The 60,948-nt window shown below is 43.0% G+C and overlaps 4 protein-coding genes across 4 annotated transcripts in view; 1 reads left to right on the top strand and 3 right to left on the bottom strand.

The window, feature by feature from the left end:
- Window positions 1–413: 413 nt before the first annotated feature.
- On the bottom strand, window positions 414–17,977 carry LOC140351432 (radial spoke head protein 6 homolog A-like). Its single transcript, XM_072437270.1, has 9 exons — window positions 17,891–17,977; window positions 11,686–11,810; window positions 6,231–6,453; window positions 5,444–5,752; window positions 3,555–3,833; window positions 2,974–3,141; window positions 2,186–2,318; window positions 1,861–1,978; window positions 414–676 (listed from the first exon to the last, which is right to left on the bottom strand). The coding sequence occupies exons 1-9, from the start codon at window positions 17,975–17,977 to the stop codon at window positions 448–450; spliced, it is 1,671 nt and encodes a 556-aa protein (XP_072293371.1). The 3' UTR covers window positions 414–447.
- Window positions 17,978–30,092: 12,115 nt separating this feature from the next.
- LOC140351614 (radial spoke head protein 6 homolog A-like) lies at window positions 30,093–38,225 on the bottom strand. The gene is made up of 8 exons (XM_072437515.1): window positions 37,548–38,225; window positions 36,729–36,951; window positions 34,372–34,665; window positions 33,721–33,999; window positions 33,201–33,368; window positions 32,146–32,284; window positions 31,573–31,690; window positions 30,093–30,388 (listed from the first exon to the last, which is right to left on the bottom strand). Exons 1-8 carry the CDS (start codon window positions 38,093–38,095, stop codon window positions 30,163–30,165), a joined length of 1,995 nt encoding a protein of 664 aa, XP_072293616.1. The 5' UTR covers window positions 38,096–38,225; the 3' UTR covers window positions 30,093–30,162.
- Window positions 38,226–47,634: 9,409 nt separating this feature from the next.
- Window positions 47,635–55,914, bottom strand: ttl (tubulin tyrosine ligase). The gene is made up of 7 exons (XM_072437516.1): window positions 55,703–55,914; window positions 54,220–54,298; window positions 53,895–54,127; window positions 52,277–52,412; window positions 51,369–51,638; window positions 48,535–48,678; window positions 47,635–48,098 (listed from the first exon to the last, which is right to left on the bottom strand). The coding sequence occupies exons 1-7, from the start codon at window positions 55,869–55,871 to the stop codon at window positions 47,897–47,899; spliced, it is 1,233 nt and encodes a 410-aa protein (XP_072293617.1). The 5' UTR covers window positions 55,872–55,914; the 3' UTR covers window positions 47,635–47,896.
- A 3,027-nt stretch (window positions 55,915–58,941) lies between these two features.
- LOC140350767 (cytochrome c oxidase subunit 5B, mitochondrial-like) overlaps window positions 58,942–60,948 on the top strand; it is a 2,730-nt gene continuing 723 nt past the window's right edge. Inside the window, exons 1-3 of the mRNA XM_072436252.1 lie at window positions 58,942–59,104; window positions 59,520–59,590; window positions 60,614–60,713. Of these exons, the coding sequence (XP_072292353.1) occupies window positions 59,002–59,104; window positions 59,520–59,590; window positions 60,614–60,713 (274 nt within the window). The 5' untranslated portion in view covers window positions 58,942–59,001. The remainder of the gene's footprint in view (window positions 59,105–59,519; window positions 59,591–60,613; window positions 60,714–60,948) is intronic.

The following is a 60,948-nucleotide window of genomic DNA, read 5'->3' as shown; positions in this document are numbered from 1 at the left end:
ATTCACATGTCTTGCCTAGTGTGAAACATAACGTGGGACTTCCAAGCCACTCCAGGGAGTCCGGACATGTAAATTTCCAGGCCAAAAGGGGTTGTCAGGCTGTTAGAACTAAATCTGATTAGAAATAGGATTGAAAGTTAAAAAGTAAAGGGCCAGATTATATTTTTTCCACAACAGGTCATTGCTTGGTTATTTATTCTTTCATACGTTTTGCGAGTAGTTGATCCATTGGCCTTAGGTGTACGTGTACAATACTTTTATACTCACAATCGTTAAGGGTCAATTTAGAATGAGGAGGAAGAGGGTTGGTTTATTTCATATACAACTTTACAAAATGTAATAAATAAAAAATAATAGAAATTAAAAAGCCCTCTGAACCCTGTAATATACCGTACTGACCGATGGCACAGTAAAGCTTTAATAACCCAGTGCTTATTTAAGTTCCTCTCAGTCGTCATCCTCCTCTTCGTCTGTCTCGTCCTCCATCTCCTCTTTGACCGCTTCCTTCACCACCAGCTCGTCCTGGAGTTCCTGCTCCTTCTCCACACTGGGGTCCAGGGCCTCCGTGATCTCAGGGCCGCTCGGGTACTCCCTCTGAGGCGGATGTGGCACAGGTGGGCTGTAACCCCCACCCGTGTACTTCAGGCCCCAGCCGATGTAGATGTTTTCAAACTTTCTGCGAATGGTTTAGCAGCACAAGAGTCAAGCAAATAAGACTCATCGACCTACATCGACCTACGTTGATGTAATCCCTCATTTGTCCAGGAACTATTTAAAATTTGAACTGTTAAGATAACAGGATATTTTATACTTAAGACCCCTTAGAACACTGGCAGAGTTTGTTCTCTGCAGACAGTGAAGTATTTAGTTACAAAATACTTAAAAGCTAATAGTTTTGTAACATATTGTTGCAGAGTCGAATCAGAGTACTGTATTCTGAATACTGAGAATACATTTACAGGTGTAACAAAACACAACATAGGATTTAGCATTATGCTTATTGCACCATTTGACTTATCACTATGACACAAATGCACACACTGGAAGAATTGTTCTAATACACCACGCAGATCAAAGACTGAATTGCACAATGAAGAGTCGTGATGTATTCCTTTGATTTTTAGTGAAGTAACTGCATTCTGAATGCCTCCTAATAAAAGTGTAACTGTAATGACCAACATCACAGGATCTCTCTGGGTGGAGTCTGCATGTTCTCCCTGTGTTACCGTGGGTTCTCTGGCTTCCTCGCACTGTCCAAAGACATGGAGGGCAAAATTGGCAACTCTAAATTGGCCCTAGTAATGTGAGAGTGAATGTTTGTCTGTGTGTCTCTGTGTTAACCCTGCGACGAGCTGGCCCCCGCCTAAGGCCCAAAGTCACTGGGATAGGCTCCAGTCACCCGCGACCCCTAACGGGAACAAGCGGTTGAAAATCATCCATCCATCTTCTACCGCTTTATCCGGGGCCGGGTCGCGGGGCCAGCAGTCTAAGCAGGGACTTCCTCCTCCCCAGACACTTCCTCCTACTCCTCCGGGGGGATCTCTGTCTCGGTTGAAAATCAATGGTCTGAATACATATTTTGGTACATGCTTTTAGGTACTTCCCAACACTGTCTCCAGAGGACATTATAGCATGTGATTGCCTCCATAATAATTGAGACCATGTGCATGATGATTCTGATTAAATTGTGTTTAAATCTCTGCACATTTGGAAACAAAGAACAACAAAAATAGTAATTTCATTCACCCTATTTGCTGTTTGAGCGGAGGATTGCTGAACTGAATTTCATTGTTCATTTTATCTGACAATAACAAATAAATTATATTGTACAGTCAAAATTGTAGTGGTGGACAGTCTTACTTTCCAAAGGCGTAAGCGTAAGCCCCGGGCCACAGATTGGAGCGGACATAGGCCACAGCATGTTCTGGAGTCAGGCTGGACGATATCTTCAGAGTCCACGGAGGTGTGTGGAACAGCTCTACAACACAGATATTCATCCACAGATTCACAACATAAAAAAATATGTTGTGTCATCTGGACTCTTTTTAGAAAAGCAAACATTTTGTTTTTCTAAAAACAGAGTCCTGATGATACAACAGAATCTTTTCTACAATGGAACTCCTGGACGAATGAGGGATTACACTGACTTGATCTATGAAACATTCCCTTTGTAATCCCCATGTACCTGCGTCTTGGGCCAGTGTTGTGAGCAGTGGAGGCCCCGGCTCTGGCGCTGTTTCCTCCGGTTCCTCCACTTTCTCCTCCTCATCGTTCAACTCCTCAGCTTTAATTGTGAGGTTCACCCACGTACAGCGACCCTGCAGCATCAGCAAGAATACAATACATCATTAACAACTGCAGATTAGAGATCAGGAGTTACAGGACGTCACTGCAGGAGACACGGCAGGTGAATAGGAACAAATATTAACTTCATAGATGTGTTTGATAATTCCTCTGTTCATGATGAAAGTTGACAAGTTTTTCATCATGTTAAGTTTTTTATTTTTTAAATAAGGCGCTGTAAGCATAAAAACAACAAAAATTCCACATGTTTGAGACATAAAAAAATAAATAGAAAAAAATTACAGTCAGTTTTTTGTTGCCACATTAGAGACAAAACAATGTATAGAGTTTTTGGATCTGATTTAGTATTTGAGTAAGCTAGATCTTACTAAAAATTTGTGTAAAAAAATAAAATGTTTCCACAGTGGGGCACGGTGACAGGCCGGGCCTTTCTGTCTGGAGTTTGCATGTTTCTCCCTGTGTCTGGGTGGGATTCCTTCAGGCTCTGGTTTCCCCCAACAACCCAAAAACATGCATCAGGTAAAATCCTCCGGCTACAGCAGTCCTGACCAAATCTACCAGAGATGTGGATCTGGTTCTGCTCCTCCTGACAGTTTCCCCAGCGGCATTGAAGAATGGGTCGAATGGGACAATAAAGTGTAGGCAGGTGTCGTTCAAATGTTGCCTGACCTGTTCCAGAATGTGCTGCGTGTGGTGAACCCAAAGGGACAGAGACTTGGACAGTTTGGCAGCAGAGATGCCCTCAAACTCTGGGTTGACCTCGTAACTGTCCTGGGGCAGCTCATCCTCCTCGAATCCCTCCTCTTCTTTGAAATGGTAAAAACCCAGTGGACTCACCTGCAGAGAGGAGCAAGAAATCAAACTCAGATTGAAATCACAATTTGAAGCACAAGCCTGCAATTCATTCAATTTAAAACCTGCTAAACATAAAAGAAGTGGGAAATATTTGTCAAAATTGTTGTTTAGAATATGCAAAATTATTTAGAATTTGTTCCACTTTGAGGGTATATTTTAGATTTATTTGCCATTTTACGTAACTGTTTTTTTGTGTGATTGTTTTCTAGATTTTCTTGTTAAGATATCTTTATCATTAATATTTTCATCTCATAGTGTGGATCTCTACATATTTTGAAATCAATATTAGTAAAGGTTTATCAGTAATTGTTCAGTCTTTCCACAAATGTCAAACACACATAAAAAGGTGGAGTCTTGATTAGAAAAAAAAACCACATATAATTGATCCCTCTCACCTGCGTCCCCGCGGAGATTCGAGCGATCTGAGCCCTGAGGTAGTTTGCTTCGTTGCCGGGGAAAGGCGGGTAGCTCATGATGGGAGCGTCAAGTCGCCCAGTGAAGAACTTCCTGATCTGCCGCGCGCAGGTGATCTGTGCCGGAGTCACCGATGGAAGCTTGGTCCACGGGAAACCTGGCTCTTTACTGACATAGTACACACATTTGTTTGTGCCCGTACCAGGCGCCTCTACAGGGACGACCGGAGGAGGTTTGTAGGTCGACTGAGGAATGTCAATCTAAAACAAATTAGACATGTTATCTTCTCAAACTTTACCAGATTTTCCAGATCTGATCCAAGCCAGTGCCACAAACATAACATTATAAATCAAGTCAAAGTAGATCCAAGAGCCAAAAAAGTGAATACATTTTTTAAAGGTGCCATAAAATGCTTTTTTTCACGTTTTGTAGTCTATCTTAAGTGTATAATTGATAATAATAAGGGTTGTGCAACACCCTTAACATAATAGTTAAGAAATATCACCCAGACCTTGGACCCCCTCACCAACCTGGAAATGCAGACGGCTCGGTTTGATATTCGCCCCCACCCTTGCGAAGAGCGATCTGGCTCCCCCGCCCAACCCGTGACATAGTCTCAGAGCGTGTGTGTGCCCCGCCCACCCGTGGCGTCGTCTCAGAGCGCGTGTGTGCCCCGCCCACCCGTGGCGTCGTCTCAGAGCGCGTGTGTGCCCCGCCCACCCGTGACGTAGGCCCCACAGCTGTGTGCTGTAAGCTCCGAGGAGCAGCGCGGAGTGAGTGAGAAAGAGTCTACTTTGAGACTGAATAAAAACGTGTTGATTCTACAGCGTTCGCAGAACAGATATTTATATATATATATATAAAAGTCTTATGTCCATCGCGCTCTTATTTCCTGTTTTTTCGGTATCGGATAGAACTTCTCTCCGTTTATTGTCCCGGTTGCTGCATCAACTGCCACATAAACCTTCACCATTGTGATAATAGTAAAGAGTGCGATATCATTAATGAAGTTTTGGGCCTCTTTGAACCGTGTTTCGTCGTAAATCGAAACAGAAAAACTACGGGGCTTGAATGGGAGACACGAGCAGCGCGGAGCCGGGGGGAAGAGGGCGGGAGGCGAGAGGGGGGATGATGACGCGTGCTTGCCCTTATGACGCGGTCTTGCCCCACCGTCCGTCAGTTTGGCGATTCGAGGAAAGGAATATAAGATAGCTTGTAATATAGCTAAACACTGCGGGAATCAATCAAAAAAACACTCTGGGTACATATATGAAGCACAAATAGCAATGTAAGAAGGTTAAAAGCTCTGAAAAGTCGATTTAGCATGTTATGGGACCTTTAAATATGACTGATATGACGAATTATTGCATTGTTTATATAATTTTTGACACACTAATGTGTTAAATTAAAAATCAACATGCCAGAATGTATTAGTCAAATTGCGTCCAGACTACATCAAGACTAATCAAGAACAATCAGACTTTTAAAACATTTTTATTTATTTTTTAAAACGGGGAAAATTGACAGAGAAATTACGTTTATTTAGTTTGTTGTGATATTGATTATTGCATTAGACAACATTGTGATTGTCATATTTTTACGATATATTTCACAGCCTTATTAGAAATATATCTGCACAAAAAACTATTCTACATCAAACCCAATAAAAAAACAGCTAATCTAGTGCTAATAAAAATGTGCATTCTTCACTGTCATTATTACTGGGTCTATTAATGTGAAACAGAACTGAAAAAGAATCAAATGTCCAGTTTCATGATGTGTAAGTGGCTCTCAAGAGTAAGACCCCCTCATTCTCAACATTCATAAACCCATGGATAAAGAAGTGGACTCTCACCTAAGTGTATCTCACCTCAGTCTCCTCTTTCTCTTCGTCTCTCTCTCCATATGCCTCTCCCTTGCTCTGCTCCTGCTCCTCCTCCTCCTCCTCGCTCCGCTCGTCCTCCTCCTCCTCTCCCTCTCTGTACTCCACCTCTGCGATGATGTAGTTGCTCTCCATTCCCAGGATCTTGCCCCAAAATCGACAGCGGGGCAGAGTGTTATTCTTCACCAGCTGCCTCAGAGCCAGAAACACTCTCTGCAGCTCCCCGCGGCCCGGGCCCACACCGATCTGCTCCAGGTAATGGGCCATCTGAGTCAAATTGGGCAGTGCTGGCTCCAGCTGCAGAAGAAACAGAATCAACTCAGAGCTATCTAAAGATTTGCGTGAACATAACCACTGTTCCCCTAACACACAGACAAACAAGTTGCCAATTTTGCCTAACACATGCATGTCTTTGGTAACACAGGGATGACATTCAGACTCCACCCAGAGAGATCATGTGATGTTGGTCTGGCCAAGTTCCTAGTTTGTAAATTTCACTCACTGTCAATAGCTTGTAATATGTTTACGCCATATCTGAGAACACAGAAAAGAGTGAAATGCTACATACAACATGTAAAACGTCCTGTTAGTAAAGTAGAAGACTAAACTATAAACCCATAATCACTATAAAAGAGGAAAACATAATTAGGACTCACAGAAGGAACTACCTAGAATGAACTGGCTCAAACAAAGATGAATAATAGATTTTTGCAGTTATAAAATAGTGACTAAACCTAAATATTAAAGCAGTCTTTAGCTGTGGATATTTATATACCAGCTCGTCTTCCTGGTCTTGTTCCTCAGGGAAGATGAACAGTGATCGCTGTTGTTCGGCGAGTGTCACAGCAGGGTCATCTTCGCTCATGTCCCTCAGCGTGCTCTGTTTGCTCTCAAACTGGGCACGCTTCACTTCGCGACTGATGTCCTCAAACACGTCCACGGCATCAGGAGGACGCTCATCCATGATCTTCAACAGCACCTGCGTCAAGTGGTCATAACTGCAACATAAAACCAGGTTATATGTGACGATATAACGTACCGAGTAACGTACATGTGACGCTGTATTTTTATTGAGTGACACAGCCACTATTAGTTCTTGCAACTCATTTTTAGGCCCGAGCGCCACAAGCTGGCGAGAGGCCTATTAGTTCCGTAAGGCCGTGCGAAGTGCTACGAAAGTGCACACAAAGCCGAAATCGAGCCAAAAGGGCCAAAAACACAAAGTGGGCGGAGTCCACTCAAAATGAACGAAAGTACCCGTCAGTGACCAGGGACCCACACCATGAGGTTCCAAAAATGTATAGTTTATGATATTTGAATAATGGGAAACATTGTTTTCGCATCGGAATATTCTTCTTCTTCTTCTTTCTTTCTTCTTCTCGGGACCAACCCCCCTATTTTTCACCCAGTGAACATTGACAAAAAGTCAAGAAAATTTGCACACCTCTAAAAATCGTCTCTCTGTACATTCTGGCTATCTCCTTTTTCCAAAATCATCATAATCATAAAATCATAAAAATCATAAAAAAAATCATAGAATCATGAAATTTTGTGCAGAGGTATATATATACATGTTTATATGAAAGAGGAACTTCATGAACGATCAGGACATGCACTGGAATCGCTTTAAATTAACTTGTTTTGACTTTATTCGGCTGGATTGAGTGTTTTTGTCGTGTCGTTGCGATGTGTCTTGGCTCTGAGTCCCCCGGCTCCGGCCCCGCCCCCCGGCCGGCGCCGTACCGCGTTTACACAAAGGAGGAACTAATGAAACTGCGGAGAACAGTCGTCTTACCCGGAGATCGTGACGTTATCCCGGCGGACATCCTAAGGAAAACGCAACGAAGCAGACGGGCTGGACGTAAACTCCGAGAGAAGAGAGGAGAAAACAGGAAGTCGGTTCCCACCGTAGTCATGGTTAACGTGAGGTCCCTTCAAAATAAAATGACGGAAATAGCGAGCCTCATGCGGTCCCAGAGGATTTATAGGGACCGCAGTGTCTTGATTTTCACAGAGACCTGGTTAACAGCAGAAATGCCAGACTCTATTGTAGGTTTAGACAATTTTCATCTGCTGCGGGCAGACAGAACGAGAGAATGCTTGAAGAAAAGAGGTGGAGGTCTGGCGGTGTATGTGAACACGAGCTGGTGCAAACCCGAACACTGCACAGTGAGAGAGCAGCTATGTAACAGGGATATTGAACTATTGGCTATTGGCATGAGGCCATATTATTTGCCCCGGGAGTTCTCACATGTGATTTTGATCGCAGTCTATGTGGCCCCGTCTGCCAATGCTGAATATGCTTGTGAAGCACTGCTCTCCTGCACTTGTAGGCTGCAAACACAGCACCCACAGGCTCTCTTCCTCGTCTCTGGTGACTTTGACCACGCTTCTCCCTCTTCTGTTCTACCAACATACACCCAGTATGTTACCTGCCCCACCAGAAACAATAGAACATTGGACTTGTTTTTTGCCAACACCAAGGAGGCTTATTCCTCTTCCCCCCTCCCTCCCCTGGGCAGCTCGGACCACAACCTTGTACATCTGAGGCCTGTGTATGAACCCATCGTGCGCAGGCAGCCTGTGGTGTCCCGTGAGGTGAGGATGTGGTCTGCTGAGAGCGAGGAGGCTCTGAGGGACTGCTTCAGCACCACTGTCTGGACTGAGTTTTATGACCCACATGGGGAGGACATCAACACCATCACAGAGTGCATCACGGACTACATCAACTTCTGTTTTGAAAACATTGTTCCCTCCCGGACGGTGCGGTGTTTTCCAAACAACAAGCCATGGATTAACCGTGAACTGAAGGCTCTGCTGAAGGAGAAGAAGAGAGCCTTCAGGTCAGGGAACAAGGAGGAGCTGAGGACTGTGCAGAAGGAGCTGAGGAGGAAGATCAGGCAGGCTGAGGCCGGCTACAAGAGGAGGATGGAGGAGCAGCTGCAGCAAAAGAACATTCAGGGAGTGTGGAGGAGCCTGAAAACCATCTCGGGCTTCAAAATCCCCCCTGCCCAGACAGAGGGGGATCTACGGTGGGTGAATGATTTAAATGCTCACTTCTTGAGGTTTGATTGGTCACCTGCCCTTCCCCCTGCACAGCTGCATGCTCCCTCTTCCACAGCTGGACAATGCCCTGCATCTGTTCCTCTTCACTTCTCTGCCCCGGACCATCAGCTCCCCACTTCGCCTGGACTCACCCATCCCCCCAGCACACAGTTCCCCTGCCAACCACTGACTGTCACAGCAGCACAGGTGAGGATTGAGCTGAAGAGGATTAAAGTGAGGAAGGCAGCAGGACCTGACGGCATCAGCCCCAGGCTCCTTAAGTCCTGCGCAGATGAACTGTGTGGAGTTATGGAGGATGTCTTTAACATGAGCCTGAAGCTGAGGGTGGTACCACAGGTCTGAAAGTCCTCCTGTCTGGTCCCCAAAGACCTCAACAGCTTCAGGTAAGTGGCTCTCACGTCCCACCTGATGAAGACACTGGAGCAGCTGGTCCTGGACCATCTCCGCTCCACCGTGAGCTCAGCCATGGACCTGCTGCAGTTTGCATATCGGCCTGGCATCGGAGTGGAGGACGCCGTCATCTCCCTGCTGCACCGCTCTCTCTCTCACCTGGAAAAGCCTGGCAGCTCTGTGAGGATTCTGTTCTTCGATCTTTCCAGCGCCTTCAACACCATCCAGCCGCTGCTCCTGAGGGACAAGCTGGAGACGGCTGGTGTGGAGTATGACCTGGCAGAGTGGATCCTGGACTACCTCACAGACCGACCCCAGTTTGTGAGAGCACGGGATTGTGTGTCTGACACTCGGACCTGCAGTGTGGGGGCGCCCCAGGGCACTGTCCTCGCGCCCTTTCTCTTCACCCTTTACACTGCAGACTTCAGACACGACACGGACAGCTGTGTCCTGCAGAAGTTCTCTGATGACTCTGCCATCATCGGACTTATCACGGACGACGATGATGCGGAGTACAGAGGACTGGCGCAGGACTTTGTGGACTGGTGTCAGCGGAACCACCTCCTCATCAACGCGGGGAAGACCAAGGAGATGGTGGTGGATTTCCGCAGACGCCACCCCACTGCCCCCTCACCAGTGAGGGGGCAGTGGACTCATAACACAGACGCACTGTACAGGAAGAGCCAGAGTCGGCTCTACCTCCTGAGGAGACTCAGGTCTTTTGGAGTGACAGGGCCACTCCTGAAGACCTTCTACGACTCTGTGGTGGCATCAGCTCCTGTAGGTGTGGCCTGCTGGAGCAGCAGCATCACAGAGCGGGAGAGGAGGAGGTTGGACAAAGTCATCAAGAAGTCCAGCTCCGTCCTGGGCTGTGCTCTGGACTCGGTGCAGGAGGTGGGGGACAGGAGGGTCCTGGCTAGATTCACATCTATGCTGGACCATGAGTGTCACCCCCTGCAGGACACTCTGTCTGCTCTGGAGAGCAGCTTCAGTGAGAGACTGATCCACCCTCGCTGTGTGAAGGAGAGGTTTCGCAGGTCTTTCCTGCCTGCTGCTGTCAGACTTTATAACAAACACTGTTAGTCCTGAACACTCGCAATACTGACCTAACCATGTGCAATTCCGTCATATGTGCAATTGCTGTTGTAATTCATGTGCAATTCATAGGCAATTACTGTGAAATTCATGTGCAATTATGTGCCATCGTGACACATATTCATGTGCAATTACTGTCGTGATCACATGCAATGGTATTTATGTATTTATTTATTTATTTGTCTATGGGAGTTTTTATTTATAGGAGATCTACTGAAAGTGTTTTTCAGACTTCCTATAAGTGATCTGTTCTTTTCCTCTGTATCTACCTCTGTATCTTCCTGCGTTGCATCAATGAAATTTCCCCATGTGGGACAATAAAGGAATATCTTATCTTATCTTATCTTATCTTATATGACAAGAGAAGTAAAAAATATTATTACTGCAACGCCGTCTGCACTAAGCATGATTCAGGAGTTTTTCCAAACGTCGTACTTTACAAACTCCTCTCAGGGCGTTGGCCCTAAAAAGCTGAAATTTGGTGAAAATGATTCACCAAATTTTATATCTGTCATGGTCTCTGTGCGGCGAAGCCACAAACTGTAGCTAGAATTTCAGAAATTTCCCAAATTTTAAATTTGCTGCCGTTAGCGCAGATAAAGTCCGAATTGCGTCAAATTAAAATCAGTTGTTAAACTCTTTGCCCTAAACCTACTTGAAGTGAAATAAAATAATTTGCCGCAGCAGCTCCCCCTACAGAGTGAAATACAATTTTTATATGGAGGGTAAAATGTTTTATTTTTGCGAAATTTTACGAAATTTGGCACAAAATTCAATTTTGGCCTCCCGATCAAAAAAGTCAATGAGACCCATGTCATATTTGTTACGGCTATGCCGTAGCAATGACAGAAACCTCCCATGTTATTCCAATGGGGAAATCGCCAAATCTCTGAAATTTAAATTTTAAATGCTCACACTTTATACTTTTACTAACTTCTCCAAGGGCGTTAGCCAAATTTTTATTCTAAGAGTCACGGACATCATCGTATGGCCATGCAATGCAGACACTCCCAATGGCTTCTTGCAATGGCTTCTTGCCATTGCACAGCGTCTGTTTCATATCGTTCATATCGTTGTTTCATATCAATAGAAAGCTTCTACTTAAAAGGACTGCCTTTTACTATATTGATATTGTAGTCGACTAGTGAGTGATTAATTTTTCAATCAGCCAACTATTCAAACTAATATTTTTATTGTACACTGATTCTTTTAAATAGATCCATCACCAAATGAAGTTAAGTAAGTAAATATGGTGACTTTCATAGTTTTGGCCGGGGTGCAACTTATACTTATATACTTATACTCCGGAGCGACTTATATGTGATATTATATGTTATTTTCACACTTGGAACTAATTTCATACTCCAGTGCAATTTATATGTTTTTTTCTTCTCTATTATGCATTTTTTGGCTGGTGCGACTTATACTCTGGTGCGACTTATAGTCTGGAAACTACGGTACAAACGATTTGTGTTATTGAGACCATTTTTCTACTCTTTTTTGACTTTTGATTTGATAATGCCACTGTCATTGTCATGAAAAGGTATTTTTGTATGTGTTTTAAAGGCTGTATCCTCTCACATAAAATATAGATTATGTTTTTTAGGAAAAAATTCACAATTTCCAGTCAATAAATCGCTGCAGCCCTATTGATAAAACGTGTTAGCTGTTCCACTCACAGGTTGGTGTTTGTTTTGGTGCTGGACTTCATAAGAAAAGACTTTAACGCCATAGAAAAGTGTTGCGGGTTGTTCTGGTCCTGGTCCTGGTTCTGGTTTGTTTCCACCGCAGACATTCTTCCTTTCTGTGAAAAGAAACAACACTGCTTAACACATTTTAACTGCTTTTAGATTTGGAAGTCTTTTTACTCTGCTAAGGCAGATTTTTGGTGTTCCTCACTTTTTTACTTTTACTGTAGCTGTATATATTTCATTTAATTTCAAAATTTTCAAATTTAAGTGAGATTTGAGAAGTTTGACCTTTAACTACCAGCTTCATTAGTTTCAATGTTAATTTTAAATATAACAGTTTTCCATTGCTAGTGTGAAATGGGGATGAAAGAGAAGGGAGGACATGCAGTAAATTGTCTGAGCCAGGATTCAAACTCACGCCACGTGAAGCCTGGCATATGTCCTGCCAAATCTATTAATGCCTAAAATGACAAAATATTAATGCTCAAGTATCTAATGTTATCGATGTAAATCCCAGGAAATGAGTGCTGAGTCCCAAGCCTTAAGAAAGCAATAGTTTGAAAAGCTAGAGTATTGTAGATTTGCTCCAATTCATTGTGTAGTCTGAAGTAGCTGAGAATTAGTTTATAATTTGAACTGCTTCATTTAGTGATTGTTGGGTTTTTGTAAGTTAAGTAGAATGTCATCTGTGTACAAGCTAATTCTATGTTGTGCATCAGTGGTATGTATTCCTTCACTGTTGTTACACTGGCGTATGGTGGCTGCAAGTGGTTCTATAAATAAAGCAAAAAGGGAGGGCGAGAGTGGGCATCCTCGGTACAGAGTGAAAGTGGGTGTTACCATTAGTTGTGACTGTGGCCTTGGGTGAAGTGTACTGTTCATAATTTTATTGTGTTCTGCATGTTAATTTAACTGTTTTATATTGTCATGTTTGAAATCTTGAGACCATTTTTTGATCGATACCAACTTTGAATGTCACCCTCTTTCATAAGTGGGAGGACATGAATAACATAACAGTACTCGTACTAGTAAGAATGATACAGGAGTGTATGAAATAAAAATGTCCAATTTACCTTATTAGATTGCATAGTCTGCGGAGGTTCCTATTTCGTTCCTATTTCTATTTTGATCGGGATGGATAGGAGGGAGTGTGATATTTTCTAGTCTATGGGCAAGTGCTTTGGTGATTATTTTAAAATCTGTGCTGAGTAATGAGAGAGCTCTATAGCTGGTAGGTTGTATGGGGTCTTTGTTAGGTTTGAGAAAGATTGTTATTCCTGCTGTATTTATATGGGTAGGAGTGGTGATAGTAAATTCCAAACGTGCTTGTAAAAATCAGGTGGGTATCCATCTGGTCCAGGAGCTTTGTTATTTGGCATGTGAAGAAGTGCTTTATGAAAATGTTGCAGTGTTGGTGGAGCATCTAGCATATTGTCCAGCTTTGAGAGTAACAGTTCAGATCCATTCAGGTTCATAAAGAATGTTCAATACCTCCCTATCATCTCGTTAAATTCTGGGTATTTTAGTAATTAAAGATTGAAGCACCATCTGGAGGTAGATTTGATATTGTTGTGATTTATATTCTAAAGTAGAATGGTAATTTTTGGATGCAAGAAGAGAACAGGACTGCCTTTTGTTTGTGTATAATGCTCTAGTTGGAATTGTGCCTGATTATTTTAACTTTGATAAATGCCATAGATGCCACGCACATTTCACATAACAATTGTCCAAGTATTTTGTGAGAGCATGCATTTTTATCAAATTATTTAAGTTTGGGTCCAGAACAGTACCGTAACTAAAGCTGAAGCTCATAATTTAGAAGTGTGAGAAAAATAGCAGACGATGGTAGCAGAAACAGACAGTAGGTAAGAGACGGTAGCAGCTGGACCGTTATGGGCTGTGCTGTACTGTGCTGTTTTGGTTCTTCTTCTTCTTCTTCTTCTTCTTCTTCTTCTTCTTCTTCTTCTTCTCCTTCTCCTTCTCCTTCTCCTTCTCCTTCTCCTTCTCCTTCTCCTTCTCCTTCTCCTTCTCCTTCTTCTCCTTCTTCTTCTCCTTCTTCTTCTTCTTCTTCTTCTTCTTCTTCTTCTTCTTCTTCTTCTTCTTCTTCTTCTTCTTCTTCTTCTTCTTCTTCTTCTTCTTCTTCTTCTTCTTCTTCTTCTTCTTCTTCTTCGTGTGTTCCCCTTGGCGCACTGGTATAAATTTGAGGGTCGTGACTTCCTCTTCCCTTTTGACAATTCCGTGTGGGGAAGAGGTCAGTCATCCCTCGTAATCCTGTTTTATGTGTTATATATTGATGTGAACATTGTCATCTACTTTGTAGTTTGGGCTGGATCTGCGGTGCAGTGGCACATGTTAATTTTCGCAGTTTTTATGTTGACCAGAATAAACAGAGTGTGCATATATATATATATATATATATATATATATATATACAGTCCCGTCCAACTTACGGTGGAAGCTCCTGTCATATACCAAATACCAGAGGTGCAAAATGTCAGCTCCTGGTAGACAGAACAGTCGCACTGGACTGCAGAACCCGACACATCAACCTGAGCACTGTCATTTTGGTTGGAAATATACCCTAAAATAAACCTAATCAGTGTCCAAAGAAAAGAGTTTCTTACCTTGATTGGTCGGTGAAGACCCTTGATTTGATCAAAAAAGACAATTGAACTGTTGTTTGTCTTCAAAGTATGTATATGTTTTACGCTATACAGTTAAAAATAAATTGTAATTTAAAAAAAGAAGAGAGAGAAAGAGTCAGCTGAACTCAACTCGCTGTTGTTGTTGTTGTTGTTGCTGCTACTTTTAATGGTGGCTGGCAACCAATTTCATCTTCTATGGTGTTTTATAGCGGCTGGTATCCGAGTGTGGTGTTGTTGTTTTTGTTGTCGTCGTCGTTGTCTTATTGCGGTTGGTATCCAAGTGTTACATTAGCATTAGACTTTGTGCTTTAGCCATCTACTTTAAGGTGATGTTCTAGATCTTGGCTTTTAAATAACCGAGTCCTGACATCACGGTTACGGTTGTTATTCCATTGCTTGGATGTAAGTCTGAGGAATAAAGTCTGGCGGTAATGCAATTCTGGGAATGAGCAGCAGGATGAGGCTGAAGCTATTGATATCCGGGGTGAGAGCAGAGACTGTAAGGTGATCATAAAGCTTGCACAGGATAGTGCATCCTTTAAGGAGTGGAATTCAGTGGCATTGTCAAAGAGCCTAACTGTAGCTGTGGGAGTGATCAAGAGTGCGAGTATCCTTAGAGATGGCTCGCTGCTGGTCGTGTGCAAGGACGCGGCTCAGCAACGGAAGGCGATTGGAACTAAACGTCTGGGTGGAAAGGACATTCTTGTGTCTGATGCTGAAAGAAACATGGTCAGAGGAGTTATCGTAGGCGTCCCTACGGCGACGTCTGTGGATGAAGTTAAGGAGAATTTGACTGGAGCTAAGGTGCTGGACGCTAGGCGGTTGAAGGTGACCCGGTCTGGGGTAAGATGTGACAGCTTGTCGGTAATGGTAACACTTGAAGGGAGGTGCCTGCCTAGTAAGGTGTTCATTGGGTTCATGTGCCATGACGTTAGGCCATATGTTCCACCGCCCCTGCGTTGCTTTAAGTGCCAGCGCTTTGGGCATATTGCAGCGGTCTGTAGAGGGAGGCAAAGATGTGGTAAATGTGCAGGAGATCACGAGTATGGGATGTGTGACCTGGGAGCAAAACTGAAGTGCTGTAACTGTGGGGAAGAACATAGCTCTGCCTACGGGGGATGCAGGTTTAGCAAAAGAGCTGCTGAGGTGCATAAAATAAAGGTCTCTCAAGGTATATCCTATGCAGATGCAGCCAAGAAAGTTTCAAGTAACGAGTTTAGAGTAAATACAGAGAGAGGAGCCAGTGCTGCTCCCAGCCAGGGTGAAATGAGAAAGGCCAGCGTGGCTCCCAAGAAGTGTGAAGGTTTCAAGAGTGGAGGTCCCAAGTGTGCAGGTTCCAGAATTAATGAGAATACCCTGGTTGTGGGTAGAGAGGATTTTGTACTTTTTATGGTGGATGTTGTAAACTGTGCTGCTCAGACTCAAAGCAGAACTGAAAGGATCAGGATCATTGCTAAAGCTGCAGGGAGATTCCTTGGAACAAAGGAGCTTGATTGGGCAGATATAGAAAACAGGCTAAAGGCGCTAAATGGGAGTCGGAGTGATGGGGGTCTGCTTTTGGGGAGTCAGAGTGATCAGAGTGACGAGCTGGGGGTGGGGGTGGTCTCCTGTCCTCGCCCAGTCTCGTAGACGCACGGCTACCAAGCAGCGACATCAGTGGAAATATTAAAGCCTATAGAATGAAGCCTAAAGAATAAAGCTGTACGGTGGAAGCACCGAACGTCAAAGAAGGAGAGGAAGATGAAGAAGGGTCTCCCTGGAATAAAGCCGGTTGTTGTTGTTGTTGTTGTTGTTTTATGGCAGTTGGCATCCGAGTGTTGCATTACCGCCAGACTTTATTCCTTAGACTTTGTGGTGTTTTATGTTGTTGTTGTTGTTGTTGTTGTTGCTGTTTTATGGCGGCTGGCATCCGAGTGCTGCACCACCGCCAGACCCCACTCCTTAAGACTGTTGTTGCTGTTGTTATTGTTGTTGTTGTTGTTGTTGGTTGGTCTCTGAAACAACAACAACTATTCTAGTCACAAAGACATATCATGACCTCATGGGCTTTGTGACACCAAAGCAATGGAAGGAGTACTTTTACGGACTACGACAGAGTCTGAGGACAAAGCACTGGAAGTCAAGGCACTGGAAGAAGAACTTTTAGGACTACGACAAAGTCTAAGGAATAAAGTCTGGCGGTAATGCAACACTCGGATGTCAACCGCCATAAAACAACAACAACAACAACAACACTTCGATACCAACTGCCATAAAACACCAAAGAAGAAGAAGAAGAAGTCGGTGGTACAAATTATAGGGGGGGCTATTTGACCTGACCGTGTTTTTTTCTTTTTTTAAATGTCCAAAATTTTAATTTTTAACATTGACTTTATGGATACATATTTTAAATACACATTTACAACTGAATTAATTAAGTAAACACACTTTATTCCCACTTTTGTTAATAATAATACAATGACTTAGAGGCAGATTCCATTTGTGAGAAAATACATTTGACATAAAATTACATTTTGGGGGGTGAACCTACATTTCGTCTTTTTGTTGCTTTGAAGCTTCAATACATCGTTGTGGCAGTAATTGTTTTGAAATGCTAAAAAACTCTCTCAGCAACGAGCATTAGGCCAACATTAGGCGGCGGGTGCGGAGCATGGGGAGTGCGTACGGGGGAGCGGTGCGCGCCGCAGCCCGTGTGCGCACCGCGGCCCACCGCGCGGCCCGTGCGCACAGTGCGTTGTGATCACGGCGCGCAGTGGCCCGTGCGAGGGAGCACCCGCCCCGTGCTGTGGATTGAGTAAACAAACATGCGCAACAGGTGACATTATTTGGAGAATTCATAACTTCTACTGATAAACATACCAAAGGATGTTCAGGGATGTTCATTAGAGGTGAGCAGGGTCTATCAAGCTACTACCGTTTTATCAACGCGTTAACATTTTATGTGAAGCCAGTCTTTCGTCTTTTGAGGGGGGGAGGGGGTCCAGAGAGAGACGAAAAAAATTACGTCTTTTCAGCTTCAACCCATTTTGAGATGATCCCTTAGTAACAGACGTCTGTAGATGCAGTTTTAAAACACGGCGTGTGTGGCACTTCCGCGTAGGCGCGCGCACATGCCTGTGTCTCTAGCGTAAAAAGCATAGCTCCATGGCGTAAACACTACGTTAAAAAGGGCGCTTTCTGGAGCGCTCCATAGTCGCTATTTTCCTATGGCCCATAGTGACGCAGTCACTTTTGATTGTGATTTGATTGGCTAAAAATCCCCATTGATTTTCTATGAGGCTCTGGAGCGCTATTCAAACCGCCCCACGGGAACGTAGAAAAGTGACGCAGACTGCGCCAGGCAGCAGACCACGCGCCGCGCAAACAAAGTATACATCTATATCTATTTATAGATATATATGGGTTAGGGTTAGTTATTATTTTACACATTTACACTATGGGTTAGGGTTATTATTTTACACATTTACACTAATAAGAATATAAGATTTTCTGAATAAATTATATTGTTTTTAGACACAATTTTTTTTTTACGTTGTTGGCAGATTGACGGGGTGGACCAGCCGCTGCTGAGTCGCCAGCGGGGTCGCCAGGTGTTCGTCCAGCTCTGCGTCCGTGTGTCGCTCCCTCGAGTGCATCGCCTGAAGCTGCAGCTGCAGCTCGACGACCTCGTGTCCTCCAGGTGAAGAGCTCCTTCAGCTCTTGGATTCTTCTTGTCGCCCGTGTTCTGTCTGATCAGCAAATCTTTAAAAACCCTGCTGCAGGTATTTTCTCCTCTACCGTCCCGCACGTGATCAGTCTATAAATCACCACGTTTTACGTTTGCCCGATGCGATACACGCGGTCGACGGCCTGCGCGTCGGTGGCAGGGTTCCAGCTGGGATCGTAGATGATGACGCGGTTCGCCGCTATCAGTGTGATGACGACGCCTCCCACCGGCGTCATCAGGAGGAACATCGTGTAGCTCGGATCCTTCAAGGTGCCATAACATGTCCGAAGTGTATAATTGATCATAATAAGGGTTGTGCAACACCCTTAACATAATAGTTAAGAAATATCACCCAGACCTTGGACCCCCTCACCAACCCGGAAATGCAAACGGCTTGGTTTGATATTCGCCCCCACCCTTGCGAAGAGCAATCTGGCTCCCCCGCCCAACCCGTGACGTAGTCTCAGAGCGTGAATGCCCCTCAGCTGTTAGCTCCGCGGTGCGCCGCTACGCGAGAGTGAGTGAGAAACGATAGAACTTAAGATCAACACTACTTTGAGCCTAAATAAAACTGGTGTTTATTCTACAGCGTGCGCAGAACAGATATATCTATAGATCTATATATATACATACAAAAGTCGTATGTCCATCGCGCTCTTATTTCCTGGTTTTTCGGCATCGGATAGAACTTCTCTCCGTTTATTTTCCCGGTTGCTGCATCAACTGCCACATAAACCTCCACCATTGTGATAATAGTAAAGAGTGCGATATCATTAATGAAGTTTTGGGCCTCTTTGAACCGTGTTTCGTCGTAAATCGAAGCAGAAAAACTCCGGGGCTTGTATGGGGAGATGAGCCTGGAGCCAGCGCGGAGCCGGGGGGAAGGGAGCGGGAGGCGGCAGACGGGAGGGGGGAGGGGGAGGAGTGGAGGGTGAGGGGGGTGGAGAGGGGGGAGGGTGAGGCGTGCTTGCCCTTATGACGCAGTCTTGCACCCACCACCCGTCAGTTTGGAGATTCGCGGAAAGAAGATAGTCTGTAATATAGCTAAACACTGCGGGAATCAATCAAAAAAACACTCTGGGTACATATATGAAGCACAAATAGCAATGTAAGAAGGTTAAAAGCTCTGAAAAGTCGATTTTGCATGTTATGGGACTGCGTGATCCTGCGCTCGCATTCGGCCAAGTGCGTGATCGTTCCGTCCAGCTTTGACTTTGAACCCACCGTTTGTCAAAATCCTTTCGAGTACGTCCAGAACTTTACGGAGAGCAGCCTCGGGTGGTTGCACAGCTTCTTCAGGATCGTCAGCTGGGCGAGCGGCAATTTTCTCGTCATCAGCAACTCTTTGATATGATCCAAGGAGATGAACTGCCGGTAAATGTTCTCCTGCACGTCCAAACGATCAGGATCACCGCTCCGGGATGCTCCTCCTCCGTCTCGGCGATCCACCCGCCGTCGCCCATTTCCCGCGGGGGGCTGCGCGGCTTCAGCTTCTGCACTTCTGCACATCCGCGAGCCGAGCGCCTTCTCTCCATGCACTAACGTTGCCATGGAGACTAGCAGGCGACACACAATGTCACGCAGCTTTGTGAGCGTCCTCCAGGGGGCGCTGTGCCGCATGTGAGCGTCCTCCAGGGGGCGCTGTGCTGCATGTGAGCATCCTCCAGGGGGCCCTGTGCTGCATGTGAGCGTCCTCCAGGGGGCGCTGTGCTGCATGTGAGCGTCCTCCAGGGGGCCCTGTGCTGCATGTGAGCGTCCTCCAGGGGGCGCTGTGCTGCATGTGAGCGTCCTCCAGGGGGCGCTGTGACATCTGCACACTCATAATAGTTGGAGGTTTTGGATCGACACCAGCGACACTGACGTCACTTTGTAGTTTATTTCCATGTCACATTCACATGTTTTTATTGTGAAGGCCTGATCTTAAACAGGAAGTGCTGCAGGAGCCTGTCGTCTCTTCACGCTGACCTCATGATCTTTGTGTGCGCATGCGCTCTGCCGCTCTAGACGCAGGTTCACAAAGTGAAGGTGAAAAATCACACCTCACAACAAACACAACACACAAAAACAACAACAAAGACTACAATTATTAGGCCCGAGCGCCACAAGCTGGCGAGAGGCCTATTAATCTCGTAAGGCCGTGCGAAGCACGGCTGCGAAAGTGCGCACGTAGTGCGCACGAAATCGAGCGCGAAGCGCTCGCCCACTTCCAAACACTCACTAACGCACTCCTTCACTCATGCACGCCCCGTGCATACTAATTAGTAGTAGGAAAATGGAACATTACCGTTGTAAACGGGCGAAGCCCGTGCAAAAGTGCGCACTAAACGAGCACTTTACATTGAGATGACATATAAAGCACTCATTTGCGCTAAGTAGCTCACGAATACGTTCCCCATCTCTTGCATGTTCCGTGCATATAAGCATGTAATGCAAAAATTGAACATTATTACTGTATAGAGGGCCAAAAACACAAAGTGGGTGGAGCCCACTCAAAATTAACGAAAGTACCCGTCAGTGACCAGGGACCCACACCATGAGGTAGGAAAGCGCGAGCGCTTTCCGAAAATGTATAGTTTATGATATTTGAAAAATGGGAAACATTGTTTTCGCATCGGAATATTATTCTTTCTTCTTCTTCTCGGGACCAACCCCCCTATTTTTCACCCAGTGAACATTGACGAAAAGTCACAAAAATGTTCACACCTCTAAAAATCGTGCCTCTCTACATTCTGGCTATTTCCCTTTTCTAAAATAAAAAAAAAATTGGCGCGTCAGCGCCCCCAAATGTACCAAAAATGCATTGAGAGATGGGAAATGACCCAAAAAAAATTTGGCGCAGAGGTAGATGGTGACAAGAGAAGTAAAAAATATTATTACGGCAACGCCGTCCACCCAACCAAATGTCGGCCATATTGCTTCAAAAATGGCTAAACATGACTTCAGAGTTTTTCCAAACGTCGTACTTTTACGAACTCCTCCCAGGGCGTTGGCCCTAAAAAGCTGAAATTTGGTGAAAATGCTACTGAGGAGTGGGACATCAAAAGTTATCCAAATTACATTGATACCTCTCACGGTCTCTGAGCGGCGAAGCCGCAAACTGTAGCTAGAATTTCAGAAATCTCCCATATTTAAAATTTCTGCCGTTTGCGCAGATAAAGTCCGAATTGCGTCAAATTAGAATCAGTTGTTAAACTCTTTGCCCTAAACCTACTTGAAGTGAAATAAATTCATTTGGCGCCACAGCGCCCCCTACAGATTTTATATGGAGGTTAAATGTTTAGTTTTGCGAAATTATATGAAATTTAACACACAACTCAATTTTAGCATCCCCATCAAAAAAGTCAATGAGACCCATGTCATAATTGTTATGGCGTTGCCGTAACGATGACCGAAACCTCCCATGTTATTCCAATGGGGAAATCGCCAGAACATGTTTACACTTTAGACTTTCACAAACTCCTCCCAGGGCGTCAGTCCTATTAACCTGAAATTTGGTGAGACTCATCTTCAGGACCATCAAAAGTTATCCACATTTTCATTCAAAGAGTCACGGTGTCTGTGCGGCAAAGCCGCACATTTTGCCAAGAATTCAAAATAAAATTGCTTTTTGATGGTAAAACAAAGGGGAGAAGATGTGACAGCGTCACAGATTCAGCAGTAGGCGTAATAAAAGGACAATTGGGGCGCGTTAGCGCCCCCTCCTCTTGCGGCGTGGCGGCGGTGTGGCGGCGGCGTGGCGAGGGCCGATCATTGCCGCTTGCGGCTATATTTTATTTATTATTATTATATTTTCCAATTCTTCTTGCAGTATGGTAACTTCTTTTGAGACTTTGTCTCCCTTTTTCCCAATAGTTTCTGTAACACTTGATAGAGTCTTTATGACACATTTCTTTATTCAGTGAATAATTATCATGTCATCCATGTCTTGAATGATCGTCCTTTATAGATTCTTGTTCAATTTCAGCCAAATTTTTTCTTCAAAATGTTTAGACTCTGTTTTAGTCCCATGGCCAGTCTTTCCTCAATTGTAATCTTCATGAATCCTTGATCTTCCTCTCGGATCTTCAGGGCATCTGTTAAACCCCAAACACCAGGCCCCTGTAAGGGTTTACCGGGCCTCTCTGTCGTATGGCTGGTCCGTTGTATCTTCCTACGAACCCGCTTCTGAAACCTCCTCTGCATTCTCCTCTGAAGCTTCCTCTTTCTTTCCTGCACTCACGGGCGTAATGACCAAGCCGTCCGCAATTGTAACATTCTGCTGAAGATCTCTTCGGGTTTCCTTTATTGAAATTACCTCTGTTGTAGTTTTCTCTGCCTCTATCTCCCCAGGTTTGTTGCTGGTTAAAGGCTGGTTTGGTGAAGACAGTCTGTGGTCCCCATGACCCTGTCTGTGGTCCCCATGACCCTGTCTGTGGTCCCCATGACCCTGTCTGTGGTCCCCATGACCTTGTCTGTGGTGGCAGATTCTGAACCTGGTTTGGTTGTGTTTGAGGCAATGGCTGGTTCACTTGAGGATGATTTTGTATCACCATCGCTTGTCTCTTTTCTTTCTTCTTAGTGTCAACCAAATGCACTTGATCTAGCTTTTCCATCACCTCTTGGTCTTGTACCTTTTTCCGATATAGCTCCACGTGATGAGCTATGTGGTCTGTGTAAATCTTATTTGTCACGCTTCCAAGGCCAACAACTTCTGCCAGTTTATTTTTTACTGGTATCGGCAAGCCTTTTTGAATTTTAGCTCGCAGAATTGATTTCTCCATTTGATTCAACTCTGGATTGTTGCCAGTGACATTTCTCCACACTTGATGAGCTTTTGATACGTATGCTCTTGAATTCTCCTCCAGTCCGAGCGGTTGTAGAATGATATTATCTGGATGAACGTTTGTTGGAAACATCTCACTTAATGTTCTCCATATTGTCCCTTTTCGAGCGACGAACAGCTCTGCGTCGTACACTGCTGTCTTCGCATATTGGTTCAGTCCTGCTTTTGTCAAGACTTCTTGCATCCCTGCCATGCCAAGAATAGTTGCTAGTAGTCTCTTCATATCTCCCATTGCTGCTTGTGTCCCCACTAGCATCTCCTCCAGTTTAGCTATCCAGGGGTGTGCGCCATCTTGGAGTATGGGCAACTTTTCCATCAAATCCGACATATCGACATTTTGCCATGGTTTGTATTCCAAACATTGTCCTTTTATTATTATTGGGCACATCTTCTGGTTTATTCCCTTTGTCACTGTTCTGTCACGCAGTTCATAATGCGAAAGCTCTGAGAATGAAAATCGATGTTTACTAGATGCTTTCGGTCTGTTCTCCGCATTTCTCCAGGATGTTGAATCAGAATCATCACTCTGATCTTGAGTCTCTTCATTTGAATCCGATCCATCTTCTGACTCTTCATCGCTGTCCTCTGTTTCAGTGTCATTGTTCTCCTTTTGTGTTTTGCATATCACCTTTAATGACTTCTTGCCTTTCTTCTCCGCGGCAGCAAAACTCTCTTCACAACTGGATTGTATCCATTCGCTGCTCCTTCTTCTTCATCACTTTTGTCATTTTTGGTGGACAATTTTCTGAGTCTTTGTCCCACGGTTTTTGAGCTTGACTTCTTCTTCTTGTTTTTGAGTTTTTGATACATTGTTACAGTTGTTGTAGCTTTACCAGTCTCTATTACTTGTTCATTTTCATCTTCAATTTTGTATCTTCCATCTTGAGTCATCACTGGGAGCTGTGGATATTCTTTTGCAATATCCTGTAATTTCTCGTAAAGTGGCGACATCTTCACTGTTGCCTGCGTATATGAGGATGATCTATTGATCTCTTCCCTCACTTTGTCCACTATTGGCATGTTCTTTTCACTCTCCATCTTCATTTTATCTCTTCGTTCTTTGTTTTTGAACCATTTTACAACTTCGTTTTCGAACAGTTGCATCACTTCCAATTCAATTATTCTCTTCTCTTTGCGTTTCCGTCCAATTCTTCCTCTCTTTTGGTTGGCTTTGTATGTTTCGATCAACACCTGTAGTATTTTAATTACGTCCTTCACAAGATGATTGTTTATCTGCACCAAATCCACTGTAGTATTTAGTCTTGATGTCGCCATCATGCTATATTTTCTTTCTTTAGATTTATTTTATTTTATTTTATTAAATGAATTTACCTCACTTCCCAAGTTATTTAGCTGCTTGGTAAAAACGTCAAAGACCGTTTGCCAACCTCAGCAGATGTGAAAGAAATTGGTGTTCAATGTCAATCAAAAATCTGAATTATAACTAAAGAGTAAAAATAAATCCAATGTCTATCAAAAACCAAAGTTATTTTTATCTAACTAAAGAGTAACAATAAACAAATTCAAAATTATACCTTATCCAATTAACCTTAAGATATGAGAAAATCAAAGCTATATTTTTATTCAATTGAAGTTAAATTTCAGCAAAATCTCAGGATACGCAGTGGATCAACTAAAAATGTAAAATTCTTAATTGTAGTACTATGTCTTATCGTATGGTAAACACCAATAATCAGAAATTGGTGACCAATGTAAATCAGTTCAAAGTTATTTTCTATCTGACTTAACAATACACAATTCCAAAATGTACCTTATTCGACTCAAATTAGGATATTGTATCACTGGTTATTCAAATTAGGATATAATAGGACCAACTTAGTTTTTATCCGATTAAGTAGCATAAAAACAATTCTCTTAACTCACAATGGACCACACCAATGCAACAGTTCTCGATTGTAAAGATACGCCTTATCTTATGTAATTATGTGTAACCCCCAAAAATCAGTCATTGCCAAGTTTTTGCATAACAGAAGTATGTGATTATAAATGTGTAATTACACAGTCTTTTTTAATGCAAGAGTTTGTGAATAGAAACAAACTGGCCTTTTCCAAGGTCTTCTCCTCCAGTTGACTGCTTTGTTTCGTCAAACTGTTCTGCTCCGTTTCCTGTCTCCTTCTGTCACTCCGATCTCGTATGTTGTCGCAATAACAGAAAAGAAAAAACAGTGATTAGTTCACGTTAATCCTTTGCCAATTCAGGTTATTTCAAACAATTATCATAACATAATTTTCATCATGAATAATTTTCTTAATCATCCAATAAAGTATCTTATTTTTGTAATACCATCATTCGTCCTTCACTTATCTATTTATTTATTTATTCATTCATTTCTTTCTATTTTCTCGTTAATTAACCTCTTTTCATCTCCAACTTCCTCCCTTTTATTATTAATCTTATAATAATAAATCGAGTACAGCCTGTGATAACAAACGGTCGAGATTGCCTCTTAGTCCGATGTATCTAACAATCTGCTTTTTTCTCTCTCTCTTTTCCTGCTACTTCTTCGCACCCTGCTCTGCCTCACACACACGTAGGAGGAGCCAATAGCTCCGCCCCCAATAGCATTAACCTGCTCAGTCTTTCTTCCTGTCCTCTGTCTGGGCACTTCCGCCGTGCCTTCCCTCTTTCTCTGTCTTTCTTCACACCCTGTAGGAGGAGCTAAACTCCGCCCCCAACTTCTAAAAACTATCTCAAACGCGGTCCAGTTGTCCCCCTTGAAACATCTCTTAACAGACTCCACAGAGCGAAGAAATTGATATAAAAATGACCGACAAAAACGACTCCACACTCCGGATCAGCACTCACACAAAGACAACATCCGCTGCTCAACTTAAAGTAAATTTCTTTTTACTTAAAGTTAAACTTCACGTAAACTTAGAAAGACTATCTGTGTCCTCTCTCAGACCGCACCCTAAAAACACAATTTTACTCTGCAAACAAAGAAACGCACAAAGACAAAATAACCTTCGAGTTCCAGCCTCAAGGATAACTAACCAAAAAAACAAAATCCCACATAAAAACCAACAAACAAACAACAAACTCGAGTAACGTAAAACTTATTTGCATGCTTTTTAATCTCAACTTCAAACTGTAACAGCGCTAAAAACTAAATCTTCTCTCTTCAGTTTAGCAATTTGCTCCCTTCCCCTTTCTCCTTCTCTCTCTCCGACACTCACTGACACACCTACACGCAGCAGCAAAAAGGAAAACGAAAAAGGTGGGGGCTTAGCGCCTGGAGCTCTCATACTTTTTAACACTTTAAACTTTAACCTTTAAACTTCAACAGTAACGTTACTTCTCAAAACACAAAGACCCATTCTGAGGGTCAAACTGTCCCCGGGGCACTACTTTATTATCTTCTTTTTCTTTCAACTTAAACTTCGGCGTTTCTTCGAACTTGAAGAAACTATTCCCAGGTACTTTTTATTCTCTTTTCAACACAACCACCTTAGGAACCATAATGCATTTATTTTTTCTCTCTCTCCTGGCCAGGGTTAACATCTACTACCGTAACGACTTTACGTCACGTCTTCCTCTCTCTCTTCCCCTCTCTTCTCTCCTTCTCTCTCTGCTCGGCGCACGGACACACAGAACTGCAGGCCGCACACACGGAGCAGAAACCAGAAATGAGCAAAGGTGGGGGCTAGATCTCACCTCTCTGCCGTTTTATTTCTGACAGGTTCTTTCCGTTAACCGTCTATATTTTCAGTTTTAGTTCAAAATACATTTTTGGACACGTATATCATCACTTAGATACTAGTCTGACTCTTCACCGAGGCCTACGGTAAATGATGCTAAATCTAGGGTCTTTGATCACTACGTCTCCTCAGTATTTAGACAAAAACAATTTATCTTTCCAAATTCAACTAACACATTTTTAGACGTGTCCCCCTTTCCCACACACGCGCCTCACCGAGCATCACCTCCACACAGCTCTTTAACGGAAACAGGCATAGGACAACAGCACTCACACAGCATCAAACCAAAGGTCGAAAGGTAAAACTCACCTAGGCCAATGATTTTCTGCTGTTTAGAGGCTTCGATCCAGTCTGCAATCCGTCCCGATTTCGTGGCGCCATTTTGTGGTGGCTGGATCAATGCTCGTTTGGGGCGTAGGGTGTAGACAAAGGATTCACGCTGACAAAGCTCTGCAAACTTTTCAAGGTAGTTTATTTACAGAGAAAGCAGTGTCAAATACAGGGCAGCAGAAAACAGCGCCCGGGTCCGCTGGTGATCAGGAAGACGAACCTCGTCTCTGGGCGTATCTCGCCTTTATATACTGAAAACGCACAAAGACCGATAAACAATATCTGACAGGTATGACCCTATCCATGTACCAACGCCAATGAGAGAACAAGATGTAAAGGTATCCTTATTTGGGTAGCACCAGGGGAGAAGTTACAGAAATGAGATCATGCGCTTACACAGATGTACACAAGGCATCTCAAGGCCTCGCAGCCAATGGAGACATCTCCCATTCGGTAGTTAATCAGATGTGGGCCCCTTACATTCCGTGGAATAGACATTGTGGTAGAAACACACATATTCCTAAAAGCCAGTCTCAGAATGAGGCCTAACTTTGCATGGACCTAGTTTTAATACACTTCAGTTGTCATCATAGGCTAAGTATCCATCCACTGTCCTATAGGCTAGCAGCGCCACGGGCTCTGGGGCTCTGGCCCTAAAGGTCCTTGTGTCACAGAGCACCACTTCTCCATCCCAGTCCAGGCCAGAAAGAAACTCGACACGCTCCTGCCAATTCAACTCCTGATTCTCGTCCCATATGTGGCAGTGCGCGCCTGCCATTTTCTACCGCCAGGGGGGCTCCTATAAAAGGGCGCTCTCGCTCTCTGGCCTTTGACACTGCTGTCACTTCCGGGTTGCGCCGAGGGTTGGGCTCCCGTCGTCCTCAGGTATGATGACTGATAATGAAGTATTTTAATTTCAATTTTAAACCTAATTTGGCTTCTTTAGTGCCGTCGCTCCTAGGCCCTCACCTCTGCAACGTCTCGCTGGTGTAACGCTCCTGCGTGTGTCTGGTGGCCGGCCTATGCCCCACTGTCGCTGTCGGTCACATTCTCATCCACGTTTGGTCGGTTCCGCTGTCATATGCCCCGACTGTCTGGCGTAAAGCCTGTGGACTGAGGCGTGGTGCGCCAGGGAAGTGGTACGTGTTGCCGTTCGCTTAGCTCCCACGTAAAAGAGGCCGTTATACTAACAAAACTTTCAATAGGTAATGGGAGATCACGGAAGCTGTTGCGTGGAGCGGCGGCACTGAGGACGACCTGTGAATTGTCTTGTCTTTAGTCTGGTCTTGTCTCTTTCTTATTCATTGTTTTATTTTCCTGTAATGGTACTGTCTGATGTGGCGGTCCTGCACCTGGCGTGGCAGGCTCCGTGAGTGTGGATGCGAGTTGACCTGAATGTATATTTTAACTGAAAAGACAATTAAATTATATCTAAACTGAACCAAGTGTCTGCCAATAACGAACCCGTGTGTCCTTGGGTCCGTGGGTCCTGGGCCTATCCCAGGTGGCGTTGTTGGTGTTTTTAAATCTACCCCTTTAGTTCAAATATTAATGTAAAATGCCTGCAACACCCTCGTCTTGCCACACATAGATACATGCGTATTCTGAGTGTCCGCCACATGGGTCCTGTAGCTATGATAGCTTCCTTAGCGGAGCGCGTATTACACCAACGTCAATGAGAAATCTTTCAAACCGTGCTCCTGTGAACATGGTGGCATTATCAGTGCGCAGAGACTTCAGTTCCGTATTTCCCAAAAAATACGATATCATACATCTCTCTGCCTCTTGTTGCGTCTCTTTCTGAATAGGATAGATTCTAGTGATAGCCGCCACCATTATCCGTTTGGTTCCTGGATGCAGCAACATATCATGTATATTCTTAAGATATGGCATCTGATCTATTTCAGGTATTACAATCAGTCTTTTGTCACCTCTCCAAGATTCGGGAAAAAGTACATCGACTCCTCTAATTCCTCGAGCTTGGACCAACTCATCCACCTTCTTGTTTCCCTCAAAATCAAATCCTGTGTTACTGGTATGCGAGTGGATATGTTCTATTATGATTCTAGGTTTCTGCAAAAATTGTGCTACAACGACCCACAGTACCTTGTGGCCTAGCTCTTTACCATTGTAGGCTTGGTAATTTAAGGTGCTCTTTTACACCCCATTACTACATACCAGCTGTCCGACACTACTTTAGCCTTCTTGATCTTCTTCTTTTTTACATACTGTAAGACATATAATAGTACTAACAACTCTGATTCTTGTGCTGTTTTTCCTCCAAAATTGGATTCCTTATGATACTCTTTGTCCTTTCTGAAAACTATAAAACCCAATTTTCCTAATTCATCATCCTGGGTTTTACTACCGTCAGTAAATATGGTCCACTCTCCATCCCATGCTGGTTCTTCTTCAATCTGTGGTTTGGGAATCTTATTGCCTATGATTTGGAAAGTCCAATTTGCGTCCTGCAACATGAGTATCTTGCTTGATACGCTTTGGAAAATTCCACTGAAGCCTTTTGTGTTTCTTTAGTCAACGGATTATCGGTTTGTATATCTCCTATCTCCTAGCATATTGCGTATTTCCTTATATGTTTTCCACAATATAAGCAGCTCTTTTTCAGTGTTACTATACTTATACTCTGTGTTAGAGTATTGTATGCTGTAATAGGCCAATGGGTTCATGCTTCCAGTTTCTTGTACTGTTGCATATCCCCCTTCTTCCCCCACTGTTGCCGATACTAACATTGGGTTTTGTCCTGTGTGTGGGCTAAGATTCCTAACTCGATCTTTTATTAGATTTACGAACTCATGGAAAAGTTCTAATTCATCCTGGATAACAATTATGCTCAACCAATTTATTTTTATCTTCATCCCAGGTCCTCAACCCCAACTTTAATTTTTCTACAGGTCTGGCTATTACCGAATAATTGGTTATACTTGATCTAATCCAACTAGTGGTTCCCAAAGCACTTTCTAATTCTTTTAATGTCCTAGGTTTCAAGTCAAGCAAGTAGTTGATCCATTGGCCTTAGGTGTACGTGTACAATACTTTTATACTCACTCAAGGGTCAATTTAGAATGAGGAGGAAGAGGGTTGGTTTATTTCATATACAACTTTACAAAATGTAATAAATAAAAAAATAATAGAAATTAAAAAGCCCTCTGAACCCTGTAATATACCGTACTGACCGATGGCACAGTAAAGCTTTAATAACCCAGTGCTTATTTAAGTTCCTCTCAGTCGTCATCCTCCTCTTCATCGGTCTCCTCCATCTCCTCTTTGGCTGCCTCCTGCTCCTCCAGCGCGTCCTTGAGGGCCTGCTCCTCCTCCACAGTGGGGTCCAGGGCCTCCGTGATCTCAGGGCCGCTCGGGTACTCCCTCTGAGGCGGATGTGGCACAGGTGGGCTGTAACCCCCACCCGTGTACTTCAGGCCCCAGCCGATGTAGATGTTTTCAAACTTTCTGCGAATGGTTTAGCAGCACAAGAGTCAAGCAAATAAGACTCATCGACCTACATCGACCTACGTTGATGTAATCCCTCATTTGTCCAGAAACTATTTAAAATTTGAACTGTTAAGATAACAGGATATTTTATACTTAAGACCCCTTAGAACACTGGCAGAGTTTGTTCTCTGCAGACAGTGAAGTATTTAGTTACAAAATACTTAAAAGCTAATAGTTTTGTAACATATTGTTGCAGAGTCGAATCAGAGTACTGTATTCTGAATACTGAGAATACATTTACAGGTGTAACAAAACACAACATAGGATTTAGCATTATGCTTATTGCACCATTTGACTTATCACTATGACACAAATGCACACACTGGAAGAATTGTTCTAATACACCACGCAGATCAAAGACTGAATTGCACAATGAAGAGTCGTGATGTATTCCTTTGATTTTTAGTGAAGTAACTGCATTCTGAATGCCTCCTAATAAAAGTGTAACTGTAATGACCAACATCACAGGATCTCTCTGGGTGGAGTCTGCATGTTCTCCCTGTGTTACCGTGGGTTCTCTGGCTTCCTCGCACTGTCCAAAGACATGGAGGGCAAAATTGGCAACTCTAAATTGGCCCTAGTAATGTGAGAGTGAATGTTTGTCTGTGTGTCTCTGTGTTAACCCTGCGACGAGCTGGCCCCCGCCTAAGGCCCAAAGTCACTGGGATAGGCTCCAGTCACCCGCGACCCCTAACGGGAACAAGCGGTTGAAAATCATCCATCCATCTTCTACCGCTTTATCCGGGGCCGGGTCGCGGGGCCAGCAGTCTAAGCAGGGACTTCCTCCTCCCCAGACACTTCCTCCTACTCCTCCGGGGGGATCTCTGTCTCGGTTGAAAATCAATGGTCTGAATACATATTTTGGTACATGCTTTTAGGTACTTCCCAACACTGTCTCCAGAGGACATTATAGCATGTGATTGCCTCCATAATAATTGAGACCATGTGCATGATGATTCTGATTAAATTGTGTTTAAATCTCTGCACATTTGGAAACAAAGAACAACAAAAATAGTAATTTCATTCACCCTATTTGCTGTTTGAGCGGAGGATTGCTGAACTGAATTTCATTGTTCATTTTATCTGACAATAACAAATAAATTATATTGTACAGTCAAAATTGTAGTGGTGGACAGTCTTACTTTCCAAAGGCGTAAGCGTAAGCCCCGGGCCACAGATTGGAGCGGACATAGGCCACAGCATGTTCTGGAGTCAGGCTGGACGATATCTTCAGAGTCCACGGAGGTGTGTGGAACAGCTCTACAACACAGATATTCATCCACAGATTCACAACATAAAAAAATATGTTGTGTCATCTGGACTCTTTTTAGAAAAGCAAACATTTTGTTTTTCTAAAAACAGAGTCCTGATGATACAACAGAATCTTTTCTACAATGGAACATTCCCTTTAAATTATATCTGTATCAAATGTACATGTTATACAGATATATCTTGTTTGCTGTGTGCATGAACAGCAGGCAGTAAATGACGATTCCTTCACAATCAATTAAGTTTCTATATTTGTAAACGTGAAGTACAAATATAGTTGTTTTAGATCGGATGACAAAAAATACTTTGCAAATTAAGACAGCTTCAATGTTTATACGTATTGGTCAAGTACTTAATAGTTATTTATGGAATAAGTGGAACCCATAGACATGTAGTTCTTGATTTATTGAGACAAAATAATAATCTAAAGGCAAATGCCCGTGTACCTGCGTCTTGGGACAGTGTTGTGAGCAGCGGAGGCCCTATCTCAGGCTCAGCTTCCTCCGGCTCCTCCTCTTTCTCCTCCTCCTCCTCATCGTTCAACTCCTCAGCTTTAATTGTGAGGTTCACCCACGTACAGCGACCCTGCAGCATCAGCAAGAATACAATACATCATTAACAACTGCAGATTAGAGATCAGGAGTTAGAGGACGTCACTGCAGGAGACACGGCAGGTGAATAGGAACAAATATTAACTTCATAGATGTGTTTGATAATTCCTCTGTTTATGGTCAAAGATGTAAGAAAAAAACGTTTTTCATCATGTCATGTTTTTTCTTTTTTAAATATGGCACTTTAAGCATAAAAACAACCAAAATTCCACATGTTTGAGACATAAACGATAAATTAAAAAAATGTATAGTCAGTTTTTTGTTGCCACATTAGAGACAAAACAATGTATAGAGTTTTTGGATCTGATTTAGTATTTGAGTAAGCTAGATCTTACTAAAAAAATTGTGTAAAAAATAAAATGTTTCCACAGTGGGGCACAGTGACAGATGGCGGACCCGGCTCATGACCGAGTGTTTACTTCTGCTCTCGCTTCGGTTTGAACAATCAAGAAAGTCCGCTCTACTCGCCGTGATGAACGTGCGTTAGATGCGGTTATGCGAAGGGCGTCATCGCGATTCAGGAGACATTTTCTACGTTCGGGGACGGATAACGCGGAACACGCCTTGTTGACATGGGCTACGTAATATCCGGTTAAGCGCGTCGCGTTTTTTGAGTCACTTCTGGGTTTATGTGATTGGTTCTGTCTCTGCTCTAAACTCCGCCCTAGAAATTGAAGCGCAGCGGTCGAGCCCCAGACCCACACACAGTTTTGATAAGTAGTTTGCCAAAACGTGTTGGGGATGGCTGGTTAGGCAAGCCGTCCTGACCAAACCTAGCACAAAGATCTGGATCTGGTTCTGCTCCTCCTGACAGTTTCCCCAGCGGCATTGAAGAATGGGTCGAATGGGACAATAAAGTGTAGGCAGGTGTCGTTCAGTTGTTGCCTGACCTGTTCCAGAATGTGCTGCGTGTGGTGAACCCAAAGGGACAGAGACTTGGACAGTTTGGCAGCAGAGATGCCCTCAAACTCTGGGTTGACCTCGTAACTGTCCTGGGGCCGCTCATCCTCCTCGAATCCCTCCTCTTCTTTGAACTGGTAAAAACCCAGTGGACTCACCTGCAGAGAGGAGCAAGAAATCAAACTCAGATTGAAATCACATAATAGAAGTGGGAAATATCTGTCAAAATATATTAAATTATTTAGAATTTGTTCCACTTTGAGGGTATATTTTAGATTTATTTGCCATTTTACGTAACTGTTTTTTTGCGTGATTGTTTTCTAGATTTTCTTGTTAAGATATCTTTATCATTAATATTTTCATCTCATAGTGTGGATCTCTACATATTTTGAAATCAATATTAGTAAAGGTTTATCAGTAATTGTTCAGTCTTTCCACAAATGTCAAACACACATAAAAAGGTGGAGTCTTGATTAGAAAAAAAAAACACATATAATTGATCCCTCTCACCTGCGTCCCCGCGGAGATTCGAGCGATCTGAGCCCTGAGGTAGTTTGCTTCGTTGCCGGGGAAAGGCGGGTAGCTCATGATGGGAGCGTCAAGTCGCCCAGTGAAGAACTTCCTGATCTGCCGCGCGCAGGTGATCTGTGCCGGAGTCACCGATGGAAGCTTGGTCCACGGGAAACCTGGCTCTTTACTGACATAGTACACACATTTGTTTGTGCCCGTACCAGGCGCCTCTACAGGGACGACCGGAGGTGGTTTGTAGGTCGACTGAGGAATGTCAATCTAAAACAACAAATTAGACATGTTATCTTCTCAAACTTTACCAGATTTACCAGATCTGATCCAAGCCAGTGCCACAAACATTATAGACAAGACAAGACAAAGTACATCCAAGTGAGAATTCAACAATCAGAAAGAAAGGAAGCCAAAAAGGTGGTATGGCTGGTGATATGAATATTATTGCATTGTTGTATATCGTTTTTGACACAATAACTTGAAATTAAATTAAATTATTAAAATGTGCATATTTTAATGTCATTATTACTGGGTCTATTAATGTGAAACAGAACTGAAAAAGGCTCAACTTTCCAGTTTCATGATGTGTAAGTGGCTCTCATTCTCAACATTCAGAAACCCATGGATAAAGAAGTGGACTCTGTCTCTCACCTCTCTGTCTTCTTTCTCCTCGTTGTCTCTCTCTCCAAATACCTCCTCCTCGCTCCGCTCGTCCTCCTCCTCCTCTCCCTCTCTGTACTCCACCTCTGCGATGATGTAGTTGCTCTCCGTTCCCAGGATCTTGCCCCAAAATCGACAGCGGGGCAGAGCGTTTGTTTTCACCAGCTGCCTCAGAGCCAGATACACTTTCAGCAGCTCCCCGCGGCCCAGGCCCACACCGATCTGCTCCAGGTAATGGCCCACCTCAGTCAAATTGGGCAGTGCTGGCTCCAGCTGCAGGAGAAACAGAATCCACTCAGATCAATCAACTACTTGTTGTACATAAGAGTTTATGTCTGCTAAAGATTTAGATATGAAGTGGGCGAATATAACCAAAGTTCCCCTAATTTATTTGTATTTATATAGTATTATTAGAGGTTTTTGTTTTTTTTGGTTTTATTACTATTTTATTTTCTATTAACTCTGATTCGCTACGGGCACCACCACTTCACGCTCCAGACCTTCTCCAGCTCCTCTCTGAGGCCTTGGTATTTCTCTAGTTTCTCATGTTCCTTTTTCCAGATGTTACCATCCCATGGTACTGCAATGTCCACCACCACAGCTTTCCTCTACCAATGACTGAGGGACAGCGCAGAGACACTCATCATGGCTGCACAGGAAAAGGCCCTGAGCACCAGAGAAAAAGAGGCCAAGATCTATCACACCAGAGGAGACCAAAGGTGTAGGCTGTGCAAAGAGGCCCCTGAGACAATCCAGCACATAACTGCAGGGTGCAAGATGCTGGCAGGGACATCATACATGGAGCACCATAACCAAGTAGCTGGCACAGTGTACAGGAACATCTGTGCGCCATATGGAAACCCCAAAGTCCAAGTGGGAAACACCTCCAAAGGTGGTGGAGAATGACATTGTGGTGGTGGATAAACAGCAGAGAAAAGTCGTTGTGGTTGACGTGGCAAAACCAAGTGATGACAACACTAGGAAAAAGGAACATGAGAAACTGGAGAAATACCAAGGGCTCAGAGATGAGCTGAAGAAGCCGTGTAAGGTGAAGGCAAAAGGGGTGTCCGTGGTCAGAAATTACAGCAGAATACATGTTCCCAATTTGTCCATTGTTATTTAAATGTGCCAATTTTAAAGTTGAGTCCTGAGGTTATGTTTTCCATGGTGCCTGTGTCTGTTATGTTATTTGTCCTTAATCAGTCTCTTACTTGAGTAAACATTCCTCTTCCTCTGTGAGTGACAAAAGTTTACTGTTGACAATGATTAAATTATTTGAACATTTGTGTTTCTTGCACCTCTCTTTCATACATGATTTACTTTAGCTCTCATTTTTTATGTGAGGAAATACCTGATGTGTAATTAATTATTTATTTATTTTATTTATTTAATTAATTTAATTAATTATTAATTAATTAAATATTTTGTCGTTCAAATTATATTGAGTTCAAAGTATAAGTTATACTCTTAGTTGAGTTGAGAAAATACTTTTTTTTTTACTTTGAACCACTGGACGAGGGATTACACCAAATTGTTTTTATTCTCATTATCTATTTGATCAAATTTTTGGGGCACTACTTTTTACTTGAGTAATACAAGAGTAATATAATGTTAAAGTACAACTTTTGACTCCTCAGCCCACCTTTAGACACATAATGTTGAGGCCCTTAAGGTTTACTAAAAAGTGTTGGTGTTAGGCCTGGGATAAAATTAGACCTTTCTGATTGGATGATAAGCTTGAGGACCAAAACTCAAAATGTAAAAACAAGAACTTCCAGTGATAGTTTGGAGTATGTTTTTCACTTGTTATCAGCTGAATAATTTGCACCGCTAGTTTTTCCACCGTTGTTTTGTCCATACTGTCCATAATCCATACCATTATATTTAGTCAAAGTCTATTTTTAAACACCTTATTTATTATGCACATTTTAAAAAATCATTATCATGGTTGTTTTATATTTTACTATTAAAATCATCTCTATTGTATTGTTTTATGTTGCAGAAAATTGATAAAAACAAGTTCCTAGTTTGTGAATATCTGTCAATAGCTCTAGTTTCTGATTCCGATTGATTGTAATATGTTTACGCCATATCTGAGAGCACAGAAAAGACAGTGAAATGCTACATACAACATGTAAAACGTCCTGTTAGTAAAGTAGAAGACTAAACTATAAACCCATAATCACTATAAAAGAGGAAAACATAATCAGGACTCACAGAAGGAACTACCTAGAATGAACTGGCTCAAACAAAGATGAATAATAGTTTCATGCAGTTATTAAATAGTGACTAAACCTAAATATTAAAGCAGTCTTTAGCTGTGGATATTTATATACCAGCTCGTCTTCCTGGTCTTGTTCCTCAGGGAAGATGAACAGTGATCGCTGTTGTTCGGCGAGTGTCACAGCAGGGTCATCTTCGCTCATGTCCCTCAGCGTGCTCTGTTTGTTCACAAACTGGGCACGCTTCACTTCGCGACTGATGTCCTCAAACACGTCCACGACATCAGGAGGACGCTCATCCATGATCTTCAACAGCACCTGCGTCAAGTGGTCATAACTGCAACATAAAACCAGATTATATGTGACGATAAGGAGGAAAATATTACAGAGAACTGTGTTTTTACAAAGCATTTTGTTGATGTTTCATATCAATAGAAAGTTTCTACTTGAAAGGGCTGCCTGTCACTAACAATGATATTAGTAGTTGACTAGTCAACTCTTCATACTATTATTTTTATTGTACACTGAGCCTTTTTAAAAAGGTCGATCACCAAATTAAATTATGAAATATGGTGACTGATGGCTAGATAGACGTTTTTTTTAACTTTTCGATTTAATAATGCCACTGTCTTTGCCATAAAAGGGTTTTTTCGTATGTGTTTTAGAGTCTGTATATATATATATATATATATATATATATATATATATATATATATATATAGATATAATAGTCCAGAATTAAAATTATTAAAATATACCACAATTATGTTTTTTAATCGACAAGTCACAATTAGCAGTCAATTAATGGTTGCAGCCCTATTGTTCAAACGTGTTAGTCACAAACCTTTACTGAATTAACATGAGATAAACTAGCGCAAATCAATGGGCTAACATTCATTTGCAGACGTTAATTGGAATGTTTCCGTCGCTCACAGGTTGGTGTTTGTTTTGGTGCTGGACTTCATGAGAAACGCCTTGAACGCTGCGGCTGAGGTTCGCGTCTGCGGGTTGTTCTGGTCCTGGTCCTGGTCCTGGTTCTGGCTCAGGTCCTGGTCCTGGTCCTGGTTCTGGCTCTGGCTCTGGTTCTGGTCCTGGTTCTGGTCCTGGTCCTGATCCTGGTCCTGGTTCTGGCTCAGGTCCTGGTCCTGGTTCTGGCTCTGGTCCTGATCCTGGTCCTGGTTCTGGCTCAGGTCCTGGTCCTGGTCCTGGTTCTGGCTCTGGCTCTGGTTCTGGTCCTGGTTCTGGTCCTGGTCCTGGTCCTGGTTCTGGCTCAGGTCCTGGTTCTGGCTCTGGCTCTGGTTCTGGTCCTGGTTCTGGTCCTGGTCCTGGTCCTGGTTCTGGCTCAGGTCCTGGTTCTGGCTCTGGTTCTGGTCCTGGTTCTGGTCCTGGTCCTGGTCCTGATCCTGGTCCTGGTTCTGGTCCTGGTCCTGATCCTGGTCCTGGTCCTGGTTCTGATCCTGATTCTGGTCCGTCTCCAACATTCTTCCTTTGTGTAAAAACTAACAACAACGTTACTTCACAAACGGTTTAACTTTTAATGCTTGCTCTGTTTGAGTCGGGACGAAAGCGCAGCAGGTGCAGCGAGGAAACAAACTCCGAGAGGTTGCTACGGTAACGGGTACAACAGGCGTGCGTGCGTGATGACGTAAGCACCAATTGCCTCTACGGGTCGAAGCCTTTCCCATTTAAAGGTGAAATGGACGATTTTTTTCAGTAAATTTTGTATCATATTTCCTCGTGGCGTGGATAAATCATTTGTCCTGCCACGTATCAATCATAAAACGCACCTATCGCTCACCTGCAGCCGCGTGCGGTTCCTTCTCACGTTTCCGCGTGCCTAAGCGCATGGATCTATCATAATATAGTTCCCTCAGTGTACGGGGCAAAATGAAGACGGAGAAAGACAGTTCGAGCTGACTCAGAAGAGACAGAAATCTTCGGGAGACGAGAGATGTGATCCGTTGGGCTAATAAACAAACGCACGCGTGTGTTGTATCGGTCCGCACGGGGGAGTGCGCATGCGCACTTCCGCCTGCGTTCTCAAATCGCCGAAAAATGGTCCATTGCGCCTTTAAGTCTAAAGAATAGAGCACAATTTGTACACGAGGCAATTCACCAAGTGCATTAAAATCACAAAGACATGACAGAAATCACAAAACTGTAATTTCTATTCATTAAATTGTGCTGACATGAATCATACATTTTGTCCGTGGTTAGTGGAAAACCAAGTCTATTGGACCACACTGTGCAGACTCTCCAGACACTCCACTTCTCATATTTATGTGACATTGCCAGCGTGTCAGGCGTCTCCGGGACGGGCACATCACTTTATGATTGATGCTTTCCCATGTTTGACCGTCCTAAGCTTGTTTTTCTACAGCTTATTCCTCAAAACTCAATATTTTTGGTACATGCTTTTAGGTACTTTCCAACACTGTCTCCAGAGGACATAACATGTGATTGCAACTATAAGGATTGAGACCATGTGCATGATGATTCTGATTTAATTGTGTTTAAACTATGTCCCAAAAAGACCTTTGAAAGACCTTTTCATAATTCAAGACACTGTTGAAGAAAGAAAAGCAAAATGTTGGATGGATCAGGAATATTACCCATCCCCCATGGACCAGCCATTATGTTTTCACCAGACCCCTTTCCCCTTTATGGTTTGCACCTCTGATAAGGAATGTTTAACACAAATGGGTCCAAGGACCTGACCCTTGTGGAGAAGTGGAAACCGTCCACTTTAACAAAATCCTCTTGTTCTGCTGGATGGAAAGTTTCTCAGCATTAAGTCCTTAATGACTATATTACACATTTAAACTGACTTAGGACCCAAAGAGCTCTAAAGACCCAAAGAGCTCTGAGGACCTAAGAGCTCTAAAGACCCAAAGAGCTCTGAGGACCCAAAGAGCTCTGAGGACAGAAGAGCTCTGAGGACCCAAAGAGCTCTGAGGACCAAAGAGCTCTGAGGACCCAAAGAGCTCTGAGGACCAAAGAGCTCTAAAGACCCAAAGAGCTCTGAGGACCAAAGAGCTCTGAGGACCAAAGACCTCTGAGGACCAAAGAGCTCTAAAGACCCAAAGAGCTCTGAGGACCAAAGAGCTCTGAGGACCAAAGACCTCTGAGGACCCGAGGACCCAAAGAGCTCTGAAGACCCAAAGAGCTCTGAGGACCCGAGGACCCAAAGAGCTCTGAGGACAGAAGAGCTCTGAGGACCCAAAGAGCTCTGAGGACCAAAGAGCTCTGAGGACCCAAAGACCTCTGAGGACCCGAGGACCCAAAGAGCTCTGAGGACAGAAGAGCTCTGAGGACCCAAAGAGCTCTGAGGACCAAAGAGCTCTGAGGACCCAAAGACCTCTGAGGACCAAAGAGCTCTAAAGACCCAAAGAGCTCTGAGGACCAAAGAGCTCTGAGGACCAAAGACCTCTGAGGACCCAAAGACCTCTGAGGACCCGAGGACCCAAAGAGCTCTGAGGACCCAAAGACCTCTGAGGACCCGAGGACCCAAAGAGCTCTGAGGACCCAAAGAGCTCTGAGGACCCAAAGAGTTCTGAGGACCCAAAGAGCTCTGAGGACCCAAAGAGCTCTCAGGACCAAAGAGCTCTGAGGACCCAAAGAGCTCTGAGGACCAAAGAGCTCTGAGGACCCAAAGAGCTCTGAGGACCCAAAGAGCTCTGAGGACCAAAGAGCTCTGAGGACCCAAAGAGCTCTGAGGACCCAAAGAGCTCTGAGGACCAAAGAGCTCTGAGGACCTAAGAGCTCTAAAGACCCAAAGAGCTCTGAGGACCAAAGAGCTCTAAAGACCCAAAGAGCTCTGAGGACCCAAAGAGCTCTGAGGACCAAAGAGCTCTGAGGACCCAAAGAGCTCTGAGGACCCAAAGAGCTCTGAGGACCCAAAGAGCTCTGAGGATCAAAGAGCTCTAAAGACCCAAAGAGCTCTGAGTACCAAAGAGCTCTGAGGACCCAAAGAGCTCTGAGGACCCAAAGAGCTCTGAGGACCCAAAGAGCTCTGAGTACCAAAGAGCTCTGAGGACCCAAAGAGCTCTGAGGACCCAAAGAGCTCTGAGTACCAAAGAGCTCTGAGGACCCAAAGAGCTCTGAGGACCAAAGAGCTATGAGGACCCAAAGAGCTCTGAGGACCAAAGACCTCTGAGGACCCAAAGAGCTCTGAGGACCCAAAGAGCTCTCAGGACCAAAGAGCTCTGAGGACCAAAGAGCTCTGAGGACCAAAGAGCTCTGAGGACCCAAAGAGCTCTGAGGACCCAAAGAGCTCTGAGGACCAAAGAGCTCTGAGGACCCAAAGAGCTCTGAGGACCCAAAGAGCTCTGAGGACCAAAGAGCTCTGAGGACCTAAGAGCTCTAAAGACCCAAAGAGCTCTGAGGACCAAAGAGCTCTAAAGACCCAAAGAGCTCTGAGGACCCAAAGAGCTCTGAGGACCAAAGAGCTCTGAGGACCAAAGAGCTCTGAGGACCCAAAGAGCTCTGAGGACCAAAGAGCTCTAAAGACCCAAAGAGCTCTGAGGACCCAAAGAGCTCTGAGGACCCAAAGAGCTCTGAGGACCAAAGAGCTCTGAGGACCCAAAGACCTCTGAGGACCAAAGAGCTCTGAGGATCAAAGAGCTCTAAAGACCCAAAGAGCTCTGAGTACCAAAGAGCTCTGAGGACCCAAAGAGCTCTGAGGACCCAAAGAGCTCTGAGGACCCAAAGAGCTCTGAGTACCAAAGAGCTCTGAGGACCCAAAGAGCTCTGAGGACCCAAAGAGCTCTGAGTACCAAAGAGCTCTGAGGACCCAAAGAGCTCTGAGGACCAAAGAGCTATGAGGACCCAAAGAGCTCTGAGGACCAAAGACCTCTGAGGACCCAAAGAGCTCTGAGGACCCAAAGAGCTCTGAGGACCAAAGAGCTCTGAGGACCAAAGAGCTCTGAGGACCCGAGGACCCAAAGAGCTCTGAGGACCCAAAGACCTCTGAGGACCCGAGGACACAAAGAGCTCTGAGGACCCAAAGAGCTCTGAGGACCAAAGAGCTCTGAGGACCAAAGACCTCTGAGGACCCAAAGAGCTCTGAGGACCCAAAGAGCTCTGAGGACCAAAGAGCTCTGAGGACCAAAAGGGCTCTGAGGACCAAAGAGCTCTGAGGACCAAAGACCTCTGAGGACCCAAAGACCTCTGAGGACCCGAGGACCCAAAGAGCTCTGAGGACCCAAAGAGCTCTGAGGACCCGAGGACCCAAAGAGCTCTGAGGACCCAAAGAGCTCTGAGGACCCAAAGAGCTCTGAGGACCCAAAGAGCTCTGAGGACCAAAGAGCTCTGAGGACCCAAAGACCTCTGAGGACCCAAAGAGCTCTGAGGACCAAAGAGCTCTGAGGACCCAAAGAGCTCTGAGGACCCAAAGAGCTCTGAGGACCAAAGAGCTCTGAGGACCAAAGAGCTCTGAGGACCCAAAGACCTCTGAGGACCCAAAGAGCTCTGAGGACCAAAGACCTCTGAGGACCCAAAGAGCTCTGAGGACCAAAGAGCTCTGAGGACCCAAAGAGCTCTGAGGACCCAAAGACCTCTGAGGACCCAAAGAGCTCTGAGGACCCAAAGACCTCTGAGGACCCAAAGAGCTCTGAGGACCAAAGACCTCTGAGGACCCAAAGAGCTCTGAGGACCCAAAGAGTTCTGAGGACCCAAAGAGCTCTGAGGACCCAAAGAGCTCTGAGGTGGCTTTGGTCCACATCTGAGCCTTGGACACCTAAGACCTGAGATTGGCTGATACTTGCAGAATGGCATGAAAGTCAGGTTCCCTTGGATTATTCTACTAGAATTAATCAAATCTTCTGTGTAACCAAATGTGTAATGAATTGCTTTCATATTTTTGTTTATTAAGCCACACAAAATCATTCTGGTTTAGAGACCCTTTTTCTTTGTTGCACTTCCTGATATACATTTTTATCACTGGTTTGAGAAGGAAAACATTGCACCTTAAATTTTCCATCCCTCTTTCCTGTTGTACTATCCTGTCAAATAAAGCCTACGGGCCAAAAACTCCTTAAAACATATTTTTCATATTAAATAGTAACCAAAATGAGTATTCTGAATATGTCATTTCATGTATGCATTGTATTTAGTAACACCCCAACACTGGCGAGGACAACACACATGATTCATAGTGTAATTGGGCCTATGGTTTATTTTTATTTCCACAATATTGTTCATGCAAGATTTAATATAACACGACAAAACACAGAGATAATGTCTCAAATACAAATGCACAGAGAAGAGACAGCAGGATCCACGTCTTTGGTTGAAATGACAAAATAACAAAATACCAACAAAGATTATAAAAAGACGGTCAAATAAGGAATAATTTTAGCAAATAAAGGTGCGTTCAAATGCTGGAGGTCTATTGCTCATGTCTAGTCACTTAGCAGTTTCTTCTAAGGCACCTTTCCCTTCTATACACTTCAACACTGATGCTTTTTAGACATTTCTAAATTGGACGGTTGATCACATAACAATCCCCAAAGAGCAAGACAATTGTACACACATTACACATTACACATCTCTAACTTGCAATCACCCATCGCATTAACATTCACAAGCATATTGCAGAATTTAGAGACGAATAAATAATAGTTTTCAAGCGGTAATGCTTTAAAAGTCCTGTAGCATGTCATCAGTTTTCAATTTCATTTGCACCTCAAATATTAGTTCCACTCAAGTTTGACACCAAAGTATCAAAAATTAGAGACTAAATTATACTAAAACTATCAAAAATACTAATATGATAGTACTGAGAAAAAAGGGCCAAATTTGACATTTACTGAATAGTTTTAATCTTTATCTGAACAAATGCAGGACCACATGGTTACATTAACAAAACTATGAGTTGAAAATTACTTTCTATTGTCAATTTTTATCATAAATGTGGGATACACTTGTACAAACCAGGGCTGTCTAAACTATGGTCCCAAAAGTAGCAATATTAACTGCAAAGTCTTGAATCCAAAAATAAATAACATCTTGATGCAATACAGATTTAACATTAATGTTGCAAGCCATTAAAAATGAGCATGCTCAGTTCAAACCTATGTCAGATTTAACATTTTGAATGATTTTGATATACACGTTTCAATGCGGACATCCCGGTACAGAGTATTGAGCCTTTGAGTTGGGTTCAGGGGTCGATTGTGACTTTTCAGTGTGGAGTTCGCAGGTTCTCAGATTTCCCCCGTGAACCGGAAACAAACACATTAGACCAAATACGACAAAAACGCAAGTGCTTGTGACAACGGGGATGACTTGAAGCTGACCAGAACTCACTGGAAACATTAGAAATTGTGTAAGAATCGTGGCATAATCTTGACAATTACATGCCAGTGCCGCTCTAGTTTACATACAACAACATTACCTTTCTGCACCACTTCCACTTATCCTTCATTTTGAACAATCTTGTAAACACACTTTAAAAATATAAACACATTTAAAAAGATTTTAATATTGTCCCTTAACTTTTCAGGAAGAAATGCCTAACATATATTTGGAGGTTAGAAATAAAACAAAACTCAAAATTGTAAGTTATTATAAGACTAAATTAGCTCCTGAAAATACTTGATAAAATACACAAGGAAGTCACACAATGATGCCTTCTTTTTAACAAGAAAACTGTCAAAAATATAATAGTTCTCTGACACATATCACAAAAAATGACCTTTAAATAAAATAAATAGTTGAAGAAAACCAGCCCATGAAGAATGCTTTTCATTGTATACAAAGTTGCGCAGACAATAGTGCGCATGGCTTTATGAAGTGGAGTTTGAATACTTTTCTTTGGTAATATTTCAGAAACAAAAGAACAGCACATAATGTCGACCGTATATTAAAATGTTATTAATTCATGAAAAGTTGACCCTGTACTCTGAGGCAAGTGAAATCATTGTAAATATCACGGTTTTCAAATTGTGATGCAAAGAAAATAAGAAAGATCTGACAAGATTAAAATGATTATTGACCCTCGAGTGTTTTATTGATGAAAATCTGAAAGTTTTTTTTTTTTTTTTTAAATGACTGATTCAATAATATCTTTATTTGTCCTAATCACATGTTTTAGAGTCTGTATAGTTTTATAAATTAAGACAAGTCCAGTCATGATTAGTGGATTAATCATTGCAACCCTAATGAAAATAATTTCCCCTCTGTTCAATTTTAATAAGATTAGTTTGTATTTTATTTGTCCTTATTGTGACACATTTTCTTGTTCTGTAAATCACTTTGAACTGCTTAGTGTAAGAATCATGTGTCTGTCTCTGTAATAATGGATGTTTGCAGCCTTCATCTGTTGTTGCTCAAAACATCTTTTCAGTTTTTTTCATTTAAACCTTTTATACATTAATGAAGTTCTTTGCTCTGATTTAGTCCAAACTAAAAATAAATCTGAGTTTGGTTTAGTTGCCAGTATCCTAAACTTCTATTGTTGAATTGTATTATTAAAACAAAAGAATATCTTTCCTAATTAGAATAACTTCTAACGGAAAGGAAATACTGGGAGTGCTAACCAGATCACCACAGGCTACAGGAAATGTAGAATTATTCCTTTTGAAAATTTATAATTGTGTGTGACAAAACATGTTTTGCTTGTCACTCATAGAAATGTGTTCCTTGTTCATAAATCATTATGTTTCACAGTGCAGGGTCAGTGCTTTTTAATTCAATTCATGGGGTTTTCCAACTATTAAAGACACTGTACAATCTTACTTTCCATTTTCATTCAAAATCTTCAACAACAACACAAACTAATGTGGTGGTGGTGGTGGTAACACTAAAACAGCTTTGTCATCAGAATACAAATAAACTGGATTTAAGGGACGGCCATCCTGGGGCAAAAGGTGCTTTTCTAACTTTGCATATTTAACAAACGCATGCGTTTACACTAAACATGCTTTCTGCTGTGGAAATGTCCATAACCTGATTATAATACTTTTAAACTTCAACAGGAGAAGTGTCTTTTATGGAGTCAGTTTGGAAATCTACTGCAATCATGATTAACTGTAGTGTTCATAAAAAGAGGAATGTAGTTCTGACTCTGACATTGAGTTCACACTTTTTAAAGCTGGAGAGCAGGTTCCATGTAGCGCTGCTGAAATGAACTAAACTATTGTTTTTTGTTAACAATCTTTCGTTTTGGGTTTTTACAAACTCACTATTTTATTTTCATGGCTTTAAAATGACACATATTGCACATTAATTGTATCATTATAGGTCGTTAAACATGCCCTTGTACCTTTACTTTGCCTTCTCACACATTTTAGAACACACATTACTTTATAGCTGAGAGGAGTTCCCTCATCAGGATTGGTGTTAGCACCCCATCTACTGGCAGCGGAGGGAATTACCATGGGAAGATAAAAAGCTCCCTGACCCATGTGAACAGGCCAAGTATTTACAGTTACACTAACTATAATTTTATGAATAAATTTCATATAAATTTATGAAATTTCCCCATGTGGGACAATAAAGGAATATCTTATAAACCAGGGTCATAAACATGTGCATTTTGTTTCAATTATAGCACATAATTTTCACCTGCCCTCCAGCTCAATTTGAAAACAAGTTATTGTAATGTTCTTTAATACTCAATAGAAAAAAAACTGTAGAAAAGGTCAAATTAAAAAGGAGAAACGAAATGAAGTCAAAGCTAATTCTCCCAAAGGCTGTTGAATTGCAGTGCAGAGCGACAGAGATGGTTTATACAGCAGAACAGTGCAAATGCTCGTTGAACAGCAGTTCGACTGGCAGTCTGTTTAAGGGACAATGGTTGTAAGTGTAAGGCACTACAATCTCAAAAGGAACAACACATTTAGGGTTTGGAGTCCGGAAAGACTGAGGGGACGTTCATTGTTTGTTATGTTTCCACCTTCCTTCAGGTTAGTTCTCTTTCAGAACTATTGGGGTTATAATTTAGTTCTATATTAGAGATAGTTTTGAATCATTTTTGGATAGGAATGTAACAATAGGTAAATATCACACTACTATATTATCACAATATCCATTTTGTGATATTGTGACGAGGCTTTAACAATATTATTATTGTTATTTCTTCATGTAGTTCGCACTGAAATGGAGCCATGGTACCATGGTCTATGCAGTTCCCTCAGTTCCTTTAACTGTTGCTAATTTGAATGATTGTGACAGACCACGAGATCCGGTTATTGTAACATCCCTGGTTTAATCTGGTTTTCCTCAGAAAGAATAACTGCTGTGGATTTAAAGACCAACAATTGCATTAAAAAAATATTTTGTATTAATATTATAAAGAATTGTGTAAATTTGTTGGGCTGTTGTCATATTTGTTTAACAATTGAATAAGAAAACCTTTGCAAAATAGCTCAAGTTTGAAGAAATCATTTGCAATATAAAGATAATCTACACTGGCTGTTTTTACACGTATAACCAAAAATCGATTTCTGGAGTAATCTGGAGATAATTGAAATGTCATGTGAGCAGTTAAAGTGAGTAATTGGATTTATTTCTGTTTAAAAGGATTCTTTTCAAATTCAAATAAAAACAGTTACTCTTAAAGGCGTAAAGGACGATTTTTTTGGCCCAAATCTGAGTCTTATTTCCTCGTGGCGTGGACTGCCGATTAGTCCTGCCACGTATCAATCATAGAACGCATCCACCGCTCACCTGCAGGCTCGTCCCCAGGAGAGCAGCACGTTTCTGTGTGTCTAAGCGCATGGATCTATCATAATATAGTTCCCTCAGTGTACGGGACAAAATGAAGACAGAGAAAGACAGTTGAAGCTGGATCAGAAGAGACGGAAATCTACAGACACGAGAGATGCGATCCGTCGCGCTAATAAACAAACGCACATGTGTGTTGTATCAGTCCGCACGGGGGAGTGCGCATGCACACTTCCACCTCAGTTCTCAAGTCGGCGAAAAATCGTCCATTGAGCCTTTAAAATCCACTAATTAACACGTGTTACGTCAGTTTTGATGATCAGATTTGTCTTGTGCTTGTAAACACAAAAAAACAGCTCTAATAATGGAAATATTGGATTACTCATCTGATTTTTACTGGCCATGCAAATGTTCCCACTGTCTCCAGACTTGTTTAATGTTTTCAAATAGTTTATGAGTGTCTTGGCTTTTAATTATGTGAGTATTTGCAGAGTTTATACCAAATGATTACGCTCCATTTCCCAAAAAGCACTTTAAAAGGGGCAGTGAGGACCGAGTACATGGAGGGAAAAGCAGCTTGTTCAGAAATATTTCTGTGTTGTATTCCTGTGTGCTTACAGGCGAGTGAACGGCCCCACGTGCAGCGGCCCTCGGATTTTGGGGGAGGAGCACGCGTTTGTGGAGAGGTTGAAGGAGGTGGAGGAGGGAGAGGACGAGTACGGCGAGGAAGAGCCGGAGTCGCCGCTGCTGTTCAGGCTGAAGACGGCCGAGATGGCCACGTCCACGATGCCCTGACACAGCTCCGAGTACAACTTCCTGATGAGAAACAGGTCGTCACTTTGATTACGTCATAACCACAACAGATAGAGCTGTGCAATTACTCAAAAAGCATTGCTCATGTCAAAGAAATGATTAGATTTTGTGTTTTAAGATATAAATGGATTTAGGTCAATACAATTTTGCAATAAAATGTATTCCGGAAAATGTAGTTAGAGACCTTTAAAAGTGTGCAATATATCCAAAATATTACAAAATGTCAACGTATCACAGCACAAGTAAAAAGTGTGTAAAGTAATGAAGTAAAAAGTGATTTTTTTATGATACTTGAACCTCAACAAAAACATTTGCCGGCAGATTTGAACGTCCTTTCTCCTTTCAAATTAAACGTTGCTGTGCATTATGATATGGCAGATGGTTGTGTTAATCTCAGGTCTGTGGTTTTGTATACAGTGAATTAAATGTATGTACTGACTGCGCACAGGCCGGAGCGCCGTTGATCTCGATGAGCCACACGTTGAAGCTCTCGTCCACCATGAAGTCAAAGCCAAACAGCTGGAAGCTCTGGTACGACAGGTGCTTGGTGCTGATGGCAGGTTCAATACAGGACAGACAGCTCCTGCAGACGCACACAGACAGACGCACACAGACAGACGCAGACACACACACAGCAGATAGTATTATTTCCATTGCACAGTGAAACTTGGGCATAAATCATAAAAAAAAAAAAAAAAAAAAAATGGTTGAGCCTTTTAAAATACATCATTAACAGACAAATTAAGTTGGAAATATGGTGACTGAAGGTTTCTAGACAGAGACTATTTATGAGTGAAGTGCATTATTGATAAAAATCTGATTTATTTATTTTTGACATTAATTTTTAGAGTCAACTATCATAATCGTTTCAATAGTCAAATAGTCACAATTATTCTAATTAGCCATGGCAGCTTTTGACAAAAGTATTTATTTTATTTTATTGACCTTTGAGAGAATCTCTTTCTGAACCTGAAAAAGAATCTCTGAATTTCCTGGCCTATTGTACATGTTTATAGTGGTAGGAGAAACCTACAGGACACGGGAGAACATGCAAACTCCACATAGAAAGGCCCCGCCTTGCAAACATTCCCGTCATTTTGCCTGAAAGTCTTTTTCACACAACTAATCCAACTCAATCAGAATAAGGTTTATTGCCATTTGTCAATGAACAAAATTTACAGACATAGGAACTTGTCCTGGTGATTCGATGAAACAAACAACAAAACATTGATCAATCAATACAAAACAATGGACAATGAATAGCTACCAGATATATAAAAAAATAGAGAGTGTCTGCAGAGCCGTGGCGCGCGGCCGAAACTGCCATGTTATTTTTTTGCCGGCCGCACGCCGCGGCTCCTGAAACTGCTGCTCTATTTGACCACGTTTTAGCGGCGTTTTAGACCGCGCCAGGTTAAGGTTAGGGTTGGGGTTAGCCATGAGGCTATGAAGGGAAATGCCGCGGTCCCTGAAACTGCGCGGCCATTTGACCGCGTCGCGGCCAAAAAAATAATTAAGTAAAGTTAAAATAAGGTTAGAAATAGGCATGATTTGTACATAAATACAATATGTAGTGCAATAAGAAGTGAACAGTGCAGTGAGTGCAAGGTGCTTAGGTAGTGTTCATGAGTCCAACGGCAGAGGGAAAGAAACTGTTCTTGTGACGGGAGGTTCTGGTCCGGATGGACCGTAGCCTCCTGCCTGAGGGGAGTGGCCTCCTGCCTGAGGGGAGTGGCCTCCTGCCCGAGGGGAGTGGCCTCCTGCCCGAGGGGAGTGGCCTCCTGCCTGAGGGGAGTGGCCTCCTGCCTGAGGGGAGTGGCTCAAATAGTTTGTGTGTGATCCGACCTGCTCGTCCCAGAGCCCTGGAGACGTACAGGTCCTGCAGAGATGGAAGTCTGCAGCAGATGACCTTCTCAGCAAAGCACACGATGCGCTGTAGTCTCGGTTTGTCCCTGGCTGTGGCTCCAGCGTACCACACGGTGATGGAGGAGGTGAGGATGGACTCAATGATGGCCGTGTAGAACTGCACCATCATCTCCGCTGTCAGATTGGCTTTCCTCGGCTGTCGCAGGAAGTACATCCTCTGCTGGGCCTTCTTGATGAGGAGCTGATGGTGGACTCCCACGTGAGGTCCCGGAGAGAGCGGAGGGAGTCCACAGTGGAGATGGTGGAGTCTGAGATGGTGAGGGGGGGCTGGGGGGCTGTGACTTTCCTGAAGTCCAAGATCATCTCCACCGTCTTCTGGGCATTGAACTCCAGGTTGTTACCGCTGCACCAGGACACCAGCCGGTCCACCTCCCTCCTGTAGACAGACTCATCCCCGTCCGAGATGAGCCCGATGAGGGTGGTGTCGTGGCTGGAGGCGCAGCAGTTTGTACAGGGAGAAGAGCAGGGGAGAAAATACACAGCCCTGTGGAGCTCCTGTGCTGATAGTCTGCGTGTCTGAGACATTCTCCCCCAGCCGCACGCACTGCCTCTGATCCGTCAGGAAGTCGGTGATCCACCTCCAGGTGGAGTCAGGCACGTGAGCTGGGAGAGCTCGTCCTGGAGCAGAGCAGGGAGGATGGTGTTGAATGCCGAGCTGGAGTCCACAAACAGGATCCTGGCATAGGTTCCCGGGGAGTCCAGATGCTGCAGGGTGAAGTGGAGTGCCAGGTTGACTGCGTCGTCAGCGCCACAGGTCTGTAGTCATTAAGTCCAGTGATCCGGGGCTTCTTGGGGACAGGGACGATGATGGACGACTTTAAGCAGCCTGGGACATGGTATGACTCCAGGGAGGTGTTAAAAATGCCAGTGAAGACGGGGGCCAGCTCGCCTGCGCAGTGTCTTAAGGTGGCCTGGGTGACACCATCTGGTCCAGCAGCTTTTCGAGGGTTGGATTTCCGAAATAGTCTGCACACATCCTGTCAAATCTACAGTAGAAGGAATTTAGTTGCCGGGCCAGTTTTCTGTCATCTGCAGAAGGGGGGGCTCTGGGCTTGTAGTTGGTGAGAAGCCGGAGCCCACTCCACACAGAGGTGGGGTTGTTGTTGGAGAACTGCTGCTTCAGACGCGTATTGTACTGAGATCTAGCTCACGACACCTCCCTGCTAAATCCGTATCATCTTTGTAGTGCTCTCTATCACCGGCCCTGTGTGCTGCCTCCTTCTGCCGCCTCAACTGCCTCAGTCACACAAAAATACAACAGTGCCATTTACTTAGGAGTATGCAAAGTTAAATAAAGGATTTCTTACATCATGATCATCCCATTTCAAACTCGTTCCAGGCCCTTACTTGATGATATGCTTGATCTGAGGTAAGATGGAGCTCTCAAGCGTGACGCTGTGGCTTTTAAGGAGGTAGAGCCTGAACTCGTCAAAGAACATCTCGTTTCCTTCCTCGTAGCGGCCGTAGTTCTGCGACATCTCCTTCTGGATGCAGTGGTTGGTCAGGTGACTGGTCATGTCCCCGAGGTTGTCGCTGTTGTAGGGCTCTGACGAGGTCCGCAGAACGCCTTCTCTGTACAGGTAAATGTTGTACTGATGGTCCACCAGCACCCAGCTCCTGACAACACATACACTGTATTTCACTATGGGCAGAACACACCATTTACATGCATTACATATAATATTCTGTCGTGTGCATGTGTCGGTAAATAAATGGATAGAGAAAGGGACATATGGACTTAGTTTGCCCTTTTCTGTATTTTCCTCATTTAAACATGCATAAGAATCAGGAAGAAATCAGATTACCCTCACTGGATTTTCAAGTTGTTTTTTAATCATCTGACAATTCCAGAAATCAGATCGTGATCAGATTTTATGTGTGCTCCAATTAAGTTTTTTGTTTCAAAATTACTTCATCAAAAGGGTAAACGTTTGTGCCAATAGTCCTTGTGCCAAATCGTTTGACGTCTCCCAACAAGGGGTCCTTGTGTCGGAATAATATTTTTGGACGCCATTATCATTAAAACAAGAACATATAACAGTAATAAATTACTTTATAGTAGTAAAGATTACACTTTGATACTCGTGTGAGACCAGGCTTAGGATAAACTCAAGATAAAAAAGGTTGGAAACCACTGTCGCACAAATACAGAACTTTATTTTAATAGTACATTATCGTTGCCTTCCTTCAGAGTTGCATTGTATCCAAAGCATCAGATTTGCATCAAATTGCGGTCACCAGATTTCAGTACTTGCCTAATATCAAACTTGCGATGTCCTGGCTGAAGCAGCAGCGGTTTCTCCAAGTATTTCTGAATGACATGCACCTGGCCCTGATTATCGATGTACTCCAATAGCTCAGCGGCATCATGGGAAATCAGAATACCAGCTCCTGTGGGCACAGCAAAACCCTCAACTGAATACATTCAATATATAAGAGCGAACAGAGTTTAACTGGAATGTACAATTTAATCACATCAGAAAACATTCATGTTTGCTCCTCCTGAGTTCATAAAATGTTCTTACTTAACTTAAGTAATAATGTCTTTGGGTCATCTTATTTTTAGATTCTTTACTAATATAAATAATAATACAAACCAACATAAACTACTAAGCAGTGTTGTGCCTGAACGCGTTCATTGAACGAAAGTTCATGAACGCGTTCAAAATTTTGGTGAACGTGAACTGAACTAACGGTATTACTGCTGACGAACGATAATGTGAACGCGTTCATTCTGGTGTCTGTGAACGGCACCTTTGTTCTTTTTATTTTCGTTCAATAAAGTGTCAGATTTCTAGAGACTTACAGGCGAAAAACACACCGTTAAGTTGCCCAAAAAGAGCCTCTGCCTGGCAAGTGTGAGAGCTCCAGAGTTGTAGAGGCGATAGATCGCGGAGACCGCACCGCACTGCGCATGCGCAACAAAACAAAAAGCAGTACGGACACGACAGCAACGTGAAGTCAACGTGAGCAGCAACGCTTCGACCTGCTACGACCAGTTACGTGAGTTTTCTGATAAGGTCGGTGAGGATGGGAACAATCTAACATTTATGTGCAAACTTTGCCCAGCAAGTTTTCCCTCATGTTTTTGAGAATATACAGTGGGGCTGAATATGTGTGGACTGAATGGACAGCAACACATGGAAGTCTGTCCCTTCAATGTGAATGTAAATCCTGGGTAAGGATTCAAAATTGGATATGAAGATGAAATCTGACACATAGTTTCAGCATTAAACTAATAAAACAATTGCTGCCTGTGGTTGTATTTGGGCTGTGGAAATAATTTAGAAAAATGATTGCATAATATTGAAAAAAAAAGAACTGAACTAGTTCATTTTTTGGAGCTGTGAACTTAGTTCAAAATGAACTATGAACTGAACTAGTTAATTTTAAAATGTGTGAACTATGAACTGAACTAGTTCATGTAGAAAGAGAACTTTCCCAACACTGCTACTAAGGCCTTCATAACTAAATGCTGGAATCAGCAAAACATGTGGTTCATCTCAGTCTCATTGGACTTTCCACAAAATCAGAACTTGGAAAAATGTAAAACAGACAGACATTTTTGGTTAATGCCTCGGGACTCAAAAGTCACAGATTTTGCAGAATGAGAGGAACATGTAAAGCTACAAACTATTCACACATTTTGGGACATTTGGATCATCTTTAATTTACTTACAAACCTCCATGAAGACGATTTAAGTGTTGATAACATATTTGATAGTGTCAAACTTTACAAACACTTGTGTTAGAGTCTGTGTTAATGTCGTCCTACTGTTTGTTACCTTCGGCTTCAGAGACTTGGTAATACTTTTCCATGTTATAGTGCAATATACTGCTGAAGGAAATACTATGGTAAACGGTTACAGTTACCTTTAGCTCCGGCTGAGGACTTGGCGATCCACACTGTCCCATCTCCGCTCTCCTTCTTGGCGTTGTACGAGGCCAGAAACACTTCCCTCTCGTCGGTTTTGGGGTTGTTCTTTAAGTGACTGATGCCGTTGGACGCCGGGGCCACGGGCGTGTTCAGGTTTGTCGGGTAAATAATGTACGAGTCAGGGAACCAGTTACAGGAATCACGCAGCTCCGGACTGGTCTTTATTAACCTGATGGACAGTGTCAATGTAAAAGCCTTTTAAATAATTAAGTCAAGGCATCAGAGCTATAGATTTTTGCGGTTAAGAAGGATGACACCCACTTGACCAATGAGGCCTTTCGGCAGAGCTTGTCCGCTCCTCTGTAGTAGTTCACGAGCTGGATAAGACCCGGTTCATGACCTGAACACAGAAACAATGATTTGAATACCTTTACAAACTGAGAGTAAAACAAATGCCATTGTCTTAGCAATGTCTTATTTTTTTAGTTTTTCCAAAAAATTGCATAGTGGAGCTGTAGTTGATGAAGAAATTCTTGGTTGACAAAAAAAAAAAAAGCCCAGTTGATTGATCAGTCAAATTAAAGACTGTGACAATAGCTCTCAAAACAATGAAGTAGCTCTGATCTGACCTGCACTCAAATGACCACAGGTGTCATCATCACATCATGATTTCACGATTATTCACGATTGTTGGCACTTTGACCAAACAGTGAAATCCTTCATTTGCCTTGATTTAAGTCTAACTTTAGGAAATCAAACTTTCTGAATAATAAAGTAATGATACAGGCACATTGGCACATAAACAACCAGATAAAGTATTTCATACCTAGTTTGACTTTTTAAGATTATGTAAATTGAACTGAACCAAATCGGTGCAATCCCTCATTTGTCCAGAAGTGTTCCATTGTAGAAAAAAAATCAATTCTCAGACAAAAAAAATGAGCTGAAATAACTCCTTATTGCTGCTCATAATTGTCATTATTATTATTATTTTTTTGTCTTAACGATTATACTGTGTCCTGAATAACCACGATTATGGATTAACCTAATAACCCTGACATCCCTAACCACAACTGCACAGACGTTCATGCAAAAAACAACAACACTTTAAACACAAAGGTACAAGGAAACAGTGGCTATGTTTCCATTCACACACAAAATCTGATCATAATCTGAGTACTGGAGTTATCACATTATTGAAATGTCATGTGAAAAGTTCAGTCTGATCTGGCTCCTTTCTGACTATTTACACATGTGCAAGTTTTGACGATGCGTGTGGAAAGACAAATATTACTTTAGTTATCTGATTGTGACTGGCCACGTAAAACATGCCGGTGTTTCCCACAGGTTTTAGATACATGCGCACTCAAAATCTGTTTATTAATCCAATTTTTTGAAGTTATAAATTAAGATGCCAAGAAGATCTAATGTGACAAATCTTTTCCAAATACGGTACATCTGAATATTCACTTAGATTTTGCCGTTTTCATGCAGTTTAAATTACCGGAACGGTCCAGAAATCAGACAATAAATCAGATTTCCGTGTGCATGTAAAAAAAATAAATATTGATTTAATGATGATTCGATTTCTGACAATACTTAACCATTATTTGGGGGGGGGGGGGGGGGGGGGGGGGTGGGGGGGGGGGGGCACCATAGTCTCATCTGGGAAACACTGGCTTACATGACATTTCAATCATTTTATAACTCCAGAAATCAGCTAATAAATCAGATTTCTGGCGTACATGCAAACCCAGTGACACAGCTAGTACAAGATTATAAACAGAGATTGCTAATTCTTTACCCAAACGTCCAAACGGCAGCCTGTTCCTCTCCCCGAGCATCAAGTTGAACCTGGGATTGTCCCTTTTCAGCCTCTTCCAGTGTCCAGTGGCCAGAAGGATCTTGCAAACTTCTGCATAGACTGTGCTATTATCGTCTCGGCTCACAAACGTGTACACGGGACCGCTCATAATTCCAACAGATGTGATATAATCCTGAACACAAGTCTTAAAATCTCTCGCTAGTCTCGCAGATAAACTGTGGTCGTTTGCGTTGCAGCGGCGCGCGATATTGACGACTCATTCATGATAACTGCCATTAAACTCGTTTTTAAGCCGCCGTATGCAAATTTAACAGTATGAAAAAGTAAGCACACACATCTCACACGTAAAGAGACAATGGAATGCACGTTCGCTGCCACAAAAACGGCATTTAAATCCCCAGAAAAGGGTGTGACTGGCTGACTTGCTGCCGCTATCGTCTTCTGCGTGTGAGGCTGGTCCCGTGCACGTTCATTGACATCCCGACTGCTGCTTTTAGGGGTCAAATCGAGCGGTTAAAGCGTGAAACTAGCAAAAAGAGCTGTCAAAAACGTCTAATTGTAAGCACGAAGTCGTTACAAGGTGATAACATTTCGCTACCTAGCCATAATTAAACGTTAAGGCAAATAATTCCGACACCGGCAGCGTGTTTTGTCCGCAGCTGCTGTCATTCGCTGTAAACACTGCGCTCGGGGACGCAGGGTAATGTAGTTTTCTACACTAACACATCCTTAAATTTACCTATTATAAATATGTCTAATGTACCTAAATGAAATACAACTATATGAATTAATATATGCATGCTGCTAACTGATTTAAGACCATGTTAAACAAAAGATAAAAGATAAGCATGGGAGATAAATAGTAAAATAAACTACCACTCCCAGAAGGCATTGCAAGAAGGCAACGGCTTCCGGATTAAAAATATAGTTCTTTACTGTGGCCACTAGATGGAGAAAAAGTCCGACTGGAGCGGGATAGAAAGTTGAGACATAAATTAAAGGCGCAATGGACGATTTTGCGGCGATTTGAGAACGCAGGCGGAAGTGCGCATGCGCACTCCCCCGTGCGGACTGATACAACACACACGTGCGTTTGTTTATTAGCGCAACGGAGCGCATCGCATCTCTCGTCTCCCGTAGATTTCTGTCCACTTCTGCGTCACCTCGAACTGTCTTTCTCCGTCTTCATTTTGCCCTGTATACTGAGGGAACTATATTATGATAGATCCATGCGCTTAGGCACGCGGAAACGTGGGGACGAGCCTGACGCGGCTGCAGGTGAGCGATAGGTGCGTTTTATGATTGATACGTGGCAGGACAAATGATTTATCCACGCCACGAGGAAATATGATAAAAAATTTGCTGGAAAAAAATCGTCCATACCACCTTTAAACACTAATTCACATTTTAACATTTTAGAACATATTAAGTGCAAAAATAAGGTTTTAAAGAAACACAATGTTTTGTTTAAACACAAGACAATTGTAGGCTATTTAGATAAAAATGAAATGGCTTTTTAACCTTAATCCTTTCCACTTAATAATACATAATACATATATCCACTTCATGATAAAATCAAATATCATCTGAATATCACATGTTATGAGATATTAAGGTTAGCTTTAAACAGATTATTTATGTAAATGTATTTATGTATTTCATTGAACAAGTCAGCAGGTCAAAATTGAAATCATTTTGAAAAATAAACTGTAAAAATAACGAAGAAGCCATATTTAAAGTGGCACAAATTTACAGCCATATTATTGACAAAGTGCATTTTTTTTCTTGGGAAGATAATTCACAAACTAATTCAAAACATGAAATAAAGGTTTAGTGATAACCCTAACAATAATGTTGGCGTGTTCTGTGAGTATCCATATGTGCAGAGAACTAACCTCTGAGCCACAGCGGCGGTCCTCTTGGGCTCCATTGTCTTCGCCGGGTGCGGTGGCGCGTGCCTGTAATCCAAGTTACCGGGAGGCTGAGGCTGAGGACCGTTTGAGCTCAGGAGCTCTGAGCTGCAGTGGACTATGTTGATCGGGTGTCCGCACTAAATTCAGTATCGATGTGGTTCTCCTGGGGGAGCCCGGGACCACCAGGTCGTCTAAGGAGGGGTGCACCGGCCCAGGACGGAGCAGGTCAAAGCCCCCGTGCCGCTCAGTAGTGGGATCGCGCCTGTGAATAGATACTGTAGTGCAGCCTGAGGAACACAGCGGGACCCAGTCTTTTTACATTCCTCTTTATATAACAAACTGCAAACATTCAACACATTTAGTGCTGTTTGTGCAGATCTGATTGGACTGAGCCTGCGCCTTCCTCTGTCCCGAGTGTTGGAGACAGTGGAGTTTTATCACTCTTACACTGTCTCCTACTGGACAAAAGCTCCACTCGCGCTGCAGCATCAGTGTTGCTATGGTTATTCAGTAGATCTTTGTAGTCAATCAAACCACTTAGACACCTGTATCAGAGCCCGGTGTAAAGACATTTACAATTATACTGTCCATCATGTGTTATTTTGCCTATTAGGAGATTATGATCAACACACTATATTTGATGAACACAAAATCGTGTTTTTGTATTGGACAAATACTAATCATATTATATACTTCACTACAAATTGTACTGTTTTTAAAGATCAAATACAATTCCTTTGAGTTAGACCATAGTTTTAGTCACATAGCATATTTTCAATAAAGCTTTACAACACATATTTGAACTGGAGTTTTATCTGTTTTACACGTTATTGTTATTGATATTGTGTAGGAATCAATTCAGAGTGATACATATATCAATCTGGCAGAGCAGGTCAGAGTCCCGGGACAGTAAAGTCTGACCGCTCAGAGAACGCTCCATAGGCACAGGAGAGTGAGGTATCTAGGACTTATGTGACTCCATATTAAGTACACATATATTTATTTATACAACAGGAAATATCATAAGCACTTTGCTTATGCTTATGTATTTTGCCATGAAATAGCTTCAAAGAAAATTCAGAAATCATTGATCTGATGATTTCAATGTGACTAACACTTTTTCATTCTTTTATTATAAGAGAAATCTGCATTTAACAATGATTTAGCAGCCCCATCTCATCCGTCTCAAACAGAATCGGCTGAAACCCAGTGAGATTTCTGATTGGTTCCTTTCCTTCTGCTTTTGCTGTGCTGTGATTGGTTCCTTCAGCTGTCACTACGGTTTCCGGGGTCATATCAGGCCAGAGCTCGCGCGCACGTACACTTCGGAACACCTCCGCTGTCTCAGTGTTTCCAAATCAAATCATGGCTTCACGTCTGTTCCTTCGAGCCTGTGTTTTATCCACACAGCAGCTGAAGCATAACGTGGCTGTCAGACCTCTGCAACGCGCTTTTGCAACTGCTAAAGGTATTTATGTCCTTTAATCGACGCAGTATGAGCTTCTGTAAAAATAGACACCACCACATTGGAAACATCAAGATGAACTCTTCTGTGTGTCACTCTGCAGTGTTTGCATGTGCTATGTCAAAGTCATAAGTCTGGGAAAAGGAATCTAAGACTTAAAACATATTGAATTGAACGTGTTATCCAGTCTGTGGGTGGAGCGTTTAGTGCAAATTTGTGTTTAAATGATACGAACATGAAGGTCAAAATGGATGTGAACATGTCGCCCATCAAAGTACCACCTACTTTTTGACGTGTACTGGACTAAAGCCAAGTTTCAGGCCAGTTTGAAGTTCATAACGCTTACACATAAGCAACAGCCTTACTCATTGCATTTTATTTAGTTTGAATGGGTCAGTAACATGTTTATTTATTTAAGGAATCCCCAGTGATGAGGAGCAGGCCACTGGTTTGGAGAGAAGGACCCTGCAGTCTCTCAAGCATGGGAAGGTGCAGTACAAACACCTGTTAGACTATGTTTGGACTAAACCTGCAATGATCTGTCAATCCAGACAGAAAATGACAACAATTTGTCTAATAATATTTTATTTAGACATATTTTAGGTGTATTTCAGGTAGGAAAAAATAACAGTTGGTTTGCTATAAAGAAACTAGCATAACGAAAAAACTATTTTTAACTTTTTAAATGAGGACAGTAGCAGGGACTCGAAGACTTCCCTCACCCCAGACACTCCCTCCAACTCCTCCGGGGGGATCCCGAGTCATTCCCAGGCCAGCCGAGAGACATAGTCCCTCCAGCGTGTCTTCCAAGGGGCCTCCTCCCGGTGGGACGTGCCCAGGAGGCATCCGGAACAGATGCCCGAGAGCTGGCTCTTCTCGACGTGGAGGAGCAGCGGCTCTACTTCGAGCTCCTCCCATGTGCCTGAGCTCCTCACCCGATCTCTAAGGGAGCGCCCAGCCACCATGCAGAGGAAACTCATTTCGACCGCTTGTATCCACGATCTAGGAACGTAGATCGAGAGCTTTGCCTTTCGACCCTCCTTCACCACAGTCCACCTGTCAATCTCACGGTCCATCCTTCCCTCACTCGTGAACAAGACCCCAAGATACTTGAACTTGAGTCCTTGCCCCAAGTGGAGGAGTTCAAGTATCCCACCCTTTTCCCACCTCAAACTTGAAAATGCCCTGGTGCCAGTCCAACAAATAACTCTTAGTTGTGAACTCTGAGATGGAGATACTTCACATGTCTTCATTGCCAGGTTCTCGCTTTGCCTAGAATGTTCCACTGTAATGTTGGTTTAACTTCAGCCTCTGGGCAGACCAATCACATCAGGCATGACCTGTCCATGAACTGAGAAGAAGAAACACTTGTACATGTCCTCTTTCATCAGGTTAAGGCTCTGGAAACACAGGTTCACTCATGATTGTAGTACTTTAACACAGTAAGAGCACAGACTACAGTTCCTTTTAAGTCTTTTATTATTTCTAATTGTTCAAATGTTTTCTCTAAAGGACCCCTACAGTATCATGAAGCCCCAAACCTACGCTGGAACCAAAGATGACCCTCACATCGTGCCAAGCATCGGGAACAAGAGGATGGTCGGTTGTGTTTGTAAGTTCAGTTCGACTAAAATGCTCCTGTGAGAAGCTGAAGTTGGACCAGTCCTTTTCATACATTAGTAAAAAAGGCTGTAAACCTTAAATACATGGTCAGAACACAGATGCGGCTTCATTTTTTAGAGCTTTTCTGCCATCCACTGCCCTATCATTTAGCCTGTCTGTAGTTTTGATTTTTCCAGCAATCCAAAGCGTACTGGAAGATGAGCATTATGGAGCACTGTTCATTT

Source organism: Eucyclogobius newberryi, unplaced genomic scaffold (genome assembly GCF_026437365.1).
Source record: "Eucyclogobius newberryi isolate DKJ021-1_F unplaced genomic scaffold, fEucNew1.0.hap1 SCAF_8, whole genome shotgun sequence".
NCBI lineage: Eukaryota > Metazoa > Chordata > Actinopteri > Gobiiformes > Gobiidae > Eucyclogobius > Eucyclogobius newberryi.
The sequence above is the reverse complement of the archived record's forward strand: the minus strand, read 5'-3'. Positions and strand labels throughout refer to the sequence as shown.

What these genes read in the sequence shown, in the direction of transcription:
- LOC140351432 (XM_072437270.1), bottom strand. Translation starts at nt 17,977, where the DNA reads ATGCACTCGAGGGAGCGACACACGGACGCAGAGCTGGACGAACACCTG. An exon ending in GAATCTCCGCGGGGACGCAG is followed by an intron (nt 3,142 to 3,554) that starts GTGAGAGGGATC and finishes TCCTCTCTGCAG; the next exon opens with GTGAGTCCACTGGGTTTTTA. An exon ending in AACACTGGCCCAAGACGCAG is followed by an intron (nt 1,979 to 2,185) that starts GTACATGGGGAT and finishes TCTGTGTTGTAG; the next exon opens with AGCTGTTCCACACACCTCCG.
- ttl (XM_072437516.1), bottom strand. Translation starts at nt 55,871, where the DNA reads ATGAGCGGTCCCGTGTACACGTTTGTGAGCCGAGACGATAATAGCACA. An exon ending in GTCCTCAGCCGGAGCTAAAG is followed by an intron (nt 52,413 to 53,894) that starts GTAACTGTAACC and finishes CTGTGCCCACAG; the next exon opens with GAGCTGGTATTCTGATTTCC. An exon ending in CAGATCAAGCATATCATCAA is followed by an intron (nt 48,679 to 51,368) that starts GTAAGGGCCTGG and finishes GTGCGTCTGCAG; the next exon opens with GAGCTGTCTGTCCTGTATTG.
- LOC140351614 (XM_072437515.1), bottom strand. Translation starts at nt 38,095, where the DNA reads ATGTTGGAGACGGACCAGAATCAGGATCAGAACCAGGACCAGGACCAG. An exon ending in ACCAAAACAAACACCAACCT is followed by an intron (nt 36,952 to 37,547) that starts GTGAGCGACGGA and finishes TTTATGTTGCAG; the next exon opens with TTATGACCACTTGACGCAGG. An exon ending in CGCAGCACATTCTGGAACAG is followed by an intron (nt 32,285 to 33,200) that starts GTCAGGCAACAA and finishes CTGATGCTGCAG; the next exon opens with GGTCGCTGTACGTGGGTGAA.